This window comes from Capricornis sumatraensis, chromosome 14 (assembly GCF_032405125.1).
Source record: "Capricornis sumatraensis isolate serow.1 chromosome 14, serow.2, whole genome shotgun sequence".
Lineage (NCBI taxonomy): Eukaryota > Metazoa > Chordata > Mammalia > Artiodactyla > Bovidae > Capricornis > Capricornis sumatraensis.
The window spans coordinates 84,530,736-84,602,824 of record NC_091082.1 but is presented as its reverse complement, the minus strand read 5'-3'; the positions used below and the strand labels follow the sequence as shown (position 1 = coordinate 84,602,824).

The 72,089-nt window shown below is 44.3% G+C and overlaps 1 protein-coding gene across 1 annotated transcript; it reads left to right on the top strand.

The window, feature by feature from the left end:
- The first annotated feature begins 25,733 nt into the window (after positions 1 to 25,733).
- On the top strand, positions 25,734 to 46,498 carry ATP6V1G3 (ATPase H+ transporting V1 subunit G3). Its single transcript, XM_068986570.1, has 3 exons — positions 25,734 to 25,815; positions 37,553 to 37,653; positions 46,325 to 46,498. Exons 1-3 carry the CDS (start codon positions 25,734 to 25,736, stop codon positions 46,496 to 46,498), a joined length of 357 nt encoding a protein of 118 aa, XP_068842671.1.
- Positions 46,499 to 72,089: the final 25,591 nt, after the last annotated feature.

Genomic DNA, 72,089 nt, shown 5'->3' with positions numbered 1-72,089 from the left:
AAGTGAAAACAAGTGCTAGGTAGGTATCATCCCAATTTTGTAAAACTAAATGCCTGGCAGGATACACGAGCAAATGTGAATAGTTCCCGCAGGGCGGCTTAGGAGTCAGTGTGATTTTTCCTGGATTCTATATTTTCCAAGATTTCTTCATCGAATATATATTGCTTATGTAATTCAGAGGAAATAAAAAGCAGATGTAGTGGTCCAGAAACATGAGAGTCAAACCAAAGAAGTAATTAAAAAGGATCATTCCCAGACCCAGGGAAATGGAGAGGGACCCTGGGCACCCAGGCTGAGCCGGGGTAGACAGACGTGCCACAGGGTCTGGGCTTCCTGTGGTCTCCACCCTGCAGCCAGCCTCGGCTCGCTCACCCAGAAACACGCGGGAAAACTCACACACCGAGAAACTCACACGCCGGCGTGGGCACACACACACACACACACACACATACAAGCGCACACACTCCTGAACTTCCTTTTTCTTAAGATGACAGGAAGCCGGAAATACCGTTAACACAGGCAACCACACCCAGAGCATCTCTGCATGTTTCTGTGGGGATTGGGGTTGTTTCTTTTTTTTTTTTTTTTTTAATTTTCACTGGAGTATATCTGCTTTACAATGTTGTGTTTCTAAAAGTGATTTAGCTATATGTATGAACAGACGGTCGGGCGCCATGGAAGGCAAGAGGGACGGAAGTGACTGCATGGTTGCTGGCCTTTGTGCTGGGAGCTATGTGGAGCACCAACTCCTTGAAGCTTCACAGCAACTGAGTTAGGTGATGAGAACCCCATTTTTCATTAAGAGAATTAGTGTTCAAATACTTAATTTTCTAAAGGTTGGGTAGTTTAAATGGAACTATTTAAACTGGACAGGAATCTGGACACAGTTTATCTGAGTCAGTCGCTAAGTCGTGTCTGACCCTGGGATCCCATGGACTCTAGCCTGCCACTCTCCTCTGTCCATGGACTTCTCCAGGCAAGAACACTGGAGTGGGTTGCCATTTCCTTCTCCAGGGGATCTTCCCGCCCCAGGAACTGAACCCAGGTCTCCTGCGTCGCAGGCAGATCCTTTGCTGTCTGAGCCATCGACGGCTACCCACTCCAGTGTCCTTGGGGCTTCCCTGGTGACTCAGCTGGGAAAGACTCCGGCCACTCTTCAGCAGAAGCTGAACTTCCTGGGAATGACTAAGACCCACTCGGGGTGGATTCAGGCACCCACCTGGTTCTAGAATCAACCTGATCTTGCTGGGTGACAAAGAACTGTCTCTGTTCTTCACAAGCCAAACACAATGGCACCTCCAGGATCACTCCCAGCCTGGAACAGAACCCCCAAAAAAGGAGGAGGAGGAGTGTGGGGAGCAAGACAGGGAAGGGGAGAGGAGGGAGAGAAAGGGGAGCAAGGAGAAGGGGAAATAAGAGAAAGAAAATGGAACTAATTGGACCCTTAGAGAAGAGGCAAAAAAAAAAAAAATCGCTCTGGGACTTCCCTGGAAACCCAGCGGTTACGAATCTGCCTTCCAAAGCAGGGGACACAGGTTTGACTCCTGGTCAGGGAGGTAAGATCGCACATGCCTTGGGGAAATGAAGTTCACGGGCTGCAACTAGAGAGCCTGAGCGCTCCAAACGCCATGCTCTGCACCATGAAAAAGCCCCCGAGCCACGTCAAGAGACATCCCCACGTGCAGCACCCTGGAGGAAGCCCACGAGCCGCAGCAAAGACCCAGGGCAGCCAAGACACTAAGAAGGTAAATTCAATTTAAAAATCCCTGCTACTACCCACCTTCTGGATCTCCGGTAACCCTCTCTTATACATGCAATGAAATCATTAACCCCTAGAGACACAGATCTCTCTGACAAAATAAAATCATTTCTACCACTTCGTGTAGACTTCAACTGGCTTCTGAAGGGATCAACTGTTCTCATTGACCCAAAAAATCAGCCTCTGCCTTTGACAATATATACTTTTTAAAGTACATCCTCTCTCTTTTCTCTAACAGTTATCATTTCTTTCTCCAACATTTCTTTTCCCCAAATTAAGAACAGAGAGTCTCTGCCAGACAAGGTACCTTCAGAAATATCCCTCCAGATGGACTCATCTGAATAAGAAATCGCTGAGGGACATCCAAATTAGTTAAGAGGATAATCACCTTGGCTTTGTATTTGCGACCTTTTCTGACTCGCTGGTTTAGAGGATGCTGCGATTTCTTTGGGGATCTGGCTTTTGCACTGGAGCTCACTGCCTTTTCCAGACTGAGTGACAAGAGGCATCAAGTGTCTCTGTGTTCCCCTTGTCGTTACTGTAACCTCAGTGAATACATAGAAGAGGAAAAAGAAATTGAGGTCCCTTCTGGTAACAGACTCAGCAAGTAGTTGCGAAGGAACTGGGGTTGTGAAAACGAAACCTTTAATGTACATGCCAGCCCAGAAGTCTGCTTTCCGTTCACCAATATTTAACTTTCTTTAGTAAATCTGGGTTCTCGAAAGCCATAGTAGGTTACAGGCAGAGCTAAGGGAAATGTTTCTGAGAGTTTCATTGCCAGATCTAACGCAAGTAATCTCAGGCAGAATAGTTGGAAGGTCTCTGGACTCAGGTGGGCTTTTCAACACTGGAAGCTGAGGGTCAACGGGGAGAATTTGAAAGCAGGGACCCAGATCTGCAAGTCAGTCTTGAGACCAAGCTGTTCTCATGAATCCTTCAACTGCACGTTACAGGTGGACAGGTCACCCGCATTACTAACATCCTGCATTAGGTGAGGCTTACTGTTCATCACAGCAGCCCCAGTACCGGCCTGCTGGGGATGGAACCCACGCCTCCTTGCAGAGGAAGCTCAGAGTCTTAAAACTGGATCACCAGGGAAGTCCCCACCTATAATATTCTTACCACGCGGAACAGCGTCTATCATGTAGTAACAGATACTTGCTGAATGAATTGCTTACATTATCAAAGACACTTAGCTACTTTTTACACATCATTGCATTTCAATTACAAACTTGCAATTACCTTACAGGGCATTGGGTCTTACTCTCCTCATTTCACAGATAAGAAGATGAGCCTCAGAAGGGTTAAACAGCTTGCCCAACCTAGAAAAAGAGGTGTTTGTTTCTAAAACTCCTATAACAACACACCATCAACTTATCTCACCCTTAGTCTTGAATCATTTATTAAGGAACTATTTATAACCGTCCTAATGGCAAAAAACTAGTTACCTCAAGTTATTCTAAATTAGCCTTTCAAGAGAATTAAGCATTCCTGTGCTTATTCACGCACTTAGGCAAGAGATCTGTCAGTGTCTGCTGCTATGTGCCAAAGACATCACCAGGTTCTGGGAAAACGGACCAAGAGGACCTGAGTTCCTGTGCTTAGAGATCTGGAGAGACCCACACAAAAGTGGAAAACTACAACACAGAAGGCAGAGAGGTACGGGGTGTTAGGGGATCTGAACCCTGCTTCCCTCGAAAATGGCAGACACGTGAGAAGAATTAAGAAGCACAGGATGGGACTTCCCTGGCAGTCCAGTGGCTAAGACTCTCTGCTCCCGACGCAGGAGGCGCAGGTTTGATCCCTGGTCAGGAAGCTAAGGTCCTGCCTGCTGCACGGTGTGGCGAATTTTTTTTTTTTTTTTCTAATAAAAAAGAAGCCCCAGGCTGAAAACACTGCTGGATTCTCATGCACTAAGACGGTCACAGGACAATGTCCACGTTCACCTACTAGACTCATTTCCAGTTTTGGTAAATTGCCCGTCATCCTTCTCCTGGTTTAAAAAAGCTCTGTGGGCTTTCACTCTAAAGGGTTAAAAACTCTGTGCTAACATGCTTTGTTTCCAGGCATTTCATTTGCCAATCCTTTCATCATTTGTTGCTGTTTTTCTCTGTATATCCATTACATTCATTGTAAATCATGGAGCCAAAAATTAGAATCAGCCCCCACTGAAAAACACTGGAGCAATGATACATATCACATAAAAGAGAAGCCCCCCTGTGAGTCTACTCCTGTTTATGCATCCCAGGGTGTGGGGGGTCGATTTCTATGTGTGCAAGCAATTCTTGAATGGCATGTCATTTTCTTGATGTCCGATCAAGTCCCTTAAATGACACCGACTGCAGTCTTTCCATTTCCCCTTTTCCTTTTAATCACCCTCCTCCAATCCAACCGGAGCTTTCGGATTTTCCGTCTTTAGAAGTGTCCACGTATTATAGCTTTTAGGCTCACTTCTAAGCAAATTAAAAGTAGTTTAGGAGAAGAAACTAGCAAAAGAAAACACGCACATGAATAAGTCACAGATTCTAATTAAACAACTCACTAACTCCGGTGTAGTTTTATTTTTATTGACAGTAAAAACCAAGAAACATTTGTCTGTTTATTACAGTGCACGCCCTACCTGTGAGGCCCTGACTTGTGCAGTTACGGTCGTTGCAGTTATAAAACAAGAAAACAGCTATGGGAGTTCACATTTTTTAAAGATTGTGAAGCAATTTTGAAAAATAATTGAAATATCACTATTACAGCTATCACCAAAATAATTCAGATGTTTCCATAGCTGCAACAAAAGTACGCTGCTGTTCAACTGGTTGTCTGGAAATACAGAAATGCATTTCTAGTCAACTGTTTTCTGTGGGTTAAGTGTCATATCTTTTTGTCTTTTCGTACTGTACCACAGAAAATGGTTGAATAGAAAGAGATCAAATCAGTCAGTCCTAAAGAAAATCAACCCTGAATATTCACTGGAAGGACTGATGCTGAAGCTGAAGCTCCAATACTTTGGCCACCTGATGGGAAGCGCCGACTCATTGGAAAAGACCTGGTGTTGGGAATGACTGAAGGCAGGAGGAGAAGGGGACGACAGAGGATGAGATGGTTGGATGGCATGACCTACTCGATGGATATGAGTTTGAGCAAGCTCCAGGAGATAGTGAAGGACAGGGAGGCCTGGTGCTGCAATCCATGGGGTCGCAAAAATTTGGACACAGCTGAGCAACTGAACAACACCATTTTCCGTGGGTTCACCTGTGATTTGCAACTGAAGCTCAAACTCTTTTACTGAAAGAAAGAAAGAAAGGGTGTAAGGAGGGAGGGAGGAAAGGCAGGCAGAGAAGAAAAACCTGTAATAGAGGCACTTTGTAATATTACTGCTTTCGCACTTCCCTCTGGTGCTGCAGCTACATACACACGCTATCTGCTATAGCACATAGATCATAGCTCATTTTTCTAGGTCCCAGATTTCTTTCTAAGTGCTTTTCAAACATCAAATCATTTTATCTTCATAACTCAGCTACTTTATAGTTGAGGAATTGAAGGTACGGAGAAGTTAACTAACTTTCCCAAGGATGCACAGCATGTAAGTGGTGGGACTGGGTTCAAAAGCAGCACCGCCCAAAACAAATGCAATATGAGCCACGTCTGTAATTCTAAGCTTTCAAGTAGTCGCATCAAAAGTGGTAAAGAGCCATTAAATGAATTCTCACACATTGTATTTCACCCAAAATATTGGATTGGCCAGAAAGTTTGTGTTTTATGAACTCTTTTGGCCAACCTAATATCATTTCAACATGCAATTAATTTTGAAAAGAGATATTTTCCCATTCTTTTGTGCAACCACAAAGTCCAGTAGGCATTTGCATATATAGGGCATCTCCTTGTGGACCAGCCAGTCCCACACGTGATCTCTGTGCGTGAGTACAGCAAGTGGCAACTATTTTGTGCAAGAGAGTTCTAGAGTCTGGGCATTTTGTGTTTCTTTTGATGTTTGACATCAATCAATAACAGTGTCAAACGATGAACCTTGGAAAATGCAGAACATTTCCATTGGGTTAGTGGAATTAACTTATATGTATATACTTCAGTTCTAGATAACAATACAAGTACTTTACGTCTGTCTGGACTTCAGAAGCTGCCGCGTGCCCACAGCTGAGATGTAAGTACCGCCTACCGCTTACAAGAATAGGAACCTACTTCATGCAGATGTTCCCACCCTCCCCCACACGTGCTCAGCTCCACTGCACAGCATCAGGTGTCCTCTCCCTCCTCCACCCCTCTCCCGCCCCACCCCTCCCCCTCTGCCCTCCCTGTCCTTCCCCTCCATCCCCTGCATCTGCCCATTTCCTTCTGCTGGGTGTGCAGCTCTCTCTGCCCCAGGCTCCTCTTCCAACGGACTCTTCTTTCTTTGTGTGTGTTCCCAGTGCAGAAGGTCTTCTTAAAGCTCCAAAGTGGTTTTCCGTTGTTTAGTTGCTAAATCATATCTAACTCTGTGTTTGCATATACACAGATCAGCACACCAGGCTTCCCTTTCTCTGTCCCCTTGAGTTTGCGCAAACTCATTTCCATCGAGTCGGTGATGCCATCCAACCATCTCATCATCTGTTATACCTTCAGTCTTTCCCAGCATCAGGGTCTTTTCCAATAAGTCACTTCTTCACATCAGGTGGCCAAAGCATTGGAGTTTCAGCTTCAGCATCAGTCCTTCCAATGAATATTCAGGGTTGATTTCCTGTAGGATGGACTGGTTGGATCTCCTTGCAGTCCAAGGGACTCTCAAGGGTTTTCTCCAGCACCACAGTTCAAAAGCATCAAATCTTTGGCACTCAGCCTTCTTTATGGTCCAGCTCTCACATCCATACCTGACTACTGGGAAAACCATAGCTTCAACTATACAGACCTTTTTTGGCAAAGTGATGTCTCTGCTTTTTAATATGCTATCTCGGTTTGTCATAGCTTTGCTTCCAAGGAGGAAGCATCTTTTAATTTCATGGCTGCAGTCATGATCCGCAGTGACTTTGGAGCCCAAGAAAATAAAGTCTGTCACTATTTCCACTTTTTCCCCATCTATTTCCCATGAAGTGACAGGAAGTCCTCTGCTTGATGCTGTTTTCCATCTGCTGAGATCAGGTGCTTCTCTGGTCAAGAGGACACAGCGTCTGGGAGCCCAAGTTGCAGAACTGGGAGCGTTCCAGGACCCGGACGGCACGCGGGGGGAGGACCTATTCAAGGGGAACGGCTGTGCCCGGTAACACTTCCTGTATGACTGCCACTGGGCACTTTTTTTAAAGCCATTTTAAAACATATTGAGGTTTAATAATGTTAACCTTTATTTTAACATGATTGCTTGGCTTGAACTCCTATGGATTCCCATAAAATACCAGTTTGGCTTTGTCAGAGTTTCTTCTAGTAATAATTCCATTGTAAAAGGATTACCCCTGTGCACTTTATCCCCGATGGTTTGCCTGCTTCTACTGATGTTCCTGAACATTCTTCAGGATCACCAGTGGGTAGCTATGTGGGCATTCCTCACTTCCCTCTCCCATATGGAACTGGATCAAAGGAGCTCTTGCTGCTGCTGCTAAGTCGCTTCAGTCGTATCTGATTCTGTGCGACCCCATAGACGGCAGCCCACCAGGCTCCTCCATTCATAGAATTTTCCAGGCAAGAATACTGGAGTGGGCTGCCATTTCCTTCTCTAATGCATGAAAGTGAAAAGTGAAAGTGAAGTCACTCAGTCATGTCCGACTCTTCACGACCCCATGGACTGCAACCCCCCAGGCTCCTCCGTTCATGGGATTTTCCAGGCAAGAGTACTGGAGTGGGGTGCCATTGCCTTCTCCAAAATGGGACCCTATGTGGCCCTAAAAATTATTAATCGTGAACCTTGGTACGTAACATCCCCCTCTTGATCAACATTTGGTGTTCTTAGGCAGTCCTAAAAGATAAAAACACTCATCTAAGAGCAGCACAGTGGGGAAAGAGGAAGCCCACCCCCATTTGCCACCCTGTGGAGAGTTCCTGGTGGGAGGTCATGGGCAAATGATGGTGGGAAGTCTCAGCTCTCTACACAAGCTGGCGACACCCTCATCCCCCCAATCTTGTGATGTCCTAAGTCACCCAGGGGCGATTTCTACCCAACAGAGACAACAGGGTCCCCAAGTACGGTCTCATCGGTTCCTTAACAACGGATTCCAGCCTGGGGAGGGGGAGTGTTATTGTTGTTTAGTTGCTAAACCGAGTCTGACTCTGTATGGCCCCAGGGACTGTAGCCTGCTAGGCTCCTCTGTCCATGAGGTTTCCCAGGCAAGAATACAGGAGCAGGTTGCCAGTTCCTCCTCCAGGGGATGTTCCCGAACCAGGGATCGAACCTGCATTGGCAGGCAGGTTCTTTGCCATGGAGCCATCTGTGAACCCTTAGCCCAGGGGAGGCTCAACTCCATTTTACCTGAAGGAACCGCCTCCGAGGCTCTGCATCTTCAGATTCCATCTCAAGCTCCTTCGCTGCTTCTTGGGAGGGAGGCAGGAGGCATAGGGAGAAGACAGGTCCAGTGGCTGTCAACGATGAGTGTCTACAAAATTTCGTCTACCATGCCCACCTCCAACCACCTCGTGCTGAAGCAGGAGGGCAGGGCACAGGGCACACAAAGAATGATGTAGCTCAAGGGCACAGCACAAACTGGTTAGAATCAAATGGGCCCAAGACAGCAGACAAGTCAACGTGACTGACCTTGGTCTTCAGTATACACTCATTATAACACAGAGCAAGCTAAATGACACACTCAGAGCTGTCTTGATAGTTCCCCATTGGAACATTAAAGACCAAAAAAGCGGTCAGCGGCCTAACCCTGGAAATTCCTGCCCCTTCCCCTGAAACAGGTGGACTAATCCTCCCACTCATTAGCCTATGAAATCACCCAGCCCATAGTAGCTAACCACACCACATTTCAAGGCTGCCCTCACCCTCTGTGATGGCCCCACACTCTGTCTTTCTGAATAAATCCACTGCTTACCTATCACTTTGTCTCTCACTGAATTCTTTCTGTGATGAGACATCAAGAACCTGAGCTTCATTTGGTCCTGTAACCAGGTCTATGATCTCAGTTGGAAGACCAAGGGTTTTGGCTGGGTTCAAATCCCGACCCCGTGGGTTCACGTCCTAATCTGAGATAAACGGTTTCAGTCCTGTGTACAAACAATCCAACTTGTCTGCAGAATAGCCAGTCTTTTCCATGCAAATTTATGCATGTTTTATTCCTAAACCTCTTATGTGTAAGACAACAAATTAAGTAGAAAGAATATGAAAAGTTGGAGTCAGTGTCAAATCCTGATCCTCACCTGACCTTTAAGGAGCCAGATAACGAGGACCAGCCGCCTGAGTTCCCTGTCTCTCAGTTTCTACATCCATAAAATGGGCAGAGTAGTGTGTGCCCTGTTGACATGGGCATGGTAAGATTCAAAGAAGGCAATACAAACTTCACATGAGTGTGGGTCTCCTTCTGCTGCAGAGACCAGTGCACTTGCCAGTAGTGAGAGAGGAGGGCTGGGGGCAGGTCACAGCCTTTAAAAGAAGGAGATAGCCTGAGGACATGACATAAAGTGATGCGAACCAAGCAGGTCCAAGATGGTGGGCAGTCGACCTCCGCTAGACCTTAAGCCTCAGTATACATTCATTGTAACACATCAGCTGGCTAACTGATACACCCACCAGCACCATGACCATTATGAGACCAACCATCAAAGACCAAAAAGTGGGTGGTGGCCCAGTTCCTGGAAATCCTTGCCCCTTCCCTAAAGCAACTGGAATAATCCTCCCACTCACTAGCCTATGAAATTACTCAGTGCATGAAAACTAACTGTGCCATATTGCAAGGACTATTCTTGCGTTCTGAGATGGACTATATATACTTTGTCTCTAAATAAATCCTGTTCTTACCTATCACTTTGTCTCTCACTGAATTCTTACTGTGATGAAACATCAAGAACCTGGGTTTCGTTATGTCCCCAAACCAGATGTGTAACCTCAGTTAAAAGACCAGTTAAAAAAGATTTGGGTTCAAATCCCAAATCTTGTCACATGGTTACATGGTTTCAGCAGCACCATGAAGTTTATGGAGTTCAAGTCAACTAGTTTGTATCACAAAATGTACAATGGAGGACTGATTGATTTTTCAGAACCTATAACCTCTAGACTAATTTCAGTTCAGTTCAGTTTAGTTCAGTCTCTCAGTCGTGTCCAAGTCTTTGCCACTCCATGAATTGCATCCTGCCAGGCCTCCCTGTCCATCACCAACTCCCGGAGTTCACTCAAACCCACGTCCATTGAGTCGGTGATGCCATCCAGCCATCTCATCTTTTGTCGTCCACTTTTCCTCCTGCCCCCAATCCCTCCCAGCATCAAAGTCTTTTCCAATGAGTCAACTCTTTGGACGAGGTGGCTAAAGTACTGGAGTTTCAGCTTTAGCATCATTTCTTCCAAAGAACACCCAGGGCTTATCTCCTTTACAATGGACTGGTTGGATCTCCTTGCAGTCCATGGGACTCTCAAGAGTCTTCTCCAACACCACAGTTCAAAAGCATCAATTCTTCAGAGCTCAACTTTATTCACAGTCCAACTATCACATCCATACATGACTACTGGAAAAACCATAGCCTTGACTAGGCGGACCTTTGTTGGCAAAGTAATGTCTCTGCTTTTGAATATGCTATCTAGGTTGGTCATAACTTTCCTTTCAAGGAGTAAGCCTCTTTTAATTTCATGGCTGCAGTCACCATCTGCAGTGATTTTGGAGCCCCCCAAAATAAAGTCTGACACTGTTGCCACTGTTTCCCCATCTATTTCCCATGAAGTGATGGGACCAGATGCTATGGTCTTCGTTTTCTGAATGTTTAGCTTTAAGCCAACTTTTTCACTCTCCTCTTTCACTTTCATCAAGAGGCTTTTTAGTTCCTCTTCACTTTCTGCCATAAGGGTGGTGTCATCTGCATATCTGAGTATGTCAAATAAAAAATGCATTTTATAGAATTTACTTTCCTTTGATAAAGAGGTACCTCTGGAAGATGAAGGGTGAAGTCTCAACATGAGTCTATTACATTGACATTAAAATCTATCTCTGAGTGAATTTCTCCTCCATTATTTTGTTTAACCTTCACAAAACCAAGCATGTCTAATGGTATATGTTATGGTTATAGATTAATAGTAAAACAGAGTAGAGCCAATGTTTCAGCCAATTAGAAAGTCCCCAGTTGTCTAATCCACCCCACTCACTATTAAGCATTTGATATTTGAAAGCTGGAAAAACTGGAAAACCCAGATCTTCTTGTTACCGAAAGAGCATGTGGGATCAGGCTACTCACTGCTCAAAAGCCAATAAACAGGCCAGGCTGGTGGAAAGGAAAGTCTGCTTTCTTTCAGATGTTAGCAACTGGGCGGGCGCGCGGGCGGGTCACGGAAACCTGTCCAAAGGCCACTCCCCTTCCACCTGTGACCATGGGGCAAGAGCTCTCATAGAGAGAAAGCGGGGGAGGGGGGCGTGCGCGGGGAAGGGGGGATACGCAGAAACAGTGTAGTCATCTCTCACAGCCATCTTCAACTGGCCTTCAGTGGTCTGACCAGCATCATCTTGGTTGTTTTAGGTACAGTTAATCTTCACTTCCAGGGTGCGCTTATTCCCGTTTCTTTGCAGTCGATTCTTGGAATTGTGGCAGCTCGTGTCCTGGCTACAGTCTGATCACCGTGTGGTTAACTTCTCCACCTGGGGTTTTAGTGTCTATAAGGCAGCTCACAGGATATGGCTCAGAATATTATCTACAGCCCTTGAGAGAGAGCTAACAGTCCTCAACTATGCTTAAGCCTACATTACTATTGTTTAGTCTCCTGACTGTTTTCCTCTGTTTCAGCATTTCTCACTTCTCTGATTAAACTTAGTCTTTGACTAAAGCTTCCCGCAGGCAGAAGGCAGGCAGCGGGCATGGTGCAGGGGCATGGACCATAGGGTCCTGCTCCATTTAACTCCCTCCTTTCATTCTTTCCTTCAGTCTAGGTCAGTGTGTCCCAAACTTTGAATTCAAGGAATTACGATGCGCTGTCTTGTTTTGTTATCGTTACCGTTTTATTTTGTCTTGTGTGTGTGTGACTTTTGGTCCCACAGTGCACCATGGAGGATCTTAGCTCCCTGACAAAGGATCAAACCCACGCCCCTGCCCTGGGAGCACAGAGTTTTAACCACCAGGGAACCCACACAGTTGCTTTGTTGTTGTTGTTTCTCCTAAGCAAATTCAAGTAAATCAGACTTTACAGAACTTCAAAGGTGTTCATTCGTGTGTCTTGGCATGGGCGAGCCATAGACTTCAGGACCTAAAATGGCTTTAGAAACTGCAGATCGACCCCAGGACCCCCAGTAAGACCACCTACTCTTGCCACTGCTGTTTCCTTCAGCTGAGCACTCCAACAGCTGAAACTGATAACTACAGTTACCAGGAACTGCCTCTATGCCAGCCATGACAATAGGCATCTTTTGTTGATTATCTCTGATCCATACCACAGAAAAAGATGGGTGTAACTATCACTATTTACAGAAGAAAAAACAGAGGTTTCAGCCAAGGAGAGCAACACCCTGAGGTCCCTTGGCTAGAGAGCAATGTGGTCAGAACTCAAGCCTGAGGTGTATCCCATGCAAATAGCTCTTTGTACTAGGATGTACCACAGTCGTGATGCCCAGTTCAGAATTCTGCTAGACAGACTCGCTGTGATAACCCAGGCCTTGTAAAAGGCCATGTAAATACACATTATTTTTGGTATAATCTCTGCTTTATCCAAAGGCTAAAAACAGTAACACTCAGGAAGCAGGCAGTGCTCACTCTTGATCCAATTTAGTTTTCAAGATATACTCACGACATGGGAACTGATTTGTCTACGATGTTTCATGGATGAGGCTGAGTAACTTGCCCAAGATCACCCACCTTATCAGGGACAAGGGTGTAGCCCCAGTGACTTGGGCTTTGGTTACCATTATGGAGCCCGCCTATACCCTAGGAAGCTAGGGCCCAGCTGTCAGGGGATCAGTCTTTGGGAGAAATGGCATCTGAAATACAGAAGTCTAATGATCATCTGGTTTCTGTTGTTCGAGGGTACTGACTTTCAGTTGCAAATTTGTTCAAAGAGATTCTGAAGCAAAAAGCATGAAGCATATCATTGTACAAAGAACTTCCCTGAAATCTACCCTTGGTATACACTTCAAATATTGAGGACTAGGAAATAAAGCATCTTGCTGATATGACAGCTGTGGAGAGAGCTAAACCTCTCTTTGAAAGGACCTGGATAGCAACACTGATGAGCTTGAGAACACTCTGGGAGATAGGAAGGAACAGGGAAGCCTGGTGTGCTGCCGTCCACGGGGTCGCAAAGAGTCAGACACGACTTAGCAACTGAGCAACAACAGCAATCGCATCTTGAGGCTTCCCAGGTGGCTCAGGGCTGAGGAATCTGCCTGCCAGAGCTGGAGACGAAGGAGACTCAGGTTCAGTCCCGGGGTCAGGAAGATCCCCTGGAGGAGAAGCTGGCAATCCTCTCCAGCACTCCTGCCTGGATGGACCGAGGAGGCTAGTGGGCTACAGTCCACGGGGACACAAGTGAGCAACTGAGCATGCGTGCATCTCATCTTGAAGATTATGACTTTGGAGGAACTAAACTAATTGCAAAGAATCAAAGTATGTGAAATTCCTTAAGAATTTATTGACTTAAATAATTTCACCTATGTTACACGTTAAAAAAAAACTTTATATTTAGTGCAGGGAAAAGGAAGTGTCTTGCTTTTCTTTCATCCCCTCTCTGGATTCCTGTTTAAACCCTTTTACCTTATCCCTAAATTGTCCGATAGTGAGAATTCTCAGTAGCACAGTTCACCAATGTATTGTAGCTAATCCAAACCCTAACTTTCCTCTTTTCTTTTTAAATGATTTATTACTCTTATTGCTATTCTATTTGCATTTTTATTTTGGTCACAAGGCACATGGGATCTTAGTTCCTTGGCCAGGGAGGGAACCTACACTCCCCTCACTGGAAGGCGGAGTCTTAACCCCCAACTACAGGGAAGTTCCCAAACCCTAATTTCTCATAATTAGAAATAGATAGCTGCTCTAACAGAAAATTAGACAGAAAGAAAGGAGTTTTTATTATGTTAGAATAAGTCACAAAATGAAGCACTTTTTCTAAATCACTATGCCACAGACAATTCCTTTTAGCCATTGGAATTCGTCTTGAAAACAAAATTTCTACTTGAAATAATAAATTTGATGAAAAAAATGAATGAAGTAAGACTATCAGGGTAGAGAAGTGAGTTCTCTTGGGCAGACAGAAAATCATAAGGATGTGAGCTGTGAGGCTGGTGAGATAACAGGAATACATAAGGTTTCAAACACTTTTTATTTAATTATATTTTTTAAATGTGCCATTAACTTGTGCTAGACACTTTTCCAAGTGCTTTATAAATATTAAGCTAGTTTACTCTCACGACAACCCCTGTTAGGTAGGTACTGGTTTTAGCTCTCCTTCTCCAGGGTGCAGTGAAGGAAGGGCTGAGCTAGGACCCAGACTAAGCTCCCTGCTCCCAAGTCTGCTCTTACCCAGCTCTGTGTTGTATTCCTGTGGCCATGCATCCTAGGGTAACCAGATAACTAGACAGCAGATAACTAGATAACTAGACAGCAAGGAAATGGAAACGAAGACATATCCACCTAATACCTCAGCCAACAGTTTTGGAAAACACTGTACCTTCAGTCGTGTCCAACACTTTGTGACCCTATGAATTGTAGCCCACCAGGCTCCTCTGTCTATGGGATTTTCCAGGCAAGAATATTGGAGTGGGTTGTCGCTGCCTCCTCCAGGGGGTCTCCCTGACCCAGGGATTGAACTCATATCTCTGAAGTCTCCTGTATGGGCACACAGGTTCTTTACCACTGGTGTCTTCTGGGAAGCATCAAAAAATAGAAAACTACTTGACTGGGAATCGAACCTAGGCCGTGGTGGTGAAAGCACTGAATCCTAGCCACTAGACCACCGGGGAACCGTGCATGCCGTACCGAGTCTAGACTCCATCTAGCTGAATATCCTCTCAAGGAATAAACCCTGCTAATGCAAGTTTGTGCACCCAACCCACAGTGAAGCTAAACAAACCGAAATGTCAGACTTTGGAACAGAGAAAGGCTTAATGTGGGGCCACGCAAGGAGATGAGTGGCCCATGCCCTAAAAATCCCCAAACTCCCCAAGCACTGAAAAAAAAAAATTACTTCTTTTTGGCTGTGCTGGTTCTTCGTTGCCACACACAGGCTTTCTCTAGTTACGGCGAGTGGGGGCTACTCCTCCTTTGGACGAGCAGGCTTCTCACTGCGGTGGCTTCTCTTGTGGACCACAGCTCTGGAGCAAGGGCTTCAGGAGGTGCGGCTCATGGGCTGAGTTGCCAGTGGATTCTAGGGCAAAGCACTGCAGTCAGAGAGAAAGGGGAAGGCAAGAGGTCAGAGGCAGCAGGTGGCCTCCCAGATAAGGAGGCCAGAATGACTTGAAGGGCATCCATGGCGGACGCCTTCAGATGCCTTGGTAGAGGACCTGATGTTTACCCTAATCGGCTGGGCAATCACCATGAGGCCCTCAACATCGTTCTGGCTGTTTTAATAGGATAACTGTCGCTGCTGTACTGAAAACAGATTTAAGTAGAGCCAAAACAGGAAGAGAAGGGCAGTCAGTAGGGACTTCCTGGTTGGTCCAGGGATTAAGAATCCTCCTTGCAATTTAAAGGATGCAGGTTCATTCTCTGGATGGGGAACTAAGATCCCACATGCCAGGGAACAGCGAAGCTCATGTGCCATAACTACTGAGTGCACACACCATGACTAGAGAGACTGGACACTGCAGCCATCCCATGCGCCACAGCTAAGACCCGACACAGCCAAATAAATGAATAAGACACTGTTTAAAATAAAGAAGAGCAGTTCATAGAATAAGGCCAATCCACTACTCAAGCGGTGATGGTGGTTTTTACCAGGGTGGTATTAAGGAGCTGCTGAGAAATCAGACTCTGAATTTATTTTGGAAAAAAAAAAAAAGTCAACGGATTTGCTGAAGAACTTGATCTGGGTAAAGAAAGAAAGAATGACTCTGTCTTGATGAAATATGTGAGCGGAACAACCATCTTCTTCAACGAGGGGAAATAGAGGAGAAGCAGGTTCACCAGGGTCCAGGAGCTCAGATTAGGACTTGCAAAAGGCAAGATGCCTTTTAGACAGCCAAGCGACTGTGTTGCTGCTGGTGCAGAGTACAGCTTTCGTCTGTGACTCATCAGCATGTAGATGGCATTTAGACCTGTGAGCCAGAACGAAATCATCCTGGGAGGGAATATAGACAAAAAAAGGAAATGGTCCCAAAACCGAAACTTGGGAAACTCCAAAACTTGTAAGAAAATGGGAGAAGCCAGAGACGTGAAAGGATTTGGGGTGTCCCTCCAGTAGAGGGTGGCTTTCCAGGGATTCAGCCAGGAGGGATGGCCAGAGATGGCCACACCTCCTTCAAAGCAGCCTGGGGTGTTGGGGGCTGGCTCCTCCGTCCTTCTGAATAGACACACACTTCAGGGACAGCAGGGAGCCTGCCGAACAGGGAGCCGAGGGGACGGGAGAGGACTATGCGACAATCTCAGGTCAAGTTCCTTAGACTAGAGCCATCAGATTGTCTACAGAACATGCCCCTGAGACGGCAGCTTCACGGGGGATGGGGAAGCCATTAAATACTGTGAAAGACACACAAAGACCCGAGGTGACAGCTCTGCAAGCTTCTCACAGGAAATGGGGCTATTTGCTGTACTTCAGCTGAAAAGTGTCAATGTAAAAAAAGTATATATATATATATATATATATACAGAGAGGGAATTAAAAGTAAATATATATAGAAAGAGAGAGAAAGTCAAAAAGGGCAAGGGAAGCTTGACAAATGTCCTCTGACAGGTCAGTGCAAAGTCTTACAAGTGGAGAAGGGATCACTGAGGTCTTGGAGGATCCAACAAGTTTGGTTCCTTCAAGCTGACATTGGAAATGGGCTTCACAGGCCTTGTTTTCCAGGCAAATATAAGAAAGCTCCTCCAGGCAAAAGGAAAAGCCTTTTTCTCTTTTAATTGGAGGATAACTGCTTCACAGCGTTGTGTTGGTTTCTGCTGTCCCTTCTGTCGCTCAGTCGTGTCCGACTCTGTGACCCCGTGGTGTGCAGCACGCCAGGCTTCCCTGTCCATCACCAACTCGTGGAGCTTGCTCAAACTCATGTCCATCGCGTCGGTTTCTGCTGTAGGACAACATGAAATCAGCTGTAGGACAACAGGAAATCAGCCATAAGTGTGCAGATATCCCCTACCTCGTGAGCCTACCTCCCCTCCCCCTCCCCCACTCTCTAGGTCATCACAGAGCACTGAGCTGAGCTCCTTTTGTTATGCAGTAGCCTCCCATTAGCTATCTAGTTTACACAAGTGCTGTGCAGCGCTTAGTCACTCAGTCATGCCTGACTCTTCACAACTCCGTGGACTGTAGCCCGCCAGGCTCCTCTGTGCATGGGATTCTCCAGGAAAGAATACTGGAGTCGGTTGCCATGCCCTCCTCCTGGGGATCTTCCCGACCCAGGGACTGAACCCAGGTCTCCCGTATGGCAGGCCGATTCTTTACCAGCTGAGCCACCAGGGAAGCCCGATTTTGCACATGGGAGTGTAGATATCAGTGCTGCTTTCTCAATTCACCAGAAGGGAAAGGCTGAATAAAGACATGGAGCGATGTCTGTGGGGTGGAAGGGTTGATGAGCCGTGGGGTGAAAGAGGGGGAGGAAGAAGAGGGTCCGAGGAGGGGACAGGAGTCGGGAGGGCAGCTTCCCCGCCTGGCAACGGGTGCACAAAGAGAGGACGGCCAGCCTGGACCCATCCACGCTCCATGTGCCATTGCTCAGCCGTCATGAAGAAGTGACGGGAGTAATCATTCTGTGCTGCAGACCAAGCCTTAGCCTTTGGCCTAAAAATCGCAGTTCACAGTTTTGAAGCACCTAGAAGCTCCAGGCCTTCAGGGAACCAGAAATCCATCTACTTTTCACTATTGTTCAGACTCAAGGACTAAACCTACATGGGCAGAAGGAGGAAGGGTCACACAATTAGCAGAAATATGCAGGGGAGGGGATGGGACAGACAAGAAGAGGAAGTCTGAGCAAAAACGAAACTTCAAGCAAAAGAAACTACAAATTATAGACTAAACGCTTGCTAAACGTATAATTATAGCTATTCAAAACTTTCAGCGTTACGCTGCCCTCAAGTTAAGTACAAGGAGAGCCAAGAGGCATTGACTCCAATCCTTCAACAGTGAGATACTTCCGAAAAGCACAGAGTTTCTCTGTAAGGTTTTGCTATGTTTTGGTAATTTTTTTCATTTTTCACTAATGAAAAAGAAATATGAAAGGATTTAGAAAAGAGAATCAAAGAACAAAGATCTAAATCTATACTGTGCCGATTCTTACACTTCCTTTTCACAAAGTTACAGTGAGTGATACGTGTTCTTTCTCTACCTCATCTGAGAATTCAAATCTCGCCTACTCTTTGGAATTTGTATATAAATACATAACTTAAATATTCAATTTATTGTTGAAAATAATAATAAATTAAAAAATTATATAATATACATAATAGCAATCAATAGTATCAGTAAATTGTGTGGCTTACATGGTTCCATGTAGAAATCATCAACATTAACACAGAAACTAAACATGGTTCATGCCACTCAAATTAAAGAAAATTGTGTTATTTGGTTTAACTTCTAAATACAAAAGAAAAGGATAAAATACAAATAGAATAAACAGGAAGATGAAAACAAATGATTCCAAATAAGTTGAACAGGAAAAATTCTAGGGGTTTCCCTGGCAGTCCAGGGTTAAGATTTCTCCTTCCAAAGCAGAGGATGCAGGTCTGACCCCTGCTCAGGGAGCTATGATCCCACAGGCCTCCCAGCCAAAAAACCAAGACAAGAACAACAGCGGCAATATTGTAGCAGATTCAATAAAAACGAAAAATGGTTCACATTTTTAAAAATCTTTAAAGATTTGTATTTGCCTAAAACAAGCATCTCTGAGGAGGAAGTGTCAGTAATTGAGACCTAAGTTAAGCCAAATCTCACTTTGCTTTGTTTTTTTTTCTAATTGATCACCTAGCATTTTATTTGATCCATATTTTAACTGTGTTTTATGCAGAGGGAAAGGCCAATTGATATTGCTTGTTTTCCCTGTTCACCTTTTTCATGGGGAAAAGAGAAATATGGAAGGAAACAGAGAGATTTCTGAGAAGAAAGATGATTTGGGTTGGGGAGAGGGAAGGACTTGGTTGACCTTGAGATCAGCTCAGTTCTTCCACTCAGGAGCCCCTGACCTCGGGGCTGCCCCTCAGGTTTTCTGAGACGCAGTTTCCTGAGACTGGTCTTGCTTATTTTATACACACTCTACCGTCTGTGCTGATGAAATCGGTATGTCATGTGACAACAATACCCATTCCCAGGGCTGCTGTGAGAATCAGATGGGTGAGTGTGCGGAAATACGCATCGTAGTCGTGGAGTATCAGAGCCAGTTCTGTTGGCATTTTGTTAGCAAACAGAAAAAGAGATTCTCGTCGATTAGCACTTCCACAATACAAAATATTTGGAAAACAAACTCAAAACCTGGGTTATTAACATATAACATTTTTTAAACTTTTTATTTTATAATAGAAAATAGCCAATTAACAGTGCTGTGATAGTTTTAAGGTCACCCAAGATGGATGGATCGTGGTGGAGAGTTCTGACAAAACGTGGTCCACTGGAGAAGGGAATGGCAAACCACTTCAGTATTCTTGCCTTGAGAACCCCATGAACAGTATGAAAAGGCAAAAGGATAGGACACTGACACATGACCTCCCCAGGTCAGTAGGGGCCCAATATGCTGCTACTGGAGAAGAGTGGAGAAAAAACTCCAGAAAGAATGAAGAGACGGAGCCGAAGTGAAAACAACGTCCTGCTGTGGATGTGGCTGGTGATGGCAGTAAATTCCGACGCTGTAAAGAGCAACACTGCATAGGAACCTGGAATGCTAGGTCCATGAATCAAAGCAAACTGGCAGTGGTCAACCAGGAGATGGCAAGAGTGAACATCGACATTCTAGCAATCAGTGAGCTAAAATGGGCCGGAATGGGTGAATTTTATTCAGATGCCCATTATATCTACTTTTGTGGGCAAGAATCCCTTAGAAGAAATGGAGTAGCTATCATAGTCAGCAAAAGTCCAAAATGCAGAACTTGGGTGCAATCTCAAAAATGACAGAATGATCTCTGTTCGTTTCCAAGGCAAACCATTTAATATCACAATAATCCAACTCTGTGTCCCAAACACTAATGCTGAAGAAGCTGAAGTTGAAGGGTTCTGTGAAGACCCTTCTAGAACTAACACCAAAAATAGATGTCCTTTCCATCATAGGGGACTGAAATGCAAAAATAGGAAGTCAAGAGATACCTGGAGTAACAGGCAAGTTTGGCCTTGGAGTACAAAGCGAAACAGGGCAAAGGCTAATAGAGTTTTGCCAAGAGAACGCACTGGTCATAGCGAACACCCTCTTCCAACAGCACAAGAGACAACTCTACACATGGATCTCACTAGACAGTCAACACCAAAATCAGATCGATTCTATTCTTTGAAGCCAAAGATGGAGAATCTCTACACAGTCAGCAAAAACAAGACTGGGAGCTGACTGTGGCTCAGATCATAAACTCTTTATTGCCAAGTCAGACTTAAACTGAAAAAAGTAGGGAAACCACTAGACCATTCAGGTAAGACCTAAATTGAATCCCTTACAATTTTTCAGGGGAAGTGAGAAATAGATTCAAGGGAGTAGATCTGATAGACAGAGTGCCTGAAGAACTATGGACGGAGGTTCATGACATTTTATAGAAGGTAGTGATCAAGACCATCCCCAAGAAAAAGAAATGCAAAAAGCAAAATGATTGTCTAAGGAGGCCTTACAATAGTTGAGAAAAGAAGAGAAACTAAAGGCAAAGAAGAAAAGGAAAGATATAAGCATCTGAATGCAGAGTTCCAAAGAATAGCAAGGAGAGATAAGAAAGCCTTTCTCAGTGATCAATGCAAAGAAATAGAGGAAAACAATAGAATGGGGAAGACTAGAGATATCTTCAAGAAAATTAGACATACCAAGGGAGACTTTCATGCAAAGATGGGAACAGTAAAGGACAGAAATGGTAGGGACCTAACAGAAGCAGAAGATACTAAGAAGAGGTAGCAAGGATACACAGAAGAACTGTACAAAAAAAGACCTTCATGATGCAGATGGTGTGATCACTCACCTAGAGCCAGACATCCTGGAACGTGAAGTCAAGTGGGCCTTAGGAAGCATCACTACAAACAAAGCTAGTGGAGGTGACGGAATTCCAGTTGAGCTATTTCAAATCCTAAAAGAGGATGCTGTGAAAGTGCTGCACTCAATATGTCAGGAAATTTGGAAAACTCAGCAGTGGCCACACGACTGGAAAAGCAAGAGAGTTCCAGAAAAATACCTCCTTCTGCTTTATTGAATATGCCAAAGCCTCTGACTGTGTGGATCACAACAAACTGTGGAAAATTCTGAGAAATGGGAATGCCAGACCACCTGCCCTATCTCCTGAGATATCTGTATATAGGTTAAGAAGCAACAGTTAGAACTGGTCATGGAACTATAGACTGGTTTCAAATCAGGAAAGGAGTATGTCAAGGCTATATATTGTCATCATGATTATTTAACTTCTATGCAGAGTTTATCATGAGAAAGGCTGGGCTGGAAGAAGCACAAGCTGGAATCAAGATCACCGGGAGAAATATCAATAACCTCAGACATGCAGATGACAGCACCCTTACGGCAGAAAGCAAAGAAGAACTAAAGAGCCTCTTGATGAAAGTGAAAGAGGAGACTGAAAAAGTTGGCTTAAAACACAACATTCAAAAACGAAAATCATGACATTGCCATCACTTCATGGCAAATAGATGGGGAAACAGTAGAAACAGTAAGAGACTTTATTTTGGGGGCTCCAAAATCACTGCAGATGGTGACTGCAGCCATGAAATTAAAAGATGCTTGCTCTTTGAAAGAAAACCTATGACCAACCTAGACAGCATATTCAAAAGCAGAGACATTACTTTGCCAACAAAGGTCCGTCTAGTCAAAGCTATGGTTTTTCCAGTGGTTATGTATGGATGTGAGAGTTGGACTATAAAGAAAGCTGAGTGCTGAAGAAGATGGCTGGAGGGTATCACCGACTCAATGGACATGAGTTCAAACAAGCTCTGGGAGTTGGTGATGGACAGGGAAGCCTGGTGTGCTGCAGTTCATGGGGTCACAAAGAGTTGGGCATGACTGAGTGACTGAACTGAACTGATTTTATAATGGAATATAGCCAATTGACAATGCTGTGATAGTTTCAAGTGGACAGCAAAGGGACTCAACCTTATATATACATGTATCCATTCTCCCCCAAACTCCTCTCCCATCTAGGCTGCCACATTACATTGAGCCAATTTCCTGTGCTATAGAGTAGGACCTTGTTGCTTACCCATTTTAAATATCACAGTGTGTACATATACATCCCAAACTCCCTACCTAAAATTTTCAATGTATGATTATTCTCAAAATATTAGCTTTGATTTTAAAAGGGCCTTAACTCAGTTACAGTAAGTAACCTTTCGAAACAAGCGAACCATTAGTTGCTCAGTCATGTCCGACTCTTTGTGACTCTATGGAATGTAGTCGGCCAGGCTCCTCTGTCCACAGAATTCTCCAGGCAAGAGTGCTGGAGTGAGTAGCCATTCCTTTCTCCAGGGCATCTTCTCAACCCAGGGATCGAATTCAGGTCTTCCTTATTGTGGGCAGGTTCTCTATCGTCTGAGCCACGAGGGAAGCCCAAGTGACCCTTGGCGTGGTCGAAACAAGCCCCTCCTCCTATGATACAGTTCAGATTCCCCCCAGGCTCCTGGCCCCAGCCACTTCCTCACTGCCCACCTCCCCTGGACTTGACCTTCCCATTTGTTTGCAGTTTAGATTGTCAACTCCAGCCCAGGGTGGTTTTGTCTCTACAGAAGATCCTGTGAATACACTTTCCAACTCTCCCATGGGTAGGCCTATAGTTATTTTTTTTCCTCCCAGAGCCCTGGCTGAGAGGAGATTTTTCTCTGCTTTTGGGTAGGTTTTTCTATCCCTCCTTATTACTAGGAAGGTGACCCTTCAAGAGTCAGGTGAAGACAAGACCGAATCAGTCTAACTTCCTACTTTGAGTTACACTCAAAGCCCTTTTCTGTGTGAGCGGACACCTCTCCCAGCATTCCACTTTGCATCTTTTGTCAAGAAGGGTCATGCAACATCCCATGGGTATTTTTGGCCCTGGAAAAGACTCCTCTATTAATTAAATAAAGAGAAGGAAAACTTCTGTGGTAAAATTTGAAATTATGTGTGAGATATTAAAGGAAATTGATTACAATTTTCTGTAATTGACACGTTCACTGCAAACTATGGATATTTTGAAGTTGCCTGACAATATTATTGTGCTAGCAGCAACTAAGAATGGATTTTCCTCTGTTCTGATTGAACATCTAGGTATCAAAAATTGTCATTGCTGTATGGACTTCCTTGGTGGTCCAGGAATTAAGATTTAGCCTTCCAGTTCTTGGGGTGTGGGTTCGAACCCCAGTCAGAGAGCTAAGTTCCCATGTGCCTCACAGCCAAAAACTCAAAACATTAAACAGAAGCTATATTGCATGAGATCGGTGCAAAAGTAATCATGGTTTTGCCTTGTTGAAATTTGCCATTTGATATTGGAATACTTTCTTAAATAAATGTGGTTATACTTCGTTTCAATGCACACATCTCACTTTGCCTTTTTTTTTTTTTTTTGGCCAATGACCTATTACTTGTTGCTTATTTTCTATTTATTTCAGACTATAAAAATGATGTTAGACAAAAAGCGAAGTCAAGCAATTTTCTTATTCAAGTTCAAAATGGGTCAGAAAGCAGCAGAGACAACTCTCACCAGCAGCAACACATTTGGCCCAGGAACTGCTAAGGAACGGACGGTGCAGTGGTGGCTCAAGGAGTTTTGCAAAAGAGATGAGCGCCTTGAAGAGGAGGAGCGCAGCGACTGGCCGTCGGAAGTGATAATGACCAACGGAGAGGATCATCAAAGCTGATCCTCTTACAACCATATGAGAAGGTGCCCAGGAACTCAGCGTCGACCGTCCCATGGTCATTCAGCATTGGCAGCAAATAGGAAAGGTGCAAAAGCTCGCTAAGTGGGTGTCTCAAGAGCTGACCACAAATCAGAAACATTGTCATTTTGAAGAGTCATCTTCTCTTATTCTACACAACAATGGACCATTTCTGCATCGGATTGGGCTGTGAGACAAAAGCTGGGGTTTTATATGAGATCATGGTCAGTCTTAGGTGCTCTGCTGCCAGTCTGACCCACCGCAGCTTTCTGAATCCTGGGAAAACCATTACAGCTAAGGAGGATGCTCACCAAATGCATGAAATGCACCAAAAACTGCAACGCCTGCAGCCGGCATTGGGCAACACAAAGGGCCCAGTTCACAACGCCCAGCTGCACGTCACACCACCAATGCTTCAGAAGTCGAACACATTGGACTAAGATGTTTTGCCTCATTCCCCACATCCACCTGACCTCTCGCCAACCGACTACCAGCTCTTCAAACATCTCAAAAACTTTTTGCAGGGAATATGGCTTCCACAACCAGCAGGAGGCAGAAAATGCTTTCCAAGAGGCTGTTGAATCCCAAAGCGTGGATTTTTATGCTACAGGAATAAACAATCTTCTCATTGGCAAAGATGTGTTGATTGTAATGGTTCCTATTTTGATTAATAAAGATGCATTTGAACCTAGTTAGAATGATTTAAAATTCATGGTCTGAAACCATGATTACATCTGTACCAACCTAATAACAAATTCAATGAAGACTTTAAAAATGATCCACATCAAAAGAAAAAAAAAATCTTCAAGAAAAAGAAGTTGTCGTTACTACAAAATGCAGTTGCCATATGGTCCAACAATCCCACTCCTGGACATATGTCCAGACAAAACTATAATTCAAAAGGTACATTCACCCCTATGTTTAGGGAAGCAGTATGTACACTGTCCAAGACCTAGAAGTAACCTAAATCCATCAACAGAGGAATGAATGAAAAAGCTGCGATACATGTATACAATGGAATATTACTCAGCCATAACACAGAATGGAATCATGCCATTGGCAGCAACATGAATAGACCTAGAGCTTATCACACTAAGCCAGAAAGAGAAAGACAAACACTGTATGTAATCCCTTCCACATGGAATCTAAAATATGACACAATGAACTTAGCTATGAAATAGAAACAGACATAGAGAACAGATTTGTGGTTGCTGGAGACTGAGGGAAAGCAGGATGAATTCGTCCCAAGCAGATAATTGAACCATTAGAAACAAATAAAGGAAAAGACCTAAAACTGGAACCACAGGGACAAAGAACAAAGGAAAATCTGGTTTAAAGTTAAGTTGGAAGAAAAATGCCACAAATAAGTCAATATTCCTTGGAAGGAGAGGGACCCTGATCTCCCTACAGATATCTTATTCATTCTTTGTAAGCAAACACAGGACCCCCTTAAAAGTGTTCTTAATTCACAGAAAAGAGCTAAAGTTGACAAAACTAGGTCCTCAGCTGCCTTAACTTGTTTTTCTGGATTCCACCCTTGGGCTCTCCTTGGATTCCAGTAGCCCACACCTCAGGATGCTTTGGGAGCAGCAGCTGTGCTTGAAGCTCACTGTTGACACAACAGTGTGAGCTCTGGGCTGATTTCTCTAAGGACAGACAGGGCCGCCCCTTCCCACAGTTGCAGAAGCTGCCTGACCTAGAGCCACTGCCATGGCCAGCCAGTCGCAGGGCATCCACCAGCTCCTCCAGGCAGAGAAGAGGGCCAAGGACAAGCTCGAGGAAGCCAAGAGGAGTAAGTCTCTTCCATTCCATCTGATACGTCCTGGGCAAGAGGCACAGGTTCGATCCCTGGGTCGGGAAGATCCCTGGGAGTAAGATACAGCAACCCGCTCCAGTATTCTCGGCTGGAGAATCCCGTGGACTCAGGCTCCTCTGTCCACGGGGTCGTAGAGAGTTAGACACGACTGAGCACGCGCCTTCTGTCACAAAATGGGATGAGGGGAGTGCAGCAGCGTGGGTGTGCACAGATGTCGGGGGTGGGGGAGATGCCAGTGAGATCCTGGTCCCACCACACTCCCTGGGAGGGGCTGGCCGCTTCCCAGAAACCACCCACGTGTCTGTGTCCCATCACTGTAGTGGGGATGGGCTTCTCGGCTCAGATCTGTAGGACCGGTCACGGGCTAAGGGAGACGGTTAAGGGCACTGAAGTCACGGAGCCTTAAGCTTTGCCTCTGAGTTTCCTCCATGGCACTACAGCTCAGAGTCTCAATACTGTGCCATGGTTCCGAGATGGACAACCGGGAACCCCCTGGCTGCCCCGGGGCCCAGTCCTTGGTTGGGGAACTAAGATCTCATGAGTTCTGGAGCATGGCCAAGAAGAAAAAAAAACAAGGATGACTTCCAGACTGAATCTACTTAATAGGGAGTGAATTTCCGCAAGTGACTTATCCTCTGTAAGCTTCGGTTTCTGTTCCTGTAAAATTGTGATCGTAACAGCTCATAGCTCATTCTCCTCCCTCTCTGGATGGCTTTTCATTTCCAATGTTCAAAAATTTTCGTTTGCTGTTTAGTTGCTTCAGTCATGTCTGATTCTGTGTGACCCCGAGGACCGTAGCCCACCAGGCTCCCCTGTCCATGGGATTCTCCAGGCAAGAACACTGCAGTGGGCTGCCGTTTGTCTCTCCAGGGGGTCTTCCTGACCCAGGGATCAAACCTGCACTGGGTCTCTGGGGCTTTCGCTTCTCCTGCATTGTCAGGTGGAGTCTTTACCACTGAGACATCTTTAAAAATATTTCCATTTAATTCTCATTTGCTAACGTTCTTGCTGTTTAGTCATGCATCTACTTAATTACATGTAGGATATCCTCATTAAACCGGTATCTCCTTCCTCTTCTCTTTGCTATTCACAACAACCATATGAATTAGGTATTACTATTATTTCCATTTCATGTATGTGGAAACTGAGAGTCCATAATTTGCCATAATATTTTTTTAAAACTAGAAAAATTCATCCAGGTACTATGACCAAAGCATATCTTGTTTACTCCTCACACCAACCTATTTTGCAAAAAGGGGAACATGACCCTTAGAGAAATTATGCCGGTTGCCCAAGGTCGCACAGAGGATACATCGTAGAGACAGACTTGGATGGGGTCTGAGTCCCCAGGCACAGTCTGCCCTGTACAAAATGTACTTGATTTTTATATGAGTGAACTAACACTGAAGACCTCTGACCCTCTCAGGCTCCCTGAGCCAAGATCTCTTTTTCACACTCCCCCATGTCCTATCACATCGCCACTTAATCCGCCACAGAGAGGGTCATCACCTTCCTCCTGACTACACGCTCTGTCCCTACAGCAATCGGAATCTAAGCCCTGCAGATGAGGATAGTGTCTTAAAACCATTGTTTATCAGTTCAGTCAGTTCAGCCGCTCAGTCGTGTCCGACTCTTTGCGACCCTATGAATCGCAGCACACCAGGCCTCCCTGTTCATCATCATCTCCTGGAGTTCACCCAAACTCACGTCCATCAAGTCGGTGATGCCATCCAGCCATCTCACCCTCTGTTGTCCCCTTCTCCTCCTGCCCCCAATCCCTCCCAGCATCAGAGTCTTTTCCAATGAGTCAACACTTCATACGAGGTGGTCAAAGTACTGGAGTTTCAGCTTTGGCATCATTGCTTCCGAAGAACACCCAGGGCTTATCTCCTTTACAATGGACTGGTTGGATCTTCTTGCAGTCCAAGGGACTCTCAAGAGTCTTCTCCAACACCACAGTTCAAAAGCATCAATTCTTCAGCGCTCAGCTTTCTTCACAGTCCAACTCTCACATCCATACATGACCACTGGAAAAACCATAGTCTTGACTAGACAGACCTTTGTTGGCAAAGTAATGTCTCTGCTTTTTAATATGCTATCTAGGTTGGTCATAACTTTCCTTCCAAGGAGTGAGCGTCTTTTAATTTCATGGCTGCAGTCACTATCTGCAGTGATTTTGGAGCCCCCAAAAATAAAGTCTGACACTGTTTCCACTGTTTCCCCATCTATTTCCCATGAAGTGATGGGACCAGATGCCATATCTTCCTTTTCTGTATGGTGGGTCCTGCTTTAATATGCTGAATGAAAGACAGGCACAGGACACTGCAATGAAAGAGAGAGACAGAGACAGAGAGGAGAGAGACAGAGATGGAGAGAGAGAGACAGAGATGGAGAGAAAGGGAGGGAGGGAGACAGAGAGAGAGACAGAGAGAGACAGAGATGGAGAGAGAGACAGAGACAGAGACAGAGATGGAGAGAGAGAGACAGAGAGACAGAGAAGGAGAGAAAGGGAGGGAGGAAGACAGAGAGAGAGACAGAGAGAGACAGAGATGTAGAAAAAGAGAGAGAGAGGGAGACACAGAGAGAGATGGAGAGAGAGAGACAGAGAGGGAGGCAGGGTCAGGCACCCCTCAGTCCCCAGGGGTATTCTACTGTAGGTAAAATCATTTTCTTTTCTTAAGATAAGTTGATTACCTGAGCACTCAGCCATGTGGGCACCAACAACAAAAAGAGAAAGAGCCCCGTGGAGGAGCTGGGAGAGGAAAGGCGGGCGAGAGCGAGCGAGGCCAGCCAGCCCGCCTCCGCCCGCCTCTGCGGGAGCCCAGCCGGGACTGGCCTGCTGGCGAGTGGTTAGGGCGCCACACTTCCGGTGCAGGGGGCGTGGGTTCCATCCTTGGTCAGGGAACTAAAAATGAAATTCTTTAAAAAAATTTTTAATTAAAAATAAAATTTTAAAAAACATGGCCAAGGATAGCAAAATTGTATAAATGCAGAGCAACTGTATAGAAAAAAAGTCGCCCAGGACCTGCTGGCTGAAACAGTGTAGAAAATTTGCTTATCTTTTATTCAAATTTCTTTACCACATTTAAACTTTCCAGAACAGAAGACAAGCTGATTTAAGACTTAATAATTATGTTACCTTTGCTTTCCCTTATAGAAGAAACAAAACAATAATAAAATACACAAACAATATTATCCATAAACAATAAGGTCCTACTGTGTGGCACAGAAAACTATATTCAGTACCCTATAATAAACTATAATGGAAAAGAATATTTTTAAAAAGAATGTATATGTGTGTATAACTGAATCACTTTCCTATACAGCAGAAATCAATACAACATTGTAAATCAACTATACTTCAATTAAAAAAAATGACAAATCAAAAAAAAATAAAGACTATCATCATAGGGTCCAAATGTTTTTTACCAATTATTTCTCATTTTTCAGTGTCATCAGAGCAGCCTAATGAGTCGTGCAAGTTGTTGGGAGGTGGAACCCTCTACAGGATCTAACCTCGGATTTCATAATAAAGATAAAAGCCAAGCCTCTGTTCCTTTCCTCTAGTAAACATGCTGCCTTTGGGCAATCATCCCTCAGAAGTCAGTACTGGAAAATCCATACCGAGTTTTTCTTATGCAAAATGTTAATTTTGTTTACCAGTCACTGAAAGTATTTGTGTACTTTTTTTTTCTTCGTCTTTGTTCAGAAGTAGTCAAGCAAATATCAGTCAGTAATAGTAAATACTCTGACCTTAAAAACCATTTTGGAGAATATGTTTGTGAATGTTATTTGAACCAATAACCTCTGCCGTCTGCACACACACAATTTTTTTTAAATTTACTTATTTTTTGATTGAAGGATAAATGCTTTGCAGAATTTTGTTGTTTTCTGTCAAACCTCAGCCTGAATCAGCCACAGGTGTACATAATATCCCCTCCTTTTTGAACCTCCCTCCCCTCTCCCTCTCCACCCCACCCCTCTAGGCTGATATAGAGGCCCTGTTTGTGCACTCAGTTTTTTAAGCAAATATTTGCTTGTTTGTTTGGCTGCAGCAGGGGTTGCCCCTGGCACATGGGACCTCCCACGTTCGTGGCAGCACGTCGGCTCTAGCGCCCTGACCAGGGATCGAAGCTGGGCCCCTGCATTGAGAGCACAGAGTCTTAGCCCCTGGACCACCAGGGAAGTCCCTGCCCCCCACTTTATACAGGGTGTCTGTCTTTTTCCTCAAAAAGCGTGGGCCCTGAGGACCGTTTTCACTGGATAAGCCCGGTTTTCTTGCTCAGCTATAGCTGAGCATAGTACTCCCTTCACAGGCAGGCCGAGGTATCCTGGGTAGCTTCTCTTGTATTTCACTGTTCTTTTATTTCATTCATTTATTTATTCAGTTCAATTGCATCTTTGATCAGAATTAGAATAAAAAATTCAAGGCACTATTATCAACAGGAAGAATAAGGACTTGTGTCTTTGGAAATACAATTTTTTTACTTTAAGCTTGACGTTTTATAAGAGCACTATTTATCTCACTTATTCGCATTGCAGACTCGGAGATGGAGACACCTGTAAGGATGGTAACCAGACAGTGTGGGCTGACCCTTGGGCTGGCGGGATGGTGCTGGGCAGGTCCATGTTCCATGAAGTCCCACTGAATTACACTTTGCGAGTATGTGATTGCTCAGTCGTGTCTGACTCTTAGAGATCCCGTGGACTGTAGCCCACCAGTCTCCTCTATCCACGGGATTCTCCAGACAAGAATACTGGAGTGGGTTGTGATGCCCTCCTCCAGGGGAATGATACTTTTGCAAAATAAATGATTTAAATATTTCTACTTCTTACTTAGATAACACATCAGTGAGTACAATAATAGAGACTTGTTCGGATGGCTTGCCATGAGTTTTTCTGTAATTGCTTATTTGTTTTCCCAGTACACAGATATTCCAAATTTATTTCAACAAGCATCTTGACTTATTCATATTTTTCATGATGCAAGCGAGTGTTCTGATTCAGGGAGACATGAATTCTACTTAACTAATAAAACAAAAAATGTGGCAGTAGAAATTCATGGCCCTGTTTGGCATGTTTTGTAAGCCTGTAAATGCTTCCTTTTACTTTATCGTCCACAGACTAATGGGGTATTTGTAGGTATACTGGACTTTGATATCTTCGAGTGGGTCGTGTTAAAATAATAACCATACAACATTGTCGTCTATTAAAAACATTTGGTTATATTCAACCTAGGATCTACATAAAACTACATATAATGTAAATATATATATTTTAACAAGGAAAGAACAAGTAAAAGGAAAACTGAAGGAATTACAAGCAGGCAGAGGAACGAGAGGAGACGCGAGGACCAGCAGAGTAGCCACACTCTAGCAGTCAAGGCCCCGGTAGAGAAATGCTGCTTTGCTTTCCGGGTTATTTACTACTGTTTGTGGTAGGTGAGCAGAATGAGGGCACCTGGTTATATCATAATATTAACAACCCTCTCAAAGCCAGGAGAGATTTTTTTTTTTTTTCCTCTCCTTCTATGTAGTAGAGCTTCCCAGGTGGCACAGCAGTAAAGAATCTGCCTGCCAATGCAGGTTTGATCCCTGAGAGAAGGGAATGGCAACCCACCCCCAGTATTCTTGCCTGGGAAAGCAATGGACAGAGGAACCTGGTGGGCTACAGCCCATGGGATCACACACACACACACACACACACACACGTGGTAAAACAGAATAAAAATGTTATTAGTAACAGATAGAATCTCCAAACACTCCCAAAGTGCCCTTTCTGTTTATACCAAATCAAGGTGACCCCTGCTCTGTTTATGCCTTTTTTTTTCCTTTTTCCATTTGGATACTTACTCTTTCTACCACACCCAACTACCTGACTTTGCTTCCACTGCTCAACAAATGTTGTTTCTTTGAGCCTTAGCTTCTTCCCAGGACTCCTGTAACCAGGCACCCCACACAGGGTGGCTGGCAGCAACAGAAAGGTATTAGCCTCCAGATCTGGCGGCCAGAGTCCAGACACAAGCTGCTGGGGGTGGGGGCGGCCCTTCCTCAAGGGTCTCGGGGAGGACCTTTGCCCTGCTTGTCTCCCAGCTCCTGCTGATGGTCAGCAGCCCTTGCCTTCCCTTGGCCGGGAGCCGCGTCCTTCTAACACGCCTCTGCAGTCAGGCGGCCGCCGCTGTGTGTTTGCTCTGTGCCCCTATGCCTCCATGTCCAAACTCCCTCTCCTTTCTTGCTTTCTAGGTTTTGTTTTTGATATGAGTCCTTTTTAAGTCTTTACTGAGTTTGTTACAACATGATTTCTGTTGGTTTTTTTTTTGCGGGGGGGGGCGGTTGCAGCACGAGGCATGTGAGATCTGAGCGCCCCAACTAGGGATCGAACCTGCACCCCCTGCATTGGAAGGCACAGTCCTAACCACTGGACCACGAGGGAAGTCTCTCCCTCTCCTTTTAAGGATGCCAGTCCTCAGGTAGAGGGCTTGTCTTAATCCAGCATGACCTCATCTCAGCTTGATTACATCTACAAAACCCTTCTTTCCAAGGGAGGTCACATTCGCAGGTACCAAATGTAGACAGACTTTCGAGATGTGTAAACACAATCTAACATCTGCTGGTTGTCAAATTCACTGATAGTCCTGTGTCCTTATAGTCTTTGTCCGTTTTTGTATGCCTTGAACTTCTGTACGCCTTGAGTCTACATTTTAAAAATCCCCTTTGCTCCAGAAACTCTAATCAGAACTTTGTCCCTCCAGCTCCATCAAAGTTCCCTCTTGTCAAGACCAGCAAATTTGCTAAACCCAACTAATGAACAATCTCAGTCACAGCTGAATTCTTCTTTCATCTCTGAAACCCTCCCTTTACTGGCCTCTGCAACCCTGCTCTCAGGCTTGAATTTCTGTCATTTTGCCAGTCTTTAGAGTGAGGGCCCCACCTGGGACGTGTCCTCTTCCGTATCCACAGACGCTTCCTAAGAGATTGCATCTAATTCTGTGACTTTAAACCTTGGCTCCGTGCTGATGATTCTCAAACTTTACGTCTCCAGCTTGGCCTGTTTCCCTGATCTCCAGCTTTATAGAAACATCAGCCTTCTCCCAATCTCCACTAGATGTTTAGTGGGCATCACAGTTACACTGCCCTCTTGACTTTGCTCCGGAATAAAATGTTGGAGCCAGCATGGGCTCACGTGTCCCTCCTATTTATCCCTCAACTCTCTTCAAAGGATACGTAACTCCTTGCTAATTAATTCCATGGCTGCTCTGCTATTTCCGCTCATCATAAACATTTGTCTGAACCATTGCAGTAAGTTTCAGACCCAGCTTCCTGCTTCTCCCTTGCCCCTACAATCTGTTCACATCACACCAGCTAAAGACATTCGTGTAAAGCACAAGTAGCGGAACGCCCCATCTTGGCTAAAAACCCTTCACGGCTTTAGCATCTCAAGGGCCCAAACCTTTACCCTCCTCGTGAGCTCTCTGTGCCCTGGCTTCTGCTGCCTTTCTGACGTCATCTAACACTCAGCCATTCTGCTCTCTCTGACCTGGGACCCACCATGAGGATGCCTTCACTGTTCCTTCAACAGGTCAAGTAGCGTTCCCGCTCAGGGGCTTCGTATCTACGGTTCCCTCTGCCTGGAATGCTCTTCCCGTTCAGGTGTTTGCATGGCCAATAATATTTCTTGAGGTCCCTGCTCATGTATCTCATCCTCCGAGAGGCTTGCCCTGTCTGTGTTAGCGCCTGCCCCTCTCTCTGACCCTTCGGCGCCTTTGTTCTCCTGCATGGTACTCATCATCTTTGCTGTATTATATCCTCACTGTCTCTTTTCTATTTCTGCCTCCCCCTATTACATTACACAGATCTGCTTGTGGCTTTTGCAGCTGTATCAACAGGACCCAGAAGAGTGGGCGACGCAGTAGACAGACAGTAGTACTGGTGGGCTAAATGTCTCTTATTTCCACTCCAGGGAACGTGTGTTGGCCACCTTGTTGGTTTTGGGGTTTTGTTTTTTTTCATTTGTATTTTATATTGGAGTATGGTTGATTAACAACGCTGTGCTAGCTTCAGTATACAGCAAAGCGATTCAAGTATACCTCTACAAGCATCCATTCTTTTTCAAATTCTTTTCCCATTTAGATTATTACAGAATACTTTTTTTTAACTTTTTACTTTTTAATTGGGGTATAGCAAATTAGCAACGTGATAGTTGCCAAGTGAACGGTGAAGAGACTCAGCCATCCATATGCATGTACCCATCCTCCTCAACTCCCCGCCCGTGCAGGCTGCCACAGGACACTGAGCAGAGCTTCCCATGCTGACAGTAGGACCTTGTTGGTATCATTTCAAATAGAGCAGTGTGGACACGTCCAGCCCCCTCTCCCAATCTCTTCCTCCCACCCTTTGCTCCTGGTAACCCTAAACTAGTTCTCTAAGTCTGTGAGTGTTCCTGTTTTGTACATAAGTTCACTAGTATCATTTTTTCAGATCCTGCATTTATGCAATATCTTCGGCTGTTTGTCTTTCTGAAGGTGGTGTAATTTTAAAATTGGGAAGCCTCCTGCACAGAGACCCCAGCAAGAGGTTAACAGGAGCAGATCTGAGGCGCTCATTTTGCTTCGCCTCCGATGAGACAGCCGGCCTGAGGCTCCCCACTTCTTGCCCTGGATGCAATTGGGCGAAACATATGCAGGCCCTCCCGGCAGCAGCTGCCCAGTCCTTCCAGAAAACTGCTGTGCAAGCAGCCATCTCCCCGCGGCTCTCCTCTTTAATTGAATGAGAACCAGCAGGTGACTGGTGCCACGCGGGGGAATCAGACACACTCTCAGCTTGTCGCTGTGGGATGGAGCTAGTGTGCGGCCTCTTAAGTGGAGTCCTGGATGCTTCTGGGGGCAGGGCGCTTGGAGAGCTTCTTACTAGCATTATTTCTATGTGCTAGAGTCATGACTCCGAGACCAGTGTTTTTACCTAAGATGCAGTTAAGATGGAGAGTGCTCGACTGGATAAAACCAGATCCTGCAACCCATCATTATGTATCCTACAATCTATCCTAAGAAAATGTTGCTACATCTTAAATACATTTTTCTCCTAATGTCAGTCATGAGCAATGATAACAAAGTGGGCTGGGGATCCCAGAAGAGCATACCTTGCCCACATATCATCTATTTGTCCTATGGATGATCCATGTCCAATTCCCACCAAACGGCTAGAACTATAAAGAATTGAAAAAGTGTGTAGATGCAAAATGGGGAGAAGTGTTAATTAAGTAGGAAAAAGGCGAGCATTGGTGTGAATGTTCCACTAAGTCTCAAGACTTAGAAGAGCAGTCATGTTCACGAGACCTTGGCTTTTACAGAGAATTTAGAGGAAAGTACCTGTTCTGAAGGAGGTCTGCTCAGTCCCACTCAAGTGAAATAGTCAAACACATTTCAATTTATAACTCAGAGACTCTCTTTATTCCATCTGTATACAGTGACTACCAAAGCATCTTGTATATAGTGGGAAGAGAAATTTACAAACCACTTACACTCAAATACACCAAAGGTACATAAAGCCAAGTAAAGCATGTACCTAGAGGAGGGATCAGAGTTTACGTTAACATTTTCTTTTAATAAAATGTTTGAAAAATAAACTGACATAAAAATTCTTTTATGCTACTTAATGAGAATATGCTTCTTAACTTACTTCTGTTGAAGTATCATTGACTTACAATGTTGTGTTCGTTTCAGTATATACATATATGTGTATACATATATATACATACATATACACACACTTATATATGTATGCATGTGTACACATGGGTTTCCCTGGTGGCTCAGGCGGTAAAGAATCCGCCTGCAGTGCGGGAGACCCAGGTTCAATCCCTGGGTTGGGAAGATCCCCTGGCGAAGGGAAAGGCTACCCACTCCAGTATTCTGGCCTGGAGAATTCCTTGGGCTATACAGTCCATGGGGTCGAAAAGAATCGTACATGACTAAGCAACTTTGACAATCAAAATATATACACACACATATATATCTGTGTAAACACAGATCTATATACATATATATATTCTTTTTCAGATGATTTTCCCTGATATGTTATTAGAAAATATTGAATATAGTTTCTTGTGCTATACAGCCCCTGTTGTTTATATTAATATATTTATGTATGTGTATATTTATATATGTTGTTGTTTAGTTCTGATTTGTGTCTGACTCTGCGACCCCATGGACTGTAACCCGGCAGGCTCTGCTGTCCCTGGGATTCTCCAGGCAAGAATACGGAATGGGTTGCCATTTCCTTCTCCAGGGGATCTTCCCCACCCAGAGATCAAACCCATGTCTCCTGCATTGCAGGCGGGTTCTTTACCACCGAGCCTCCTGGGAAGCCCAGACCTGTATTTAGTGGTGCGTGTATGTTAGTCCCAAACTCCTAACTTATCCCTCTCCCCAACTGGCCCCTTTGGGAACCATCAGTTTGTTTTCTATGTCTGAGAAAACGCGTATTTAGTTCAAAGTCCACCCCATAGAGGCTTCCCGGGTGGCGCTAGTCGTAAAGAACCGGCCAGTGCGGGAGGTGTGAGAGGCACGGGCTCCATGCCTGGGCACGGAAGATCCCCTGGAGGAGGATCCCAGGATCCTTGCCCGGAAAAATCCATGGACAGAGGATCCTGGCGGGCTTACAGTCCACACGGTCACAAAGAGTCAGATACGACCGGAGCGACTTCGCAGGCACGCACTACCCCGTAAAACAAACCCTTGACAAAAACCATCAACAAAAGCTTCAGAGACATTACCAGAGAAAAGGGAATATGCTGTTAGATGGGCAAAAGGATAAAGGTATGTCACTAAAACAGGCAACAGATTTGGGGAAAAATTAGTTTTCATACAGTTCAGGATTTCTTCCAAGTTTTAAAGCTCACGAAGGCGGTGGGTGGCGAGTGACCAGCATAGATAACTGTTTCTCTGTAACCCCCAGACTTCCTCTGGCTGTCAAACAAAGTCGCGGGCTTACCTAATGATCTCCACAGCTCCGTGCTTGTCTGAAACTTTGATCTTCGTTGCTGTCTGCTGGCTTAAGGCTTACACCTTTGCTCTTAATAAAAGAAAAGAGAGCTACTTAACTAAATCTCCTCACCATTAAAAACAATTGGTTTTACAATCACTTTCAAGTCCCCCTCAGAGAAAGCTGCTACAAAAAAAATCTACTTTGATGTGTTGTGGGGCTTAATCAGACTTTCTAGAGTCAACAAACGGGAAGAGAAAAAAATCCAATAAAATACTTTAAAAAAATTGTGAGTCGGTTTGATAGAGTCTGAGTAGCATGTTTGCGCACTTGGATATCTGCCAGTATTAAATAGAATCCAGTTGGTATGGACTGAAGGATTCCTGGCACCAAATCAGGACAGAAAATCTGACCAAATAATGTCTGCTCGAGTCAGTGACAACTAAAATCTGTTCCCTGGCTGGTACTGTGAATAAATGGGCGGGTATCTACTGAAACATGGACCTGTGAAAGAACGTTGTCATGTCCATGTTCAAAAGAATCCAATTGAAAAAAATCAGGGATTTTTCAATATCTATCATTTTTTTAACAAAGGGTGTCATCCTAGAAAGAAAAAGAAAAAAAAAAGCTTAAAGAAAATGTAAGACCACACCCACATTTTTAAAAGTTAAGTTGAAAATTCCAGATGTGTTGAAAAGAAATATCACTCCTTCTGTGCCCCTGTTAATTTTCAGGAAAAGTCAAGCGACTGCGCCAAGCCAAGGAGGAAGCGATGATAGAAACCGATCAGTACAGGATGCAGCGAGATGAGGAGTTTCAACAGAAACAGGCGAAGGTGAGTAAGAGAGTCAGCACCGAGAGTTTTGCAGCATAGACTCTAAGGCATGAATATATTCATTAATAATAAGGTGTTGGTCCTCCTAAGCGTCACGCACAACGTTGTTGTCGTTTGGTTGCTAAGCCATGTCTGACTCTCTGCCACCCTATGGACTATAGCCCTGCAGGCTCCTCTGTCCATGGGATTTTCCCAGGCAAGAACACTGGAGTGGGTTGCCATTTCCTCCTCCAGGGGATCTTCCCCACCCAGGGATCAAACCTGCGTCTCCTGCATTGGCAAGTGGGTTTGTCACTGCTGAGCCACCAGGGAGGTCCATCATGATACCAGGAGAGAAAAATACACGGGACGCAGCAAATAGAGTTCAGCCAAGGCTAAATATGGGGCTTCCCTGGTAGCTCAGCTGGTAAAGAATCTGCCTGCAACGCAGGAAACCCTGGTTTGATGCTTGGGTTGGGAAGATCTGCTGGAGAAGGGATAGACTACCCACTCCAGTATTCTTGGGCTTCCCTGGTGGCTCAGCTGGTAAAGAATCTGCCTGCAATGTGGGAGACCTGGGTTAGAAAGATCCCCTGGAAAGGGGAAAGGCCACCCACTCCGATATTCTGGCCTGAAGAATCCCATGGACATGGAATGAGTTGCAAAGAGTTGGACACAACTGATCAACTTTCACTTCACTTCAGGGCTGAATATCAAATACAATCACCTTTTTTTTTTTTTTTAAGACTTTTTGATATGGATTGACCATTTTTAAAGTCTTTATTGAATTTGTTACAATATTACTTCTGTTTGATGTTTTGGGCTTTTGGCCCCGAGGCATGTAGAATCTTAGCTCCCCAACCAGGGATCAAACCCATACCCCCTGCACTGGAAGAATGCAGAATCCTAATCCTTGATCTCCGGGAAAGTCCCTCAAACAAATGTTACGAAATTCCTGATTTTACATTTTCACTTCCAAGGCGTTTTGATTTGTCAGAGAAAGTATCAATCAGTAGTTATTATCTAACATAGTATAGGTTAAAAATCATGTTCTCAAATATACAAGTGAATGGAATTGGTTAAAGTATCATTCCTTCTATAGATTATCCACTAATACATTTAAATAAGATAAAAAACTCAGAGAACATTTCTTTTTCTTGTTGCTGTCTATTAGCATTTCCTAGTAGAATCAATAAAAAGTGCTGCACAGTGTTTACAATGAGCTTGCTAGGGCAAATTTCCTTTGGTGAACTCAAGATTTGCAAATGATCCATGTAGCTGCTGTAAATTGCTGAAAAGTCTTCTGGGTTTTCCTTATGATTTCCTTTTCAATTGGCTGACTTCATTCAACAAATCTTTTATTAAAAAATTCAGAAGTGCTTTTTCTTACACTAGTATTTTTAAAATATCTGCAGTTTACAGTAGAAACAATATAAGTGCATGAATTTTTCTGAGCCGACTGCAGCACAGACTAAAATAACCAAAGTTTGTATGTTCTCTTTTTGCCTCAGCAAAATTATAAATAAAGCTCTGCGTAGAAGCTGGCCGTTGCAAGATGAACTATGAGCAATTTGTAAATCTCTCTGTTTACAACTTTGATTTTAGTGGCAGCTGGTACGGAACTCGTGTAGGATTAGGTACATTAGATCCCACAGTAGGAAAAACTTTTCCAAGGGGCTATTTCTTAAAATAAAATGTCCTTTCTAGAATAAACTGGGCAACTTAGCAAAAGCAACTCCTTCTTATCAATGTTTGGAAAAATAACTCATAAGATTCCAAGAACACAGATACATATATGCCCTCCACGACTGGCCCCTGGGAATCTTCCCAACGTCAGCTCTGAAAATGGCATGCACTTACCTTTTACTCGGAACTCCAGATATTCGTCAAATGCTAGGGTAGGAAATAGCATTGCTTTATATTTTCATGAAGGATTTATGGAATGAAGCCAGCTAGTTGAAAAGGAAATCATAGGGAAACACCAGAAGGCTTGTTAGCAATAGACAGCAATATCTACTTTGGCCATTTGTAACTTTTTTTGTCTCCGCTTGCCCTGTTCTAGCCATATGTCTCCTCATTTTTCCCCAGAAGAACGAAGTAGGCAGCTGCCACCGGGCCTTTGCATATGCTATGTCCATTCTGTGGTTCTTCTTTAACACACATTCACCTCTCCTTGGTCTCTGTTCAGGTGTTAGCTCTTCTTACTGACCACCTTGTCTATAATAATGTTTCTAGTTAAAAAAAAAAAAATCCATTATAGCCAGAGCATTTATCACTACTGGATATATTATATACTAAGGAAAAATTTTTTTGCTTATTGTTTATCTTTCCTTCTGGACTGTGAGCACCAAAGTGATGGTTCTTTGTTTTGTTCTCTGTTGCTTTTGATATTGGAATAGCGTCTGCTCCTCCATAAGTATCCAATAAGTATTCACTGTACGAATAAGTAACTAAGCATCTCTATGGGCATCTTTTTCTTTTTGAGTTCTGTCATGTGTCCGTATATGCTCAGTCATATCTGACTCTCTGCGGCTTCATGAACTGTGGCCCACCAGGCTCCTCTGTCAATGGAACGTTCCCAGCAAGAATACTGCAGTGGGTTGCCATGTCCCTCTCCGAGGGATCTTCCTGACCCAGAGATTGAATCTGCGCCTCCTGCACTGGCTGGCAGATTCTTTACCTCTGTGCCACCTGGGAAGCCCATGACATATTAGGACCCCCCCCCCCCCAGAAAATAATACCAATCAGCTTTTCTGATCCTGTGTGGGACATTTCTAACATACGCATTACTTTTTTTTTTTTTAAGTAATTACAAAACTGACCATCGTTTTAGAAAGTAACTGGGTTTACTCCCTTGAAATATTATTTCTCCAGAAGAATCTCCTACAGTGTAAATCTGGCTCAGGATATTTATTCTCTGCATCAGAGAGTCATTAAAACTCCTCATGGCTCTCATAATTAGAGCTCCAAGCCAATTTTACAGCTAGTTGATCAAAAGCTCACATAGAAAGGTCAGCATGTTTAGACCTCTGTTACCTCAAGTATATTGGAAACCACAAGCACGGATCTTCTCTCCTTGCATGACCCCCGTATGTCAGACAGAGAGCTAGTCCACTAAAGCTCATCATTGTTAACCCAGGGCACACAGGAGGTCTGGGAGGAGACCCAAGAAACCAGCTCTCTGCCTGCTGCTGGGGTTGCACATTGCTGCTCCTTTTGAGGGTTGTTTTTTAGCTCTTGTTAATGTATTTTCCAATTCCCCTGACTCATCAAGAGAAACAAGTACTCCTGCGTGGGCTGTGTATCAATGAATAGTACTCTTGCCTAGAAAATCCCATGAACGGAGGAGCCTGGTAGGCTGCAGTCTGCGGGGTCACCAAGAGTCGGACACGACTGAGCGACTTCACTTTCACTTTTCACTTTCATGCACTGGAGAAGGAAATGGCAACCCACTCCAGTGTTCTTGCCTGGAGAATCCCAGGGATGGCGGAGCCTGGTGGGCTGCTGTCTCTGGGGTCGCACAGAGTCAGATACGACTGAAGTGACTTAGCAGCAGCAGCAGCAGCAGCCGCAGAGTGATAAAGAACCCACCTGCAATGCGGGAGGCCTGGATTCGATCCCTGGGTTAGGAAAATGCTCTGGAGGAGGGCATGACAACACACTCCAGTGTTCTTGCCTGGAGAATTTCAGGGACAGGGAGCCTGGTGGGCTGCTGTCCATGGGGTCGCACAGAGTCAGACACGCCTGAAGCGACTTAGCAGCAGCAGCAACTATTTTCTTATTCTTTGTTTGACTTTATCACTTGCTAAAATTTCATACCACTCAGCAAGGAGAAGGACCAAACTAGTAAAACATGCAACAGCCTGGATCATTCTAGAAAGATGCTACACTGAGCGAGAGAAGGGAAGATGAAAGTCGCTCGGTTGTGTCCGTCTCTTTGTGATCCCATGGACTGTAGCCCACCAGGCTCCTCTCCTCTCCAGGCCAGAATGTTGGAGTGGGTAGCCCTTCCTGTCTCCAGGGGATCTTCCCAATCCAGGGACTGTACCCAGGTCTCCTGCATTGCAGGTGGATTCTTTACCAGCTGAGCCACCAGGGAAGCCCTCTGAACCACAAGGAAGTGAGAGAAGGCCATCATTTATACTGTATGATTCCATTTATATGGACACAAAATATATACTCCATTCCCTTTATACGATGTACTCAAACAACAAATCTCTAGTGATACAGTTACTTCAACCATCCTGCAGGACCTTGGAAAAGCTCTACAAATAGCATCTTCTAATGAGGAAAACAGTAGATTGCTACCATGGAAATATTAAACACTGTTAATGCCAATAAAAGGTGGACTGACCAGGCATCTATACAAAAGACCTAAAAATGAGTGCTCTGGTCATATTGAAGATTTTTATATCTTTAATATTCCTAAATTCACATCATGAAAGTATTTTTGTTTCCTTGAAGCAGCTACAAATTGAGAATGCAAAACTGTGGGCAGGAACTGAACCTCTGTTGGCCTCAAACTGAAATACAACTTACAAGGAAATGTAATGTTGAAAGATTTCACCAGCACTGTTGGTCATTAAATTGTAAAGCTATACACATCAGTCTCAACACTGAAGGTTTGCAAATTCACATGAAGAGGTCCTTCAATGGTAGCCTCTGACCCAATGCACTGCTACGTATCACATCGTTACCCACTTCTATTTTACATAGTGTCCCAAGCATCCAAACAGCAGGCTTTGGCCGACAAGAGCGATTGAGCACAGGTAGTAAGTCCTCTGTAACGCCTGGTGATCCACTCACTGTCTCCTGTTCAACCTACATATTGAGCATCTATTATGTGCCTGACAGTGTTTGAGGCGCTTCAGCTCATCAGTGGCTGAGATAACCCTTACCCTGGTCCTTGCAGAGCTTACATTCTTTCATGTAACTCCTGTGTGGCTTAAATCAGCCCTGTCTTCAGATACAAATGGAATTCTTCCCAAAGAAGACCATTTAAAATGGTATATTGGAACTTCCCTGGCGGCCCAGTGGCTGAGACCTTCCAATGCAGGGGGATCAGGTACAATCTCTGGTTGGGGATCTAAGATCCCACATGCCTCATGGCAAAATAAAATAAAATAAAATAAGACAGAAGCAATACTGTAATAAGTCAGTAAAGACTTCTAAAATTGTCCACATTAAATTCATGCTGATGCATAGCAGAAACCATCACAATACTGTAAAGTAATTATCCTCCAATTAAAAATAAAATTTTAAAAACTATAAAAAATCTATTAAAAATAAAAGAAAGTGGTCTGTAGTGAGTCAAGGTATGATATTGTCCAGGAAATACTGTGAAAACTCAAATTATTGTGGATCAAATAAACTTAGAAATAATATGCTTATTTATACAGGATGAAATACAAGAGTTTGGGTTATTAAAAGAGTATTCCAACATTTCTGAAAGTTTAAGATGGATTATATACATTTTAAAGTGCAAGTAACACAGTGATACATCATGATAATTGTTACTAACATTCACTGTCCATCCTAAAGGAGATCAGTCCTGGGTGTTCATGGAAGGACTGATGCTGAAGCTGAAACTCCAATTCTTTGGCCTCCTGATGCGAAGAGCTGACCCACTGGAAAAGACCCTAATGCTGGGAAAGATTGAGGGCAGGAGGAGAAGGGGACAACAGAGGATGAGATGGTTGGATGGCATCACCGACTCAATGGACATGGGTTTGGGTGGACTCCAGGAGTTGGTGATGGACAGGGAGGCCTGGCGTGCTGCAGTTCATGGGGTCACAAAGAGCTGGACACGACTGAGTGACTGAACTGACTGATTGATTACTTGCTCAGTGCTAAGCTTCTGTGCTAAACACCACCTTCATAATAGACATCTTCAGGAAAATTATCCTGCTGTCTTAACCAAGCACATCAGGAATACACACCTAATGCTGGTACCTGTCACCTGTCGTCCCACACCTTCGCTGTCAAAGATGGCCATTCTCATGTGGCTTCCAAGCACTTGAAGCGCAGCCGGTCCAGATGAAGATGCTCTATAAATAAAACACACGCCAGGTGACAGGAACTTGCTCTTCAATCACTCAGTCGTGTCCGACTCTCTGCGACCTCATGGACTGCAGCACCTCAGTCTTCCCTGCCCTTCACTATCTCCCAAAGTTTGCTGAAATTTGGGGCCATCGAGTCAGTGATGCCGTCTCTCTCATCCTCTGTCGCCCTCTCCTCCTGCCTTCAATCTTTCCCAGCATCGGGGTCTTTTCCAATGAGTCAGCTCTTCCCATCAGGAGGCGAAAGCATTGGAGCTGCAGCTTCGGCATCAGTCCTTCCAATGAATATTCAGGACTGATTTTCTCTAGGATTAACTGGTTGGATCTCCTTGTTGTCCAACAAACTCTCAAGAGTCTTCTCCAGCCCCACAATTCGAAAGCACGAATTCTTTGGCACTCGGCCTTCTTTATGGTCCAGCTCTCACACCCATGCATGACTACTGGAAAAACCACAGTTTTGACTAGATGGATCTTTGTCAGCAAAGTGATGGCTTTGCTTTTTAGTACATTGCCTAGGTTTGTCATAACAAACAATAATGCAATAATTTTACATTAAAATAATAGCATGGCTATATTGGGCTAAATACAAATATTGTTTAAGCTAATTTTTCCAATTTTTTAAATACGATTCTAGATAATTTTAAATTACATTTATGGCTCACTTTGAGGCTATTACAATTCTGCATGCTTTGCATTCGTAAATCTGGTTGACTTTTTACAATAAACCCATCAAATAGGTGATGTTACCCTCATTTAAAAAATAAAGATCTTAAGGCTGAGATGAAAATTTCCAAAGTCCAATGGGACAGCTGCAGTAATCCAGCCTAATAATAACTATTTTTAATACTTCTCCAAAGAAAAGTAGGTAATATTATATTTTCATAACAGTGTGTCTTTTAAATTTTTCACTATTTAAGACATTGAATTTAGTAACGGTAATTTTTTTTGAATTTGGTATAAAATCCAATATTGGATGGAGAGGAAATTTTTAATTTTGGTAGAACTACTTTGATAAGTAGTTTTCTATTATTTTTCAACATCTTTGTAGCAAGGAAAATTTCATCCACATGTCTGTGCTTCTTGTGTACTCTCTTATCAAAATGCTATTTTATAAAAGCTATTTGATGTCTTAGAAGCTATATCACTTCAAAATGATTTTGTTTGAACTAGAAAGACCCAGTTGCCTGAACTATAAACAGAAAAGAACTTGAACCTGATGCCTCAGTGACATTTGATTTCAAGTCTGGGACCCAGAAAGATCATTCGGATTCTAGAATTTAGAACAGTCTAACATCCTTGAAGTAGAAGTCAATCATTAGTGGAGTCTCCTGGTAAATTAAATGCACGCTTTCCCCAAACACTCAGGGAAGAGAAAAACAAACAAACAAAAACCAGCTGTATTGCCGTCACAATTCCCTGTTCAAGAAAGGCTGAGTTTACAGAGGAGACCAATTAGGAGGTGACTGTTTGCTTTAGCAAAGGATAATCTTACAAAGCGTTTCACCGCAGAATCTCTTTAAATTGGTAACTCCGCTGGTAAAATTCTCTTTTTGCTTTTTCATACTGTTCATGGAAATTATATTTCAATCATATTGTTACTTGACAGAGAAGCTAAGAGAGAGAGGAGACGATAGGAAATACTGGTGATCACTGTTAATGAAAAAACAATCAGAAAGATAAGTGACACTGAGTCTAAAACTGTAATGGGACTAAATCAACAGATCTTCTTCGACTTACACTGGGGTTAATTTCTGGTAAACACACGGCAGGTTGAAACTACTGAAGTCAAAAATGTATTGAATATACCCAACCTACCCATGGGCTTCCCAGGTGGCTCACTGTTAAAAAAAAAAAAAACCTGACATCAATGCAGGAGACATGGGTTCAGTCTCTGCGTCGGGAAGATCTCCTGGAGGAGGAAATGGCAACCAACTCCAGTATCCTTGTCAGGAGAATCCCATGAACTGAAGAATCTCGTAGGGTATGGTCCATAGCGTCGCAGAGAGTTGGACACAACTGAGTGAACACACACAATAAATGATATATCTGGGCTTCTGAAGGTATCTTATGGGGCATATTGTGGCTGTATATTCCTAAAAAGACAGATTTAAAGAGTCCAGATAATTTATTTTAAAAATTCACAGACCAGTTATTTGCTCTTTAAAGACCAGCAATAATGGGTTTAATGATGTCTTTCAACTTTATTTGCCAGACTTTTAATTCAGAAAGTAAGACACAGGAACTCTGTGGAAACTATCATAAATACATGAAAAAAACTTCTGAGCATGGTATTAATATAATGATTGTGAACTTGCCCTCAATTTGTACTGTGTGAAGGTCAACTTAGAAGTCACCTGCTGTGGCCAGCTTCCTTTTTTTTTTTAATAGTTGATTTACAACATAGCTTCAGTTGTACAGCATACTGATTCAGCTTTGATCTTTTTTGCAGACTATATATTTTTTAGAAAAGTTTATCCATCCCACTCACAGCATTGGTGACCTTATCCATTTTCTGAAAAAATTCTGGAAAAATAATGCATAATGCAAATGATAGTCCAAACTGAATTTAACTTACAAAACAAGGAAATTTTAATATGATGTACAGTGTAGTGAATTCTGTTTTATTTTGGTAGATAATGGGCTCTCAGAGTAACGTCTTAGAAGAAGTCGAAGTGCAAACCCTAGGGAAGATAAAAGAACTAAATGCAAGCTACAGCGCGTCCATGGAAAGTGTGATCAATGAGCTTTTAAGCATCGTCTGTGACGTCAAACCAGAAATCCATGTGAACTACAGAATCACCAACTAAATGTGCATCTGATTGTTCAATAAATAGTGTTTCCATGCCCCCCGGTTGTTTATGGCTTCATGTTTGTATTAAGAGATTTGAAATGTTACATCTTGAATTTACTACACATCTACAGATTTTCATGTGATGTAATTCACACATGAATACTGAATTTAAAAGCAAATCAACAAAACAGTCGTCATATCTCTCCTGGTGGTAGGTGTGACCTTCTCTTCTAATTTGGCGTAAGCCAAGAATGCAGAGTTAACATATTTTTAACACATGAGCAAAAGCATGGATGGGGCCACTTTTAGTGGGGGTGGGTTGTTTTTTTCCTAATTTCTTCCCCTCTTTATCAGTTTAGAAAATGTGTTCTTAGTTGTGGTTGTTGAAAAGTCATTTTAAGGGAGATAGAATCATGACTCTGATACTGGTATAAAATTATTATATGTTAAGGATTTTATGTAACTCATTAATCAATGAGGAAACCAGTAAGATGTTATCACTAGTTCAAAGAATAAGACCTTCAAAGATAGAAAGAGAGACGATAGATAGACACACACACACACACACATACGTGTATACATACATGAAGAGAAACGGGCTATATAACTATCCTCTCTGCCTAATCTCAACTAGGCACATATTCTTCTCTTTCAAGCAGAACAATTTTTTTTTTAAATGACAGATGAGTTGCTAGCACACATGTTTAGGCTGAAAACAAACAAAAAAAATCAAACAACAGCAATAATAAAAGCTTAAAGGAGAAATAGCAGATTAGGGTGTATGATGACCTGAATGTTTGTATTCCCCACCCCCAAATTCATACGCAGAAATCCAATCCCCAATGTCATGGTGTTTGGAGGTAGAACCTTGGGGGAGCATCAAGTTCTGAGGGTGGCACTCGTGTGAAAGGGACGAGTGGCGTTACTAAAAGAGACCGGGACTTCCTTGGTGGCTCAGTGGATGAGAATCCACCAGCCAGTGCAGGGAACAAGGCCCGATCCCTGGTCTGGCCAGATCCCACATGCGGCAGAGCATCTGAGCCTGCTTGCTGCAATTCCTGACCCCGTGAACCCAAAAGCCTGTGCTCCTCAACAAGAGAAGCTGCCACAGTGAGAAGCGCTTGCACCATAACACAGCAAAACAGATGCAGCCCAGCCAAAACTGATGAAATAAAAGGGGCCAGGAGGCTGCCACCCACTTTCTGCCATGTAAGGCTACAAGAAGCCCTCTGTCTGCAGCTGAGAAGCAGACCTTCGTGGAACCTGGTCGTGCTGCCCTCTTCATCTGAGACTTCCAGTCTCCAGGACTGTGGAAAGTAAGTTTCTGTTATCCATAAGCCACCCGGCCTATGGCAGTTTGTAGTAGGAGCCCCCACTCCCACCCTCAAGGGACTAAGTGTGCCATTGAGCCCAGTTGCCCACAGAGTCATAGCTAACTTCTTCAGTTGTTGATGTTGTTCGGTCACTAAGTCATGTCCGACTCTTTGCAACCCCGTGGATTGTAGCATGTCAGGCTCCCCTGTCCTCCACTATCTCCCAGAGTTTGCTCAAATTCATGTCATCGAGTCAATGATGCCATCCAACCCTCTCATCCTCTGTCACTCCCTTCTCCTGCCCTCAATCTTTCCCAGCATCAGCGTCTTTCTAATGAGCTTTCTCTTCCCATCAGGTGGCCAAAATATTGGAGCTTCAGCATCAGTCCTGCCAATGAATATTCAAGGTTGATTTCCTTTAGAACTGACTGGTTTGATCTCCTAGTTAAGGGACTCCCTAAGTCTAAGGGATTCTCAAGAGCCTTAAGTACCAGGCACTTTGAGTGCCTTGTATCAATTATCTTGATTCTGTTGCGGTGTGTATTATTAGCATCCCCATTGAACATGATAGGAAATAAGATCGAGAAATTTGCCTAGAGTTGCTTGAGAACTGTGGACAATTCAAGGCTTCATCTAGAAATACAACTCCAATGTCTTCATGCTTCCGTACTTACTCTGCTGGCTCCCTGAAAAGTCTCTATGTTTTCACCAGTAAGGTCCGAGGCACTCTGATTCTCCAACGATTGGTGTTGCTGTTGTTCAGTTGCAAAGGCATGTCCAAATCTCTGCAACCCCATGGCCTATGGCATGCCACGCCTCCCTGTCCCCCACCATCTCCTGGAGTTTGCCTAAGTTCATGTCCACTGGATTGGTGATGTCATTTATAGAAGGACAAACTTTAATTACAATCCAAACAAAATTTAATTAGGAAATTTTCATTTCTACCAAACTATGCATATACTTAATTCCAAACACAAACTGAAATGATTCTTGTTTTTAGACTCCCTTGTAGAATGCTGGTAAAGAATCTGCCTGCAGTGCAGGAGACCCTGATTCAATTCCTCGGTTGGGAAGATCCCCCGGAGAAAGGATATGCTACCCACTCCAGTATTCCTGGGCTTCCCTGGTGGCTCAGCTGGTAAAGAATCTACCTGCAATGTGGGAGACCTGGGTTCAGTCCTTGCATTGAGAAGATCCCTTGGAGAAGGGAAGAGCTACCCATTCCAGTATTCGGGCCTGGAGAATTCCATGGAAAGTATAGTCCATGGGGTCACAAAGAGTCGGACAGGACTGAGCGACCTTCAGTTAGATTACCAGCCCCGCTGTCTCCTTTTAGCAGACAAAGGTTAAAATTTTATCACAGTTTCAGATCTCATACATGCAACTTTACATTCACATTAGGTAAACAGAAGACACTTTGAATTCCATTTGTTTCTCTATTTTCCCAACTTTGGAAGCAATGAAAACAAAACAGATTTGTTTACTGGTTTTATGGTGTAAATTTCTCCATTTACCAGAAAGACAACTGATTCCCCAATTAATGATCAGAAAGGTATCAACTTTCCTAGGACACTGTCCCTCATTTTTTCAGAGGGAGGAGAGGGCTGTAGGAGAAGCTGAAGACATCAAACAAAGGCATCTCCATAAAACGAGGGTAGGATTTCCATCTCAACGCAGATTTGGAGAATTCATTACTCTCTCCTACGGCTCAAGACATGTCAAACAATGTGTAAAACAGCACATGTGAAAAGTCATCACGTGAGAAGATCACTTGGAAAAACACGGCCTTGTGATTTGCCTTGAGTATCTAATCTCATGAAAAATATCTGAAATAACTTATCCCATGAAAACCATCAAGCTGTCAATTTTCTGGATGTAAAAAACTCAGATAGAGTGTCCAGAACACCCAACTGATAAATCCCTGAGCTTGCAGAGGAGATAGGATGACTATTTTAAGCCTTAAGCACTGTGGAAACACGCTAAAATCAGCACAGGAATTTTCTCGGCAGGAATCAGCTCCCACGTCCAGAAGGCAGCCGTGAAGATTGCGTCTGGTCCCAGCATTGCCTCAAGTTCTCTGTGTCCTGCTGGTAACTCAGTCTCTCTGGGCCTCAGATTCTTTTTTTTTTTTTTAGCTTTATATTTTATACTGAAGCACAGCCAATTAACAATGTTGTGGTCATTTCAGGCAGACAGAAAGAGGACTCAGCCATACATGTACATGTATCCATTCACCGCTCCAAACTCCCCTCCCATCCAAGCTGCCATATAACACTGAGCGGAGTTTCCTGTGCTATCCAGTAGGTCCTTGTTGGTTATCCATTTTAAAATGAGCAGTGTGTACATGTCCGTCCCAAGCCCCCTAACTATCCCTTCCCCCCGCCCTTCCGCCTGGCAATCATAAGTGCATTCTCAAGTTGGATTCTTTCTTTAAAGGCTTAACTGACAACATGGTGTTAAACTAAATGATCCTTACAGGTCTTCACTCCTTCATGGATCACAGCCTTGATGTTGCAAAGAGGCTTGCATGACTCACTGAACCTCTGAGCCTCACCCTGCAGGGCCACCCAAGACAGATGGGTCATAGTGGAGAGACCCGCCAAAGCATGGTCCACTGGAGGAGGGAATGGCAGACCACGCCAGTATTCCTGCTGTGATGCCCCATGAACGGTATGAAGAGGCAAAAAGATGTGGCACCAGAAGGTGAGACTCCCAGGTCAGCAGTATGCTAGTAGGGAGAAGCGGAGGGCGGCTACTAACAGCTCCAGAAAGAATGAAGCCGCTGGACCAAAGTGGAAACGATGCTCAGTTGTAGATGTGTCTGGTGGTGAAAGTAAAGTCTGAAGCTGATAAGGCTCCAATACTTTAGCCACCTGATGCAAAGAGCTCACTCACTGGAAAAGATTCGGATGCTGGGAAAGACTGAAGGCAAAAGGAGAAAGGGGTGGCAGAGAATGCAATGGTTAGATAGCATCACTGAACCAATGGACATGAATTGAGCAAACTCCTGGAGAGAGTGAAGGACAGGGAAGCATGGTGTGTTGCAGTCCATGGGGTCACAGAGAGTCAGATACAGCTTAGCTGCTGAATAACAACAGCAGGCCTCCCACATTTAGTCCCACCAACTAAATCAAGTCAATTGCAGAGAGTGGCTCCCACTATGAGCCCTTTTCTCATCCACTTGTGTAGCATCTGTTCATTTTTCCATGACCCCACAACTACCCTAAACACTGTGTTAGCAGGAGTACATGCTGACACCCAGCATTCTGGATTCTCTGTAACTCACATAGTTTTACTATTCAAATTTGGTTTCATCTCTTTGCTTAACTGAATGAGTCATTTCCCAAGAACTCTTACACTGTCACAGATGGCAGAGTCACCAGAGTTTACTCTATTTACATACGAGGAGGTTTTACATATTTCAGAGAACACTCATTTATTTCTTCCCGCTTCCCCAGTCACAAAAAAAGTTGACCTTTCTGCACGTGTCCTCACCCTGCAGGCTTCATCTGTCTCCACAGGTCTTCGCACAGAAAGGTGCTTAGAATCCTCCTCTATTTTTATTTTCATTCTTTCTAACATGAACAATGACTCTATTAAGTTCTTAATCATTTCCAATCAATCTGAAGACAAAACCATGCCATTTGCAGAAGTGGAGAGGGACAAAAAGATTTCATACTTTTTTGCCTCTATACTAGTGTGCATACACACACACACACACACACACACACACACACACACACACAATCAATAATTGTCACCAGAAAATCAACCCTATTAACGTTCCATATAGACTGACCTGGAATAGAGCTGGCCAGAGTGTGCCAAGATGCCAATGTTGAAATATTGCAGCTAAACATGGAACAACAGACTGGTTCCAAATAGGAAAAGGAGTACGTCAAGGCTGTATATTGTCACCCTGCTTATTTAACTTCTATGCAGGGTACATCATGAGAAATGCTGGGCTGGAAGAAGCACAAGCTGGAATCAAGACTGCTGGGAGAAATATCAATAACCTCAGATATGCAGATGACACCACCCTTACGGCAGAAAGTGAAGAGGAACTAAAAAGCCTCTTGAATAAAGAGGCAAGTGAAAAAGTTGCTTAAAGCTAAACATTCAGAAAACGAAGATCATGGCATCTGGTCCCATCACTTCGTGGGAAATAGATGGGGAAACAGTGGAAACAGTGTCAGACTTTATTTTGGGGGGCTCCAAAATCACTGCAGATGGTGACTGCAGCAATAAAATTAAAAGATGCTTACTCCTTGGGAGAAAAGTTATGACCAACCTAGATAGCATATTCAAAAGCAGAGACATTACTTTGCTGACTAAAGTCCATCTAGTCAAGGTTATGGTTTTTCCAGTGGTCATGTATGGATGTGAGAGTTGGACTGTGAAGAAAGCTGAGTGCCGAAGAATTGATGCTTTTGAACTGTGGTGTTGGGGAAGACTCTTGAGGGTCCCTTGGACTGCAAGGAGATCCAACCAGTCCATCCTAAAGGAGATCAGCCCTGGGTGTTCTTTGGAAGGAATGACGCTAAAGCTGAAACTCCAGTACTTTGGCCACCTCATGTGAAGAGCTGACTCATTGGAAAAGACTCTGATGCTGGGAGGGATTGGGGGCAGGAGGAGAAGGGGATGGCAGAGGATGAGATGGCTGGATGACATCACCAACTCAATGGACGTGAGTCTGAGTGAACTCCAGGAGTTGGTGATGGACAGGGAAGCCTGGCATGATGCAATTCACGGGGTCACAAAGAGTAAGACACGACTGAGTGACTGAACTGAACTGAAAGCTAGTCTAGAACCAAGGTTATCACAGCATGTAAGAACCCAGCCTAGACCAGCAGAACCACATTACTTGCAGTTGACCATCACACTTGAGTGAGAAAAGAAGAGACCATACAAACCACCCACCCCTTCGTGGACCACAGCTGTGTCCTGGTGAAGGGGCTTGCATAACCCAGTGAAGCTGTGAGCCATGGCATTCAGAGCCACCAGAGATGGACATGGCCCACTGGAGGAGGGGATGGCAAACCACTTCAATATCTTTGTCCCGAGAACCCCATGAACAGTATGAAAAGGCAAAAAGATAAGACACCGGGAGATGAGCCTCCAGGTCAGAAGGTGTCTGATATGCTACTAGGGAAGAGCAGAGGGCAATTACCAAGAGCTCCATACAGGATGAAGCAGCTGGGCCAAAGTGGAAATAATGCTCAGTTGTAGATGTGTCTGATGGTGAAAGTAAAGTCTGATGCTGAAAAGAACAGTATTGCATAGGAACCTGGAATGTTAGGTCCGTGAATCAAGGGAACTTAGATGTGGTCGAACAGGAGATGGCAATAGTGAACATGGACATCTTAGGAATCAGTGAACTAAAATGGACAGGAATAGGTGAATTTAATTCAGATGACCGTTGTACCTACCACTGTGGACAAGAATCCCTTGGAAGAAATGGAGTAGCCTTGATAGATAGTCAACAAAAGAGTACAGAATGCAGTGCTCGGGTGCAGTCTCAAAAATGACAGATTGATCTCAGTTCATTTCCACTGCAAACCATTCAGCATCAGAGTAATCCAAATCTATGCACCAAACACTGATCCCAAAGAAGATGAAGTTGACCAGTTCTAGGAAGACCTACAAGATCTTCTAGAAGTAACACCAGTAAAAGATGTCTTTTACATAACAGGGGATCAGAATGCAAAAGTAGGAAGTCAAGAGATACTTGGAGCAACAGGCAAGTTTGGCCTTGGAGTACAGAATGAAGCAGGACAAAGGCTGACAAAATTTTGTCATGAAAACACACTGGTCATAGCAAACACCCTTTTCCAACAACATAAAAGATGACTTTACATGTGGACATCACCAAAAGGTCAATAGTGAAATCAGATTGATTATAGTCTTTGCAGCTAAAGATGGAGAAGCTCTATACAGTCAGCAAAAACAAGACCTGGAGCTGACTATGGTCCAGATCATCCATCAGCTCCTTATTGTAAACTTCAGGCTTAAATTAAAGAAAGTAGCGAAAACCACTAGGCCATACAAGTATGACCTAAATCAAATCCCTTATGATTATACAATGGAGGGGAGAAATAGATTCAAGGGATTAGATCTGGTAAACAGAATGCCTGAAGAACTATGGACAGAGGTTTGTAACACTGAACAGGACGCAGTGATCAAAACCATTCCCAAGAAAAAGAAATGCAAGCAAGGAAAATGGTTGTCCAAAGAGGCTTTAAAAATAGCTGACAAAAGTAGAGAAGAGAAAAAACAAGGGAGAAAGGGAAAGGTATCCAATGGAATGCAGAGTTCCAGAGAATAGCAAGAAGAGATAAGAAAACCTTCTTAAATGAACAATGCAAAGAAGTAGAGGAAAACAATAGAATGGGAAAGACTAGGGATCTCTTCAAGAAAATTGGAGATATCAAGGGAACATTTCATACAAAGATGGGCACAATAAAGGTGAGAAATGGTAAGGACCTAACAGAAGCAGAAGATATTAAGAAGAGGTGGCAAGAACACACCAAAGAACTGTACAAAAAATGTCTTAATGACTGGGATAACTATGATGGTGTGATCACTCGCCTAGAGCCAGACATCCTGGAGGGTGAAGTCAAGTGGGCCTTAGGAAGCATTACTACAAAGCTAGTGGAGGTGATGGAATTCAAGCTGAGCTATTTCAAATCCTAAAAGATGATGCTGTTAAGTGTGGCACTCAATATGTCAGCAAATTTGGAAAACTCAGCAGGGGCCAAAGGACTGGAAAAAGTCAGTTTTCATTCCAATGCCAAAGAATGTTCAAACTACCATACAATTTCATTCATCTTGGATGCTAGTAAGGTTATGCTCAAAATCCTTCAATCTAGGCTTCAGCAGTACATCAACCAAGAACTTTCAGATATACAAGCTGGGTTTAGAAAAGGCAGCGGAAGCAGAGACCAAATTGCCAACATTCTCTTGGATCATAGAGAAATAAACAGAATTCCAGAAAAACATCTTTTTCTGCTTCATGAACTACGCTAAAGCTTTTGACTGTGTGGATCACAAGAAACTGTGGAAAATTCTTGAAGAGATGGGAATACCAGACCACCTTGTCTCCTGAGAAACCTGTATGCAGGTCAAGAAGCAACAGTTAGGACTTAAACATGGAACAACAGACTGGTTCCAAATCAGGAAAGGAGGACGTCAAGGCTGTATATTGTCACCCTGCTTATTTAACTTATATGCAGAGCACATCATGCAAAATGTTGGGCTGGATGACTCACAAGCTGGAATCAAGATTGCTGGGAGAAATATCAACAGCCTCAGATATGCAGATGGTACCATTCTAATGGCAGAAAGTGAAGAGGAACTAGAGAGCCTTTTGATGAGGGTGGAAGAGGAGAGTAAAAAAGCTGTCTTAAAACTCGACATTATAAAAACCCAGATCATGGCATCCAGTCCCATCACTTCATGGCAAACAGATAGGGAAATATGGAAGCAGTGACAAACTGTATTTTCTTGGGCTCCAGAATCATGGCTGCAGCTACAAAATTAAGACACTTGCTCCTTGGAAGAAAAGCTGTGACAGACATAGACAGTGTATTAAAAAGCAGAGATATTACTTTGCCAGCAAAGATCTGTATAGTCAAAGCCGCACAATCAAAGCTATACAATGGTTTTTCCAGTCGTCATGTATGGATGTGGGAGTTGGACCACAAGGGAGGTTGAAGGCTGAAAAAATTGATGCTTTTGAACTGTGGTATTGGAGAAGACTCTTGAGAGTCCCCTGGACCACAAGGAGATCAAAGCAGTCAATCTTCAGCAACAACTGAGATTCCACTAAAGAAGCGAAGATTGCAATGCAGAGTAGAAGGAAACTTACAGAAGCCATATCCCTGTGGGGAAAAGAAGCATAGGATTCTCGTTATAACAGGAGTTGACCTTCGATGAAAGTAGGGCCTCTTGTATGAACTGGAAGATAACAGTGGAATCGACGTGCAAGTGGGCAGGTAGATTTAGTGCTCAGATGACAAATTTCAGGTCTCATTTACTGCTGCTGTTATTTGTGTCTTAATGAATAGGAGGAAAATGATTAGCTGAGTGAGAAATCTTAGGAGACTTGTCAAGACAAAACAAGGGGAGAAATGGTCATTTTAGGAAGTAAGAAGATGGCTATGCTAGGGACGTGTGATAGGATTACCAAGCAGTGTTGAGTGTCAAAATGAGACGCATTGTCATCCTTTTAGAATGAGATGATGCCAGCGGTGTGTTTTCCTCTGGTGATGGTGGGATTCAGGAGTGGGCAGGGGGTGGGCAGGTGGTCTGGTTCCACCTCAAGACTCATCGTCCAAGACCTGAGATCTGCTCTCCTGCCCTGCTTCCTTCAGCTCAGAAGTTGCCCTGAGATAATTCTCCTCGAAATGGCTCTCATGGCCCTGAAAGCGAGAGTGAGAGTGAGAGTCGTTCAGCTGTGTCTGAGTCTCTGCGACCCCATGGACTATACAGTCCACGGAATTCTCCAGGCCAGAATGCTGGAGTGGGTAGGCTTTCCTTTCTCCAGGGGATCTTCCCAACCCAGGGATCAAACCCAGGTCTCCCACATTGCAGGCAGACGCTTTACCAGCTGAGCCACAAGGGAAGCCCAAAAATACTGGAGTGGGTAGCCTATCCCTTCTCCAGCAGATCTTCCCGACCCAAGAATCGAACCGGTGTCTCCTGCATTGCAGGCGGATTCTTTACCAACTGAGTTTTCACGGAAGCCCCGACTGGACCACCAGGAAATTCTCTAAAGCTAGGAATCCAGAGGTTGTTGAAAACATTACGGCTCTATTTTATCAGTGAGAGAGCTGTTTCTAACTGGTGGTCCTGCTTCCTGTTCTCCATCCTCCCGGGTCGATGTGATGCTGGCCTTTCGAAAAGTCACTGGCACAGAGAGTTGCTTCACTCACCTCCCGGGGCAGCCGGAGGGAGTCACTCACCAGTGACATGACTGCAGATCTTACGTCCTGTGTGGTAGTCATTATTCATCCACCCATTCATTTATTCAACCAAGACTGCTGAATCCTGTTGAATCACACATTTGAGACAGGAAATACAGACCCAGGCTCGAGGGTAACTGCCACGCTCATGTTCCTGCTCCTCCTGCCTCAGTGTGAGAGGGGATGTTTTGATGGCATGGGGTTCTCTGTGTCCTGAAATCAATGAAACTCCTGTTATGACTCTGGGAAGAGAAGCATGCTGACTATCACCCTGGCTAAAGAGTTCATGTCACACCAGCCCTGCAGTGAGACTGTCTGGACTCCTGGCCAGCACCATCAGTGACTGACTGTGACTTTGAACATGTCACTCACCTCTCTGTGTTATAGCTCCGTCATCCCTAGAACAAGAGCGATGCTGTTACTACAAAGAGTTACGATGAATATTAAATAACTAGATTCCCAGAAAACTCTCGGAATGTTACCAGGCCCGTTATGTGTGATATATGAGCTTCTAACAATAATGACAATTATTATCATTATTATAGCTGAAAAAGAACTAAGCCAAATACACTGGTTTAAGAGAGAAATAAGTGTGGTAGAGGATGGTGAGGTGGGGAATGGCAGAAAACCAGTGTGATTTACGTTTGCAGCCAGTTTAAACAGACCATTATGAAATTACCTCATTTTTAAAGTAAACTGTTTATGTTTGGAGAAGTGAAATCTAACAGAACAGAAGTTTAACAGAGCCTGCTTTATCATGCTATCGCTTCCATCGAAAAAGCATCTACCAGTATTAACTTGTTATCATTCTTATTAATGTGCAGTCAATTAATAAGAACATATATGTTCCACAGACCAACCCCAAATATTTAAATAGAGCTTACAGTGAATGTGACAACCTTGTCAATATTCTAAAGACCTGTTTGCTAGTGAATTCACAGTTCACAGTCACGGTTCAGACAGATTCTTTCCTAAGCAAAAATGTAAGTATGCCCAAACATCTTGAATAAAACCACCAGCCCCAAATGTGAGGTACATATGTCTGCACAAGAGGCAAGAAGTTCCCCCTAGTGACTATTGGCATCAGCAAAGTTTGAAAGAGCTGTAATGTTGCTGATGGAACGCTGGACAGCCCACCAGTCTTGAAAGGACTTTCAAAATTGCCGTGACCACACCGAAGGGAAGGCGAAACTCTCAGGCAACAAATACCCACTAACACAATACCCATCCCCACCCCAGCTGTGAAATGAGTAATTGACTCTTGTCAAAACAACTAATGGGGCTTCCCAGGTGGCTCAGCAGTAAAGAATCCATCTGCCAATACAGCAGACGCCAGAGACACAGGTTCGATCCCTGGGTCAGGAAGATCCTCTAGGGAAGGGAATGACAACCCACTCCAGTATTCTCGCCTGGGAAATCCCATGGACAGAGGAACCTGGTGGGCTGCAGTCCACGGGGTCGCAAAAGGTTGGACAGGACCAAGTATGCACACACATGGTACATAAAATAACTAATACCACTCTCTTTCATCCAAGTTAAGGACTTGCTAATGGCGAGAAAGTCACAACAACAGTCTTAGAAGTAGTATTAGCAAGTGAAAAACATTAAGGTCAGTTATAATAACTTGCCATTCTCTTTGCCTACAGTTTCTGTATCTGGCAAATTTTACTGGTTCTTCAAGGTAGAGATGCCAAAAGCTGGTCCTCTCCAAACTGGTGTAGAATCAAATCTCAGAGACAGACTTTTGGGTGAAGCGGAAAAGAGCAACAGTTCAAGGCTGGGTTTGCTGATAAGATTAGGATGTGTGCAGGGCCTGTATGCATGCTAAGTCGCTTCACTCATGTCCGACTCAGGCAGGCTCCTCTGTCCATGGGATTCTCCAGGCAAAAATTACTGGAGTGGATTGTCATGCCCTGCTCCAGTGGCTTTTCCCGACTCAGGGATCAAACCAGCATCTCTTATGTCGTCTGCATTGGCAGGTGGGTTCTTTACACTAGCAACACCTGGGAAGCGCCTAGTTCCCTGAACAGGAGTTGAACCCAGGTCCCCAGCATAGGAGCACAGAGCCTTAGCCACTTGACCACCAGGGAAGTCTCTCAGTTAACCTTTTTGGTGAGTGTCTCCGATACTTTAAATCTTGCCTCAGGCGGTCTCTTGGCTGCCCCCTCTTGATTAGCAACTGTTTGGACTCAGGGAAGGTCCTGGAGGCTGGGGGCCATTCCCTATAACAAGAAAAAGGGGGACAGAAAGGCCTCCGTGCCCAGGAGCCCCACAGGGTTCTGGTCTGTTTCACTGGGGTTAAAGGTCTATCTCATTTGTTAAGTCTAACCTGGGCTTCCCTGGTGGCTCAGATGGCAAAGAATCCACTTGCAATGCAGGAGACCTAGGTTCTATCCCTGGGTTTGGAAGATCCCTTGGAGGAGGGCAAGGCAACCCGCTCCAGTTTTCTTGCCTGGAGAATCCCCATGGACAGAGCAGCCTGGTGGGCTACAGTCCATGGGGTCGCAAAGAGTCAGACACGACTGAGGGACTAAACCACAGCACCCAGCTCCCCTAGGAAAGGAGGCCATCACCCCATGGGGGCTTTAAAGCTTGATTATAGCACTTACCATGTCAACAGTTCATGAACTGTGAAATTCCAGATATTCAAGCTGGATTTAGGAAAGACAGAGGAACCAGAGATCAAATTGCCAACATCCGTTGAATGACAGAAAAAGCAAGAGGATTCCAGAAAAAAAATCTACTTCTGCTTTATTGACCATGCCAAAGCCTGTGACTGTGTGGATCACAACAAACTGTGGAAAATTCCTCAAAAGATGGAAATGCCAGACCACCTGACCTGCCTCTTGAGAAACCTGTATGCAGGTCAAGAAGCAATATTTAGAACTGGACATGGAACGACAGACTGTTTCCAAATTGAGAAAGAAATCCATCAAGGCTGTATACTGTCACCCTGTTTATTTAACTTATATGCAGAGTACATCATGAGAAACGCTGGGCTGGAAGAAGCACAAGCTGGAATCAAGATTGCAGGGAGAAACACCAATAACCTCAGATACACAGATGACACCACCCTTATGGCAGAAAGCGAAGAAGAATTAAAGAGCCTATTGATGAAAGTGAAAGAAGAAACCCAACATTCAGAAAACTAAGATCATGGCATCCAGTCCCATCACTTCATGGCAAATAGAAGGGAAACAATGCAAACAGTGACAGACTTTATTTTTGGGGGCTCCAAAATCACTGCAGATGGTGACTGCAGCCATGAAATTAAAAGACGCTTAATCCTTGGAAGAAAAGCTATGACCAACCTAGACAGCATATTAAAAATCAGAAACATTATTTTGCCCGACAAAGGTCTATCTAGTCAAAGCTGTGGTTTTTCCAGTAGTCATGTATGGATGTGAGAGTTAGACTGTAAAGAAATTTGAGCACCTAAGAATTGATGCTTTTGAACTGTGGTGTTGGAGAAGACTCTAGAGTCCCTTGGACTGCAAGGAAATCAAACCAGTCTATCCTAAAGGAAATCAGTCCTGAATATTCATTGAAACGACTGATATTGAAGCTGAAACTCCAATACTTTAGCCACCTGATGTGAAGAACTGACTCATTTGAAAAGACTCTGATGCTGGGAAAGATTGAAGGCAAGAGGAGAAGGGGACGACCGAGGATAAGATGGTTGGATGGCATCACCGATTCAATGGACATGAGTTTGAGCAAGCTCCGGGAGTTGATGATGGACAGGGAAGCCTGTCCACGGGGTCGCAAAGGGTTCAACGCGACTGAGTGACTGAACCGAACTGAACTAAGCTGAATGTCTATGGGTCCCTCCCACCCCCCACCCCACCTCTAGGGCAAAAGCTGTGTCTTGCAAATCTTCATCTCCTAAGGCCAAACTCAGAGAACAGCTTCCCATGAACACTGCCGCAGGAATTTCACAAAGTTAGAATTTAAAATGTTTCTTAGAATTTCCTATTGTTCTGCCAGAAAGGTGAAAGAAAGCCCAAGCACAAGGTTGTTGGGAGGCAGCCTGGTGAGCGTGGGAGAGTGGGGGATGGCACAGCTGAGAAAGGAGCATGCGCAAAGGGTGAGCTGTAGAAAGCAGGAAGACTGCCTCTGTGAGAAGGCTCAAGTTGCTGCTGGAGACGCTAGAAGGGTAGCTTGTGAAGGGCCTCTTAAACCATGGGAAGAAGTTTGCTCTTTGCCTGAAATGGATCGGGAGCCTCTGAGAAGCTGTACGCAGTAGAGTAAAACAGTGAGGCTTGCGCATGCATTGGTCAGTGTGCCCCCAGTGGGTCAGAAAGTGGGACCGACCTGGGGACCAAGGCATCTGTTGGGAAGCGATTGCTGGAATCCAAGCGGGTGATACGTACGTAGGCCCTTTTCTATGGCAGGCACAGAGACAAGAGACAGCGAGAGAGGATAGAGGCAGAACAGACCTGAGAACTGGATGGAAAGGAAAGGTGATGGGATGCTAAAATAAATAAATAAATAAGGAGAAATGCCAGAGATAGCAAAGACTGTGGACGCCGGGAAGAAACAGTGCTTGGGGACAAAGGGAAGACCACATAAACAGCCTTGCCCAAGGAGGCTTAGCGCACATCCGTAAGTCTTTATTCTTTGGGCTATTATTCATTTGTATGTGGGCGTGTGAGTGCATTTCTTTCTTTCTTTCTTTCTTTTTTGCCATTTCCCTTTTTCAATGAAATGTCTGATTAATTGTTTTTGGCTGCACAGCCTTCCGGCATCGCGGCTTAGCCGCCCGAGGCCTGTGGAATCTCCCCGGGTCAGGGCTTGAACCTGGGCCCCTGGGTTGGCAGGCAGTCTTGACCACTGGACCACTAGGGAAGCCCTGTCATTTCTCCACTCCTGACACCCTCGGTCTTCCTCACGCCCCTCCTTCACGGATCCTTTACCTCCTTTCCTCGTGATACATTGGTCCTCAGTTTTCCTTTTCATTCTCAGTGGCTCCAGACACCTTTGCTGTGGTCTCCAACAAGGTGTGACTGAGGCCCAGACTGCAAAGTAAACACTCAAGTTAGACACCTCTTAATTGAAACCCAGCTGTGTGCCGCCAGGTTAGCCCACTGCAAGTTCTCCAAGACCCAGCTGGCTCAAGTTGGCTCATCTTAAGAAAAGAATTTGAGACTCCCCTAGTGGTCTAGTGGCTAAGATGCCATGCTTCCAGCTCAGGGGGCCCAGGTTCAATCCCTGGTCAGGGATCTAATCCCACATACTTCAATAAAGAGTTGGCACACTGCAACTAAGACCCAGCACAGACAAATAAGTAAATTTTTTTTTTAAAAAAAGAAAGATTAGAGAGGAAAATGCCTTAAAAGTCACATATGCCTAACTCACAAATTTGCTATAAACATTAAGATGAAAAGGGAATAAACAGCTTCATGCAGAACCTAATTCACAGTAAAAGCTCCAGGGAGAGATGACTTCCATTGGTCTCCCCTTCTTCTGTGGGGTGCCGGGGGGTGGTCGACAGTCCCTGCCCTATCTGGGTGCTCTGCTGGTTCTAACCAGCAGTTGATGACGGACATCCCACATGACATTTCTGCCTTCTCCGAGTTCCATTTCTGCAAACGTTTCAGAGCTCTTCTGAGCGTTCTCATCCTCAAGTCCTACCTGCATCTCATTTTTACAGCATCACGTTCCTTGATGGTCCTCCAAGCCAGGTCTTCCTTTTCCTAGGTGTTGGCTTTTATCCTCCACTCGGCCATCTGCTTTGCCATGTCCTTTTCCTGGGTCGCCAAGTGCCCTTTTCTTTTCAAAAACTTCCTTTCTTCTGAGCAGGGTATTCTATTTCTGCTGGTCAGATTATGTAGGAAATGGAATGCAAAATCTGACCCTGGGTTGTTGGGATCTGCTGTTTTCTTAGAGATGAATCCCATTATACTGAAAAGCGATTGTATATTAGTCATGCTCGGCATCCCTGCCACGTGTGTGCCCTGTTGGGCCATGACCATGTCCCCAAAATTACACCATATGGAACAATAGCAGAAGCCAGCTGCAAAGAAATGTGCAGGGAAATTTCCTTTAAAAAACGAGAGAGAGCGCACTTGTTATGTTTCCTAAGGATAAATGAATTCTCTGTTGTTTGGTTCATCTTTTCTTTTTATTTCTGCCTTTTCTTTTACTGTATTCATCTGATATTTTTCTTAAATCTTTGTTACAGAAGTAAATATTTTTCCCTTATTTTAATTTTCTAATTTCCTTTTGCACCTATTCCTCTGTAATTTGAACAGTCTCACTAAAAGCCTCCATTGATATTTCCAGTAGCATCCTACTTCTATTTCTACTCATTTTGATGGCTGTAATAGTGTAATAGATAACTTTAATAACCAAGCATAACTTTATATTTTCATTTTTCATCATTCATGTCAGTTTTATACTTTTATTAAATTTTTATTCCCTTTGACAGCTTTACATGTTTGTTCCTCATCTCCTGTTTTTGTGGAAGAAATGCAATCTTTTATTCAGAAAGTTATTATTCTCTCTATTTTACAGGTGAAAAAAAATGAGGCTCAGAAAGATTAAATATCCCGCACAAGGTTACATAATTGTTCAATCTGCAGAGCAGGAGCTTAAACACATGTCTATTGGTTCCAAAACCCAGCGCCCCTGGTGCAAACGCTTCAGACCCGGAGCTCCGGCTGCACTGAGCCTGAGCCCTCCTAAGGAGTCTGCGACCCGAGGAGGCGTGTCCTTCACCTTATCTTAGAGGTCATCCATCTACCCAGTTCAGACCAGTGGTCAGGTTACTTTTTGTTTTCAAGCAATATATTCCTTTTTTAAAAACTGAAGTATTGGTGATGTGGGCTTTCCAGGTGGTGCTAGTGGTAAAGAACCCATCTGCCAGTGCAGGAGATACAAAGAGATGCAGGTTTGATCCCTGGGTCAGGAAGATCCCCTGGAGGAGGGCATGGCAACCCACTCCAGTATTCTTGCCTGGAGAATCTCATGGACAGAGGAGTCTGGCCGGCTACAGTCTATAAGGTCACAAAGAGTTTTGGACACGACTGAATCGACTTAGCTCACAAGCCCATAGTTGAATTACAGTATCAGGTTAGCTTCAGATTACAGTACAGCGATTCAGATATTCTTTTTTCTTTCTTTTCCCTTGCAGGTTATTACAAAATATCAAGTATAGTTCCCTGTGCTATACAGTAGGTCCTTGTTAGTTATTTATTTTATATATAGTGGTGTGCATATTTTAATCCCAAACTCGTAATTTATCCTTCCCCTTCCCCATTGCCCTTTGGTAACCTTAAGTTTGTTTTCTATGTCTGTGAGTCTCTTTCTATTTTGGAAATAGGCCCATTATCTTTCTTTGTCTGGCTTACTTTACAGGGTGTGAAGAAAAACGAACCCTTCTATACTGTTGGTGGGAGTATAAATTGGTACAGCCTCAATGGAGAACGGTATGGAGGCTCTTTTAAAAATAAAAACAGAGTTACCACATGACCCTGCAATTCCACTCCTGGGCATATATCCAGAGACAACCCTGAAAATATACAAGCACCCCAGTGTTCATTGCAGCACTATTCACAATAGCTAAGCAACCTAAACGCCCCCTGACAGATGACTGGCTCTAGAGAACTTCCTCATTTTCCACAGTTTCTCTTTCTTAATCTGTCAGCTTGAATCCCATAAACTGGCCACTCCAAATACTCCCGGGCACCTGGAGGTTGTGCCTTTATTATCCCTGCTTAGACTCTTTATCTCCGACTGTGACCTTAACCTTGTCCTACCAGTGTTCATCCCATTTTGCTGTCTCTGATGCCACTTACCCATGCTGTTGCTGCTGATGTTGTTCAGTCGCTACCCCTGTCAGACTCTGAGACCCCATGGACTGCAGCACACCAGGCTTCTCTGTCCTTCACTGTCTCCCAGAGTTTGCGCCAACTCATGTCCATTGAGTCAGTGTTGCTATCTAACCTTCCCATCCTCTGTCGTCCCCTTCTCCTCCTGCCCTCAAGTTTTGCCAGTATCAGGGTCTTTTCCAATGAGTCAGTCCTTCACATCAGGTGGCCAAAGTACTGGAGCTTCATCCTCAGCATCAGTCCTTCCAATGAATATTCAGGGTTTATTTTCTTTAGGACTGACTGGTTTGATCTTCCTGCTGTCCAAGGGACTCTCAAGAGTCTTCTGCCACACCACAATTTGAAAACAGCAGTTCCTCAGCACTTGGCCTTCCTTATGGTCCAACTCTCACATCCATACATGATGACTGGAAAAACCACAGCTTTGAGCATGTGGACCTCTGTTGGTATGTGCATGGAGTGAGTTTCAACCAGTGCCTTCTATAGTCCCTTCAGGAGCTATTTATGTTTATTAGGCTCTTTAATCACTAACTTCCGTCTTTTCTAGAATGCACTCTATGTTTACAGCATGGAACTGTGTGTGACTCCTCCCGGCTATCTTAGGAAGACATCTCGTCTTAGGATCATTCATTCCTGGTCTCTTCCCCTTTTAACTGTTTCCTCATCTTGCACAGATGTCTGCCAGGATTTCAGCCTTTTGAAAGGTTAATTTTAGGAGAGAAAGACTCTTCCACTATTGTGAACCATCAGTTGACCCCGTTTCTCTTTGGTAAGAAGAATCAGTAGCAGCCTCGCTTTGTAAAACTCATTGTCAGTATCTGTTCCGGGTATCTGTCGTGTGGAGTCTTCCTTTAGTCGGAACATGTCACTTTGATGTTTTATTCAAAATGCTCCAGAATATTGTTTCATTGTTGCCCAGTGGTTCAACCTAAGCATTCCTTAATATCTGTCTTTTGGCCGCTTAGAAATTCCTAATCAAGACCTCAGTTTAGCATAAATCTTACTGCTTGTAGCAGCCTTTTGACTGATACTCATAAAGATCAGTTTTCTGCTTTCGGAACTTCAGAGGCTGTATCGCTGGTTGCCGTCTTCCAAGTATCTTCGATTCCATTTCTCCTTTCAGCGGCCCTAGCTCCGTATCTGTAAAACGTTAGGTCCAGTTCTTTGAAGGCGCGTGTCCTTCCCTCTTCTTAGGCAGGCCGCGCTGGCTGCGGGCGGCGCCCCGCGCCCCCTGCTCCCCGGCGGGTCCCCGCACAGGCCCGTGGTCCCCGCCGGCTTCGCTCCGCCGCCTTCAGCCCTGGAAGGCCGATGCCGCCCGTGGGCTCGCGGCCCGGGCCTCGGACAAAGGCGCGCTCTCCTGAAGGGCCCTCCGGCCAGCTCGGCCCCGCCGTTCTCAGGACAGCCTCTTATTTCCCCTGCGCCTCTGGGTCTGCGTCTCTGTTCCCCCACCCCAGCCAGAATCCTGCATCACTTTCCTCGCTCACAGCACAAAGCCCCTTCTTCCAGCGCTGCGTCCCCATCGCAGGCCCGGGCGCTCCCACGCCGCCCGGTAGGACTTGCTCCAGTGTTTTCTTTCAGACCCTTTCATCCCGGAGCCCCCCCGCGAGGGCACAACTGCTTCGGAAGCCCCTTTATGCCTCCTTCTTCACCGTCAAGGTGACAGTGTCGCTCTGACCACCGACTCTGCGGCGCCCGGATGGCGGCGGTGGTGTCAGTCGAGTCTGACTCTTTGCGACCCCCTGGACTGCAGCCCCCCAGGCTCCTCTGTCCATAGGATTTTTCCAGGCAAGGGTACTGAAGTGGGTTGCCATGCCCTCCTCCACGGGGTCTTCCCAACCCCGGGATCAAACCCACCCCTCCTGCACTGCAGGCGGTTTTTTTTTTTTTTTTCACTGTCTGAGTTACCAGGGAAACGCTTTGATGTCTGCTCTCCATCCCGAAACATTCAGGTCCGCGCAGCAACCCACGGACAACACCCTGCCCCACTCCTAGCCCCAGCGGAGTGCTTGCTTTTCCTCCTGGAAGCTTACCTACAATCACCTACTGGGCTCTGCACCAAGGCTTCCCCCGGGCCCTTGCTGCTTCGTCCTCTCTCTCTGTTTTTCCCCGGAGGCTTTTGGGATCTTAGTTCCCCCACCGAGGATTGAACTGAGCCCTCCGCAGTGGAAGCACAGAGCCGGAACCACTGCACCCCTCAGGGAATTCTTCCAGATCCTTCCCCTCTTTTCCAGACCTCCTTCCACTCAATACTTTCGCTCCTGAGTCCCCACATGTGCCAGACAGTGAGAAATTTTCTACATTCTCAGACCTGCACCCCAGCTGCCAAATATCCATCCACATCCTTACGTTCTAACTGGTAATAGCTGTATGTGAATGTGTTTTAGGGTTTCCCGATGGCTCAGGGGTTAAGAATCCGCCTGCAATACAGGAGACACAGGTTCAGTCCCTAAGTCAGGACAACCCCCTGGAGGAGGAGAGGGCAACCCACTCCAGTATCCTTGCCTGGAGAATCCCACGGACAGAGGAGCCTGGTGGGCTACACAGTCCATGGGGTTGCAAAGAGTTGGACGCGACTGAGTGACTACACCAGCACCACCACCGCTGAATTTCATCAGTCCTGGGCTTTTGCAGTCTAAAAGAGGAACTGGCTGGCCACCTGGGCTCTGCAGTCCAGAATAAGGGCTGTTGAAATGCTCCTCCATGCTTACAGACCCTGCCTTCCTGCTGGAGCCTTGGTCTCTGCGGAGCTCTGTCTGCCCAGGATGCTTCACCATCCACAGGGTCTTTCCTCCTTCCTGTTAATTACCCTGAATCCCTCAGGACTTGGCCGACACAGAAAGGAGGAAGAACCAAGAAAATCTGAACCAAGATTCATGACTCATCAATATAGAAACTCTTAGTTAGTTAGTTCAGTCGCTCAGTCATGTCCAACTCTTTGCAACCCCATGAATCGCAGCACGCCAGGCCTCCCTGTCCATCACTGACTCCCAGAGTTCACCCAAACCCATGTCCATCGAGTCGGTGATGCCATCCAGCCATCTCATCCTCTGTCGTCCCCTTCTCCTCCTGCCCCCAATCCCTCCCAGCATCAGAGTCTTTTCCAATGAGTCAGCTCTTCATATGAGGTGGCCAAAGTACTGGAGTTTCAGCTTCAGCATCATTCCTTCCAAAGAACACCCAGGGCTGATCTCCTTTAGGAAGGACTTGTTGGATCTCCTTGCAGTCCAAGGGACTCTCAAGAGTCTTCTGGTACTGTCCTAATGAAAGAAAGAAAAAAAAGGAGAAAAGATAACAGTATAGAGGGTAAAAGGTGAAAACTGAACTTTTTCCAGTTAAAAGTGATATTCACTATTTTCAAGAGAATTTCTTTTCTAATAAGGTCATTTCAGAGTAAAAATTCCTTGGTTTTCTATCTCGTCCCAAATATTTCTTGATACTGTGTCGAATTGCAAAGATGCAAATAAACATGATCCCCCAAAACCAATATTGTTCTGTGACAATTATAAGATAATATAGTAATTTTTGATAAGCTAATCTTTTTAAAAGGCTACATATTAGAAAACAAAAATTGAACATGAAAAACTTTCTAGTGTTTATCTTTTAATAATAGTTTCTTTGAATTTGGCCACAAGTATTAAAGCTAAAATAAAACACTGGAGCAGGAATTCAAAGATATTAGAACTGCACAAAGTTGAAACGGTTTCTAATTTGTACCCTAATTTTGACAATTATTTTATGTGTGCTTTGTGGGATTTTGTTACTTTCTATTGTTAGGTAAGTGCAGTTATAATTTTTAGTGGAAAGATAATATGAATAAAAATAGTATTTAATAAATATTTATCTTCAGATGTCTGAACTCTAAATACAGAGTGGAGAAAAATCTTACATTTGGGTAATACTTGTCTTAATACTCTGAGTATGCAAAATTGTGAATCAGAATTAGGCTGGGTTTGGGGGGCAAATTGAGGAATTTTGAATAATATTACATGGCTTTAATAGGCCATTAGTCATGATACAGATAACTTAAAGATCATCCGAAACCAATACAATATTGTAAATCAACTATACCTCTACTTAGGGATATTCTTGATGGTTTGGTGGTTTAACTCTCCAAGCTTCCACCACAGAGAACACAGTTTCAATCAATCCCTAGCCAGGGAACTAAGAACCCACAAGCCACAAAACAAATAAACACAAAAGCTATAACTCAATTAATAATAAAAAAAGATATGCAGATTACCATGTGGGCATCAACAGGCATTAATGCTGAGAAAGTCAAGGAAATTTACAAGGAAAGCTTAATATCAAACAAAGTTTTTTAGTTTTGTTCTTGGTGTTGTTTAGTCGTTAAAATCGTTGTCTGTCTCTTTGCGACCCCATGGAGTGTATCCCGCCAGCTCCTCTGTCCATGGGATTTCCCAGGCAAGAATACTGGAGTGGATTGCCATTCCCTTCTCCAGGGGATCTTCCCAACCCAGAGATGGTATCCAGGTTTGCTGCCTAGCAGATAGATTCTTTACCATTGAACCACCTGGGAAGCCCACAAACAAAGTAGTGTAGTTAAATAAAGCACCGCAAACAAACAAACAGAAAAAGAAGTTAAAGATGACTAAGAAGCAACTTGAATAAGAAAATAATGTAATGATCAGTGAAAGGGGAATTTTAAAATAGAACTTTTGAGGAAGATAAAACAGTTTTATTTTACGCAGACTGAGAGTGAAATATCTCAGAATAAGTAGGTGAAGATATCCAACAAGAAATGACCAAACAAGACTCAAAATTGGAGAGTGAGACCGGAAGTCATGCTAATGGATCTTATTTTTCTTCAGCTCTTGGCCTGTGCTGAGAACTGCTGAAGTACTTTCCAGAGATTACCTATACAGTAAGTCCCCTACACACAAACCTTTAAGAGGCCAGCTTTCGAAAAGCCACCTGCATTCCGTCAACGTCGGGCACGAGTGACATCGCAGCCCGCCCTCCGTCTCTGATCGCCAGCGACCCTTCCGCTCTCCCGTCTCCCTCCTCCTCTCCCTCCTGCAGTCAGGGACTCTTCTTGTCTGTCCACTCGATGCCAGCCCCTGTGTGCCAGCTGTTGCTCTGTACCACTGTACTCTTCAAGGTCCTGTACTGTACGCTACAAAGTGTTTTCTTTATTCTCTGTGTTTGATTTTCATGTACTATTTGTGTGAAAAGTATCATAAACCTTTCACAGTTCAGTACCATACAGTTGATTGTGTTAGTTGGGTGCCTAAGGAACTTTGTTGGGCTGACGAACCCAGTGGACTTACAAACGCGCTCTTGGAGCAGAACTCATTTGTCTACAGGGGACATACTGCATTCTGCACACAGGTATAACTTCAGAAGAAAACCAGCTACAGTGTAGCCCACCAACTGGAATAAAAGACCAAGAGAAGGGACGTCTCAGGCCTGATGTCAGGAGCAAAGGACAGCTGGATGAATTGGTATCAATCATTTTGTGCCCAGGCACCAAGCACTGAAGATTAAAAAGTCAGGAGTTCCCCCGAGGAAGGTCAAGGTTGAGAAGTCGGAGGCATGAGGGGCAACGCTCCAGCTCAGATCTGGACCAGCGAGCCTGCCTCCTCCCAGGTTCCAAATCGCAGGTGGATTCCTGACACAAACAGCCACAAACTGACGCGAACAGAAACGCTTTCTCTCACAGCTCTGGAGCCCAGACGGCTGAGATCCGGGTTTCAGCCGGGCCTGGGGACGGCGGGAGACAACGCACCTGGCCAGGGGCAGCCTCTGGGGTGCAGCAGCCTCCTCGGCTTGTGGCCGCCTTCTTCCTCTGCCTCCTGCTTCTCATCCCTTTCCCTTCTGTTTCTTTTAAGCACTTGTCGCTGGATTTAGGGCCCCATCCAGAAGGATATTATCTCAGAGTCCTTAAGCAAACGGCACCCATAAGGATCCGTTTTCAGCTTAAGTCAACATTCACTGGTTCCAGAGACTAGGGTGTGGATTTAAATATTAGGAGACCCTCACTCATCCCACTGTAGTAGCATGATACAAGCTTCTCCACTCTGCAGAATGAAACTGCAGCCTGCACAGACCTAGCAACTTGTCCACAGATTCACAGCTAAGAAGTCAGTTTAGAGGCCTGTTCAAAGCCTGGTTGCCCAGCTCCAGTGTCCCTGGTCTAAACCAGGACACTGTACTGTGATCCATGGGGCGTAGGAGGTGAAATAGTCTGGAATGAGAATCCCACTCAGAGATCTGAAAGGAAGCTCTTCTGCCAGGGGCCAGCGTGAGGAGCTCCGCCCATGGCAAAGGTCATGAGGAAGAAGGCTTGGCATACGCAAAGGCGTGATCAAGCCTCAGGAAACCCCTTGTTCCCGAGCATCTACCCCAAAATCAGAGTCTGTTTTTTGCTCTCCCCCATAACTGTTTCTCTCGGAGAAGGAGTAAACATGCAGCTCCAAGGCAATAAAAATTCCTGGGCGTGACAAGAGTGTTTCAGCTTATGGACTCCTCTGAAGGTTATCTAGCCCGCTTGTATAGGTTCGTCCGGCCACATGTGATTATTTACAGCCTTCCAATCTGAGAGGCACGAGATGTTTTAGACTTACTAAAGGCAAATTCTTTGGGGAAGTTAGAAATTATTAGTATAGTGGGTTGGTTAGGAATTATATTGGTGAAGGGTTTTTCATTTATTGTGTCAATAATTGCTGCTAATTCCCTGCTCTGGGTGGGACAAGGATGTCTTAGGTCAAACCTCTCTGCTGACAGACTAGCTTGTGTGACAGGATTATCCATACTCCTGCCACATGATTGTTTACTACCTCTTAACCATAAACAGCGCAGAGAGTTTTGGAGTATTTTGAAAGTCTTAATTAGCATAGGGCTTTTTCTTCTTGTTGAGTCAATGATTGCCACCAGGCCTCCATATCCTTAGGCACCTGGGAATATATTAATCAATGTATTTGGAATATAGAAAAGGAAATATAGTAGTTTTTGATGTTAGCAGTACTAGACTTTTTGAGTTAATGGATTTTCTCTTTTGTAATAGATAACTGTACTTTGTTATAAATCACTGTCTCCTTGCTATGTAAAAATGTAACTTTATCACTATCTTAAGACTAAATAGATCTTAAGGGGAGCATTGGTGAAAGGATTTTTATTTGTTGGGCTGATGTTTGCTGCTAAATCTCCATGTTCCCTGCCCTTATAATAAATATAACACATACTAGAAATAAGTATTAACCTTTAAGCATATAGGAGAAATAAGTATTAACCTTTAAGATTAATCATGTTAACCTTGGGTTAAATAGATTCCTTTCTTGATTGTAACTCACTACACCCTCACCCTATAGGAATGTTAACTTTATTTGGAGGGTGGTGCCTGGTTTAAGAAAAAACACCCTTGGAAAAAATAATTTTTTTGGTTATCAGAAAGAAAGGATCATAAAATGTCAGCAGGTCTTGCTCATGGCCAGAAGATGATGTAATATCCCTAAGACCTTTTTTTTATACATTTATGTGAA

Coding starts and splice junctions, on each gene's coding strand:
- ATP6V1G3 (XM_068986570.1), top strand. CDS start 25,734: ATGGCCAGCCAGTCGCAGGGCATCCACCAGCTCCTCCAGGCAGAGAAG. Junction 25,816..37,552: donor GCTCGAGGAAGCCAAGAGGA/GTAAGTCTCTTC, acceptor GTTAATTTTCAG/GAAAAGTCAAGCGACTGCGC. Junction 37,654..46,324: donor TTCAACAGAAACAGGCGAAG/GTGAGTAAGAGA, acceptor TTATTTTGGTAG/ATAATGGGCTCTCAGAGTAA.